This window comes from Coregonus clupeaformis, chromosome 26 (genome assembly GCF_020615455.1).
Source record: "Coregonus clupeaformis isolate EN_2021a chromosome 26, ASM2061545v1, whole genome shotgun sequence".
Classification (NCBI taxonomy): Eukaryota; Metazoa; Chordata; class Actinopteri; order Salmoniformes; family Salmonidae; genus Coregonus; species Coregonus clupeaformis.
In genome coordinates, this window is record NC_059217.1 from 4,276,593 (window position 1) to 4,337,540 (window position 60,948).

The 60,948-nt window shown below is 44.9% G+C and overlaps 1 protein-coding gene across 1 annotated transcript; it reads right to left on the reverse strand.

The window, feature by feature from the left end:
* Window positions 1–33,473: 33,473 nt before the first annotated feature.
* LOC121540522 (volume-regulated anion channel subunit LRRC8D-like) lies at window positions 33,474–55,397 on the reverse strand. The gene is made up of 2 exons (XM_041849457.1): window positions 55,194–55,397; window positions 33,474–36,146 (listed from the first exon to the last, which is right to left on the reverse strand). The coding sequence occupies exon 2, from the start codon at window positions 36,142–36,144 to the stop codon at window positions 33,604–33,606; it is 2,541 nt and encodes an 846-aa protein (XP_041705391.1). The 5' UTR covers window positions 36,145–36,146; window positions 55,194–55,397; the 3' UTR covers window positions 33,474–33,603.
* Window positions 55,398–60,948: the final 5,551 nt, after the last annotated feature.

Genomic DNA, 60,948 nt, shown 5'->3' on the forward strand with positions numbered 1-60,948 from the left:
TTAAATACATTAATGATTTCTTATTCCTAGCGGGTGGCGGTTCGTGTGCAAAGTATCTGATTACTGTGAGAGTAGTTTCCAAATGTATTAAGGTGTTGTGCCTCTGTCTCTCTCTGTCTCTCTCTCTCTCTCTCCTCTCTCTCTCCCTCTCCATGTTGTGGTGTAACAAGCCGCCTTATGTTGTGTCAGTCCACTAGGGACCTTTTCCTAATGTATTAAGTGTGTATGTTATCCTGTGTTATCATTTAGCTAGCTAGTAAATAAATAATTAAACCAATTTGAGTGGTACTGAATCATAAGTAAGGCTGGGGTTTTTGCAGATCCAAGGAGGATACGACGTTCAGAATGATGCGAGGTTATTATTAATAAGTTGGCTGTTTATCGATGTAATAGATATATACCTTCTAGAGTTTAATTTGAGAGATGGTATCTCTTTAAACAACCACTTTCGTGGTGCCCCATATCCTAATGAGTTAATTGTTACAAGATTAATTGTATCGGGTAACAATTAAACATAGTTAGTTAATTAGAGAAATAACAGTCATCAGATTGATGTTACGTCACGACAGTGTATCACAAAGCATGATCAAATTAATTAGCCAGCTACAGTCATTTTGAGAAACATTGAGAAATACTGTAGTTTGGTCGATTTTCTTGGTGAAATTGATCCGCTATTTACTTTTGATAAGCAGCTAGCTAGCTATAGCCAGCTGGTAGCTTGCTAGCCAGTAAGATTCCATGCCAATTTCAAGTCTTTCTAAACTAATATCTGACAGTTAGATAATGTGTTTTCACTTATTGCATCTGCATGCTTGTTGCGTTCTCCTTGGTGCACCCTTTCATTCGTGATGTGAGCTGGCTGCTCATTCTAAAAAGTAGAATAGAATCTGTTCAAAACAGTCGCAGCATGTGCAGCAGTGGTCATTCGTTTTTTTACATGCAAAAATGAAATATGTGTATTTATGCTGTTGTTCAAATGCACAGATCGCTTCACACATCTTCTCAAAGAAACTACTGGTAGTTCGAAGACTTGGCATCATATTTCTGTCATGCTGCTTTGTTGGCAACTCCAACCACCTCGCGCCCCAGATATTCAGCCAATCAGCGGCCGCCACTGCTACCACATATCCTGATAAAGTCCTGGACTAAATGACATGCTCAATGGAGAATTTCACTATGAATAGCTTTTTAGTCCAGGACTAATCTGTGTTTGGGAAACTGGCCCTATATTTTCTACATAAAACCGTACGTAGCATTCCTCCATCTTAAGGGTGGACAAACTGGTGTGCAAACACAGAGCCTGTCACTTCCCAATCATATCCACAGTGGGCAATCAGGGATTTCTCCATCCACACCAAGTCGTTAAAACAATAACTTTGTTTCCATGTCGGCCATGTCAACATCCATAGACCTATTACCATGCAGAGGTACAGCCTGGGCTGCCAGTAAAACTTAAAGTACCCTTTAACACTGAACCTGCTGTCCCCAGGCCACACAAGATGAGTTGAAGCCCATCTGTATGGTCAACGACCACCTCACAAATGGACAACATGGCAGGAGTCTTCAATGAGGGAAGAGTACACTGAATGTTTGTGAACAGGGACGAGGCCATTCCTATTCTTTGATTCCAAGGAAATAATGGGTTGGAATCTAGGCAGTGTGTTTCCCTAGTCAACCTGATGGGTAAGGAGTCATAAATACAATTTCTGGCCAAGTTTCAGCCTCCTGTCAGAGGCAACCAGGTTTTTGGCTAAAATGTCTTGGCACTGGGTAAAGTTCATAATGCCGTTGACATTAACAAGGGCCCAAGGACCAGTGGAAGCAAAATAGCCCCATAACATCAAATATCCACCACCATATTTTACAGTCGGTATAGGGTTATTTTCTTTCGACGCAAAACCCACCACTGGTATGCATGGCCAAAGAGCTCTATTTTCATGTAATCTGACCATAGCACCAGTTCCAATCCAAGTGACAATGCCGTTTACATTTGTTGGATGACATGAAAATAGAGCTGTGGTGGGTTTTGCATCGAAAGAAAGTTGCATATGCAGAAAGAAAAAACGTTTCCTCCTTCTCCTCCCTTACGTTGGTATCAAATGGATCCTCTCCCTGGAAATACAGCACCATATAGACCTTGAACGACTAAATGGGCCAGGGCCGGATTAATGCAGGTGCTTACCAGGGCTGAAGCCCCTGGGTCCAGGCAAAAAAAAAAAAAAAAGTACAAGTAAAATATTAGAAATAAAATATTAAGGAAATCAATACTGTATATATTATATATGGAGTATATATTTTATATTTTTTCACTGCAACCGCAAACCACAGGAATACTCAGGAGCCCGCTCTCAATAAGTGTAGACAGCCTGCTGCTGCCGCTCTGCTAATCATGAGATGGGGAGAGGAGAGGATGTAGGGGGCCCACATGGGTAACTGGGGGGCCCTTCCTTGATTGGGTAACTGATTAATAAAACAATTATAATAAACTGCATAATAAATAAATGTGACTGGTCAATTGTGTCAAGAGTTATTTTAAAATAACGTTATTTTTTAATAATTTTTTATCCAACCACAGGAGCCCACTCTCAATGTTCAAATAGTTCATAAAAATAACTGTGGATTACGTTTTATCACCAGCACATATACAGGTATCTGCCAAAATTAGGGAAACACCAACATAAAGTGTCTTACAAGGGTGTTGCGCCACCACAAGCTGCCTGAATAGCTTCAATGCACATTTGCATTGATTCTACAAGTGGACCTAAACCATGCCAGGAAAATGCACCCCCCGCCCACATCATATACTTTGTATCCCTTGTTTACTCAAGTGTTTCCTTGATTTTGGCAGTTACCGGTATGCCTACAGCATGCACGCCAAATATAGGCCATAGCTTGTTGCGTTGTGGCCATTAACATATAATCCATAGAAGGGTTTTGTATCCTCTTAACCTAGCAATTTAACTGTTAAAACGTCTTAAGGATCGTACCCCTTTTCTTCAATTTTCGCCTAAAATGACATACCAAAATCTAACTGCCTGTCGCTAAGGACCCGAAGTAAGGATATGCATATTCTTGATATAATTTGAAAGGAAACACTTTGAAGTTTGTGGAAATGTGAAATTAATGTAGGAGAATATAACACATTAGATCTGGTAAAAGATAATACAAACAAAAAAACAAACGTTTTCAATTTTTTAGTTTTTTGAATCATCTTTGAAATGCAAGAGAATGAACAGACAATGATGTAGGAATCTAGGTGTAATTTAGATGTTGTCCACAAGATGGCAGCATTGTGTGTGCAAAGTTTCAGACTGATCCAGTGAAGGATTACATCACTACACAATATTTTGAATCAAGTTTGCCAGGAGTTTTCCCAAATGTTCCGAATTGTTCAATTTATACATTTTCAAGTACATAACTATAGAGAACATACAAAAATGCTATGGTAATAACAAATGTAAGTTTACACACTCCCATGAATGTCATACATGATGGATCATTAGCTTCCCTACAGAAAATACACTAATCTTCACACGTCTAAATGGCCCCTAGTCCCGTGTCACAGGCGTCCGTCTGGAACAACATCGGTACCTGGAAATCGTGCGTTACGAGAATTGGATGGGAGCACAGCGCTTCCTTCAGGTGTCTGAACGCCGCTTCGGTCTTGCCTGTCCATTTCACTCTTTTTGGGAGGCGGGCCCTGGTTAGATCGGTAAGGGGGGAGGCTATAACTGCAAAGTTGGGGATAAACCGGCTGTAGTATCCTGCCAGTCCCAGGAAGGACTTGACCTGTGTCTTGGTGCGTGGAACAGGCCAGTCACGTACCGCGTGCCCCAGGTACTCCACCTCTTCAAACCCTAGCTTGTATTTCTTGGGGTTTGCTGTCAACCCGGCTTGCCTGAGCGTGTCCAGCACTGCCTGGAGGCGCTTCAGGTGCTCTTCCCAACCTTTGCTGTGGATGATGATATCATCCAAATAGGCCGCAGTGTACTGTTGGTGGGGTCGGAGGACTCAGTCCATCAGGCGCTGGAACGTGGGTGGGGCTCCGAGGAGACCGAATGGGAGGACCTGGTACTGATATAAGCCGTCCAGTGTCGAAAACGCCGTCTTCTCCCGGGAGGAGGCTGCCAACGGTACCTGCCAATATCCTTTGGTCAGGTCGAGGGTGCTGATGTACCGGGCCTTTCCCAATCGGTCGATGAGCTCGTCCACCCTTGGCATGGGGTAGGTGTCGAACAAGCTGATGTCATTCACACCCCGGAAGTCATTACAGAAGTGCAGGCTACCGTCCGGTTTGGGCACCAACACAATGGGGCTGCACCATGCGCTGTGGGACTCTTCAATGACCCTCATCCTCAGCATCGCTTCCAATTCCTGCTTCACAGCCTTCCTTCGGGCCTCAGGGATCCTGAATGGCCTATTTCATATCGTTTGACGGGACCCAGCTTCTCTATGACCTCGTGCGGCCCGTGCCATGTTGCCAGGAACTTACTTTCTGCCACGGGGATTAGGACCATTACCTTGTCTCCCACCTGGAATTCTCGGGGCTGGGTTCCTCGATTGTATACCTGGGCTTGGGCACGTTGGGCCTTCTCCATATGTTCCCTTAACACTGGCCATATGGCTGTCATCCGCTCCCTCATCGTCTCCACGTGTTCTACAACGCTGCGTAAGTGGGTTGGCTGGGCTTCCCACACCTTCTTGGCGAGGTCCAGTAGGCCGCGTAGCCTCCTCCCGTAGAGGAGTTCGAAAGGGGAAAACCCGGTGGATGACTGGGGTACTTCTCGGACTGAGAACATTAGGTAGAGTAGTCCTGCTCGATTACCTTCTGCAGCATTTGTTTGAGCGTTTTATTGAACCGCTCGATGAGCCCATCCGTCTGCGGGTGCAAGACGGAGGTCCGGATCTGCTTGATCTGTAGGAGAGCACACAAATCTTTCATTAGTTGGGACATGAATTCGGTACCTTGGTCAGGCAGGATCTCGTTCGGGATGCCCACACGGCTTAAGAGGTGGAACAGCTCCCGGTCGATTCCCTTGGAGACCGCCGCCCGTAAGGGAATGGCCTCGGGATACCGGTGGCATAATCGACTATTACCAGGATGTACCAGTGTCCTCATGCCATTTTTACCAGGGGTCCCACTATGTCCATGGCTATGCGTTCAAAGGGCACCCCGATGATCGGTAGGGGGACCAGCGGGTTCCGGAAGTGTGCTTTCGGGGCAGTGATTTGACACTCCGGGCAGCTGCGACAAAAGTCTTCCACGGCCCTCCTCATCCCGGGCCAGTGGAACCTGGCGGCGATCCATTCCCGGGTCTTCTCCATTCCCAGGTGCGCCCCCAACAGATGGGTGTGGGCCAGCTGAAGAACGGTTCCCACGTACCATTGGTGCAGCAACAGTACCTCTCGAAGTTCCCCTTGTTAGTGTGACACCTGATTCAAAAGGTTATTCTTGATTTGGAAATGGGGGTATTGCCAGTCACTCACCCCCGAAAATGGCCATCCACCGTTATCACTTGGGCTCCGGCAGCTTTCAAGTTTGGATCCTCCCACTGGGCAGTCCCGAACTGTCCCCTCAGTTGGCCCATGGCGGGTGTCTCGGCTGGTCCCTCGAAATCGATGAGGGGGAGGATGGGCTCCACCAGTTGTTCACCAGGGGGTTCGGGTTCCGGTGCCTCCGGACCCGTCAATATGGGTTTGTCAACCGCTTGCTTCCGGGTCACGCAGGTGACGGGTCGTCCTCGCTCTCGTCTGCCGCCGGCTCGTACCTTTTTCCTCAGCTCGCGCCTCCACAGTGCCGTGAACAGCGCACAATCTCGTCCCATGAGGAGGGGTACCGGCAACTCTGGCACGGCATCCACCATCATCTAGCAGCGATGTTGGCCTGTACGGTCGGATACCGTTTGGTGTCACCGTGGACACAGGAAACAGAATTCTCCCCACCACGTTCGGTCCCCTGGGTCAGCAGGCTTGTGGCTATGAGCGTAACCACACTCCAGCAGTCCAATAGAGCTTTGGTGTCGTGTTCGTTGACTTTCACCGGGACCATGGGTGCCGGTGGTTTGCGGAGCGCCCAACAAGAGGTGATGTAGTTCACTGCGTGGCCCACCTTGCCTCCGGGGCTTGCTGATGGCATCGACTCCTCTCGAGCCGGGTAATTCCATGCAACGTGGCCCCGGGAGCCACTCTCTAAACACTTACTTTGGTCTCCATCTACCTGGGGTCGGCGGTGGTGGGTCGGCTCTCCCCCGGCTGTCTCTCCACGGGTCTGCGGCCCTTTGGTCCCACAAACTGTAGGTTCGGGGTATACGGTGGTGGGGGTGTCCTTCTGTCCTCTCGGACGGGTCCCCGACTCGACCCGGCTCCCTTTCAGCAGGGCCTCTGTGTTCTGATGTGTCTCCACTGCTCCCAGGTCCTCCAAGGTCTGGGGCACGCGTAGACTCGCTGCCCTCTTCATGTTGTGGGGTAGCGCCTGTAATAAGTGATCCATGATCACTTTGTCTATGATGGAGAGGGTGGATACGTCCGTTAGGAGCCATGCCCTGGTGAAGCACAGTAGGTCGCTCATCTGGGCTCGGGGGGAGGCGTCGGCCACAAACCTCCAGTCGTGGACCTGTTGGGCCCGACGGGCCAGACTGTACCCGTAGCGGCTGAGTATCTCCCGTTTGAGACCGTCGAAGTTAGCCGCCTTTTAGTTGTTAAGGTCCCAATATGCTTTTTGGTCATTCCCGGACAGGAACGGGGCCAGTGGACTGGCCCACTTCGCCCTTGGCCACCCTTCCCGTAGCACTGTCCATTCAAACACACAGAGGTATGTTTCGATGTCGTCGTCCTCCGTTAGCTTAATTAAAAACTGGTTTGGATGCAATTCAGTAGGCGCTCATCCTTGTAGCTTCCTGATTTCCTCAACCAGGCGGACATTCTGTAGCCGCTGATCCTCCAGCATTCGTTCCTGAACCACCTGTTACGCTTGTTGGGTCCGGATGAACTGAGCTATCAACTCGTCCATGCTGATGCTGTGTAAACGTCAACCCTGATCTGGCCACGTTATCAGATTGCCCACATTCTCCACCACTTGTGGCAGATCAGTGGGTTTGGTCAAGACGTTTACACTGATCAGACATGGACACAAGGGTGATAGCTTGGTTTCAAGGGTGTTTATTTAAATAATAAAGAAAGAGAATGGAATAGGTCTCCTCCAGGAGACCTCCTTGGATACCGTCTTCTGGGCTCCAGGGTAACAAACCGAGCTCCCTCCGTTGTCTGGTCCTGAGCACGACCATACGGGAGTAATCTCTCTTCCCCAGGCCCAACCTCCTGTGTGCTGCCCTTCTGGCAGCTTTATGGGACACGTCCGGCTGGTGAGCAATCAGCCCCTTGATTACTCACCAACCTCAATCAACCCCAATTAGTCCTGGCCAGAGAGCCCGTCGAGACCTGGCACATCCAGCAGAGGGAGCCATCCCGGCGTGATGTAGACTCCGTCTGCCACCAGGCCTCGACGAGTCTCCCCCTGGTTGCTAACCTGCGGTACGCCACTATATATATATATATATATATATATATATATATATATATATATATATATATTTCATGATATACAGTATATTGCCTCCTAATATTGTACAATCTGTGTGTCGCTTCATTGGCCTGGGCTATTGTTTGTTTGAATTCAAGACCAGATTGATCTCAGTTTGTCAGTGTCAGAGTAGCCACTAATTTCGGTCATTTGTGTGGTATTAAAAAAGATTCAGCTATTGTCTTCTTTCATGTAAATGACGTAGGATTGCAACTAATGGGTTTTTAAATGGCTGATTTTTTTCAGACCCTGCTATTCAACGGTTATCACATTGGATTGTGGAAGCTATTATATTGGCCTATAAGAGCAAGGGGTTACAGCCTCTGGAAGGCCTGAGGGCTCACTCCACCAGAGGTATGGCTACGTCTTGGGGCTGTTTAAGGGCATCTCCTTGCTGGAGATTTGCTATGCGGCTTGTTGGGCATCCCCTCATACTTTTATGAGGTTCTACCAGCTAGACATCACTGCACAGTCTTTGGCGCATACTGTCCTCAGTGTCGGGGCCTCTGAAAGTTGATATGTTGAGACTACCTGGCTTCGGAGAACATGTGCGATACAAATAATTGATAGAGAACTTAAGGTTACTTGCATAACCCTGGTTCTCTGATATTATGAGTGAGATATCTCACCACATTCTTCTACACGCAAGAGGGCAGGCGAGTGGCTCTTTAGTATGAGGGGAGGGGCTCCTTCATTAGCCACTCGACCTGTATGTCTCCGACAGACGTGTGTGTTTGGTTATTTGAGCTACTTAAAGATTCTGTGAATCCCACAGTGAGATATCTCACTCATAATATCAGAGAACCGGCATTATGCAAGTAGCCTTAGGTTTTCCAACAGCAAGGCTCAGATGAACATGGCAGTGTCAACATAGCTGCTATCGTTTATAAAAGTTTTTCTGTATAAATGTCTAAATAAACTTTTCTATACCCCCATATCACACACTCACAAACTGAAAACATAACATGTGTACAATTAATTTGTTAGAGCGAGGTCACAAATATGTTACTAGTTTCAGGAAACTAGGCGTATGTCGCGCGTCACTACTTCACAGGAGCGCCATTTGAACGTAAAGTTTTGTGCAGAAATGCCTTCTGGAACATGTGAACTTTCATGTGCCTTAATGACAAACTTGTATGCCATCTGGATAACATAACAACAGCCTAACCAGCTCTGCTAGGGCGAGTAGAATGTTCAGAGTGAGCTGTTCTCTCATTTGTGTCTGGAAGTAGCTATCAAGCTAGCCAACGTTAGCCAGTTAGCTTGGGTGCTTGACTGTTGTTGTTAGGTCAGAACGCTCGGATCGACCCTACTTGTTGGCCAGAGTGTCCAGGGTGCGCTCCGAGAGTGAAACGCTCTGAATTACAAGTTTATCAACTTTCAAAGCAGAATTACTTTCCCATTGTTCCTCAACTGTAGTGTATCATATTCGATTTTCTAGCTCTGAGTCTCTACTTTTATCCAATGTAAAAAACACAATTTCAAATAAGACTGAATCTAGCAGGTCGGCCACATATTGCTTTCATTTGGATCTCCTGTAGCTTTAGAATCACAGCAAAGTTGGTTCCTGTTTCTTCTTCTTCTTCTCTGAGATTTTATGGCGTACCACAACTATTATTGTATTGCTGCCATCAACTGGACAGCGGTAAAAAAATAAATACGGAAAAGGGAAAAAAAACATTAATCCACACATATTACAAAAAAGAAAGTTATAAAAACATCCCACTCCTTCAGTCATTCAAAAACTCCATATCTCCCTACACAGGCCTTGGGACCTGCGAGGGTGGGATGGCACGAGACAGAACTTCATGTAGCTCCTCGGATGATAAATATTTGATTCCTATAAATAATTTAGCTGCAGAAACAATGTTGTCAATTTTCCTATACTTTTCCCCCACTTGAGCTGTGCCATTGACCACCATTGCTATAAAAGTAACAAAGTCCACCTTCTTCACATGAAGAATTTCTGGGTTCTGCTGCTGATAGGAAATCTCCGCAGGTCGTGGTGTAGGCTTAATATCCACCAGTATGGAACCTCCAGAGCTACTCGATTTGTCTACCCTTTTAACAGCCTTTGTACAGGAGACTCTCAACTCCCCTGTTTGGTACATCAAAGCACGACACATCTTATCCATCACTTCTCATGAGATCCAACACACGTTTCTTCTGATCAAAAGTCCACTTCTCTTGATTTTCACAGATTTAACTTTACCCATTGCTTTCACCACCAGTTTTGATATTTCAAACAGATCCACTAAGTTGGGCATATCCTGTTTACCCCAAAAACGCAATCCTACTAGAAGACGTATTTTCCACAACAATTGTGCTCCTTTTTCCATTCGCTTCCCTCTTTTGTCTACCGACTTGGTTCCTGTTTCACTCACATCTTTGGCCACGTTCGCGTGGGTCAAACAAAAACATCCTAATGATTGGTTGACAAATAGTGCCTCCCACAATACAGGTGATGGTATCATTTTTCTCTTCATTTGTTGTTGTTTAGTACTGTCTTTTGTTAGCTAGGGCCATCTACTTTAAATCCTGTCTGTCTTCCCAGTAGCCTACTTGAAACCACTGACTGCTCATAACTTGCAGCTGATTGTTGACATAACAACTAGGATTAAGGGGCAGAGTCGTATACTACGAAAAAAGTTAGATCCAATTTGTAAGTCACTCTGGATAAGAGCGTCTGCTAAATGACGTAAATGTAAATGCAGTGCCTTACATTTACGTGCCTTAGACCACTGCGCCAATCTCCCGAGTGGCGCAGTGGTCTAAGGCACTGCATCGCAGTGCTAGCTGTGCCACTAGAGATCCTGGTTCGAATCCAGGCTCTGTCGTAGCCGGCCGTGACCGGGAGACCCATGGGGCGGCGCACAATTGGCCTAGCGTCGTCCAGGGTAGGGGAGGGAATGGCCGGCAGGGGATGTAGCTCAGTTGGTAGAGCATGGCGTTTGCAACGCCAGGGTTGTGGGTTCGATAAAATAATGTATGCGCTAACTGTAAGTCGCTCTGGATAAGAGCGTCTGCTAAATGACTAAAATGTAAATGTAAATGTAAATGTAAATCTACTCAGGGTTTTCTAAAGCAAGCCAGCTTCAGTTAGCTTCACATCAGGCTATATTCATAATATGAAGGCATAGCCTGCTCCAATCCCCAAAGCTAATTCAACTCAGTTTTGGCCAATTAAGCTAACAGCACGTGCAAGTCCATTTATAAAAGGCAGTGCATATAGAACACTGATTTCTCGATCACAATGGAGAAATAAAATAAAAAAGTACAAAATAACACGTTTTTTTTTTTTTTTTCACTGAGGAGCAGCCGCTTATTATGAGCACTTACAATAATTATGCGCATATCGTTACAGATAAAAGTAATACATTTGCATCTCCCAAAGCCCGCGACGAGGCTTGGCAGAAAGTTGCTGATGTGTTAATGTGTAAGTTCTTCCAAAAATGTATTACTTAACACACCTTTAGGTAATCTATGTGTGTTAAGTTTTCTCAGAATGACTGTTCATCCGTAACAACTAATAACTGTGCTTGATTTTAATATGCAATTTTAATAGGCCTATACAATTGAAGCGGTTTAAATATTCTTTCATGTTACTATTACAAAAGTTCCAATTGCAAATTAATATCAAGTGCTGGACCTTCTTTCATTTTTATGTGATCTATTTTTGGTTCCAGCACCTTTTTTACTTCTTTACATAAAATGATTTCTAGTTGAGCACGTTCTCCTTTACATCAACTGTAGCCTATATATCTCTTCATGTTAAGTTGTAACCCCGGAGGTTCAAAGAGAACGTAGCACCAAATAAAAACGAAATACAAAAACATAATTCAAACTGGTAAGTAGCTTAAGCTACACATACACTGAGTGTACAATTCGTCTGGGCATGGACTCTACAAAGCGTCGAAAGCGTTCCACAGGGATGCTGGCCCATGTTGACTCCAATGCTTCCCACAGTTATATCCCAGGGACAGCTCATCAGATCTTGCTGCCCCCTGTGCCTACAACTCCTTTGTAAAAGGTTGTTTAAATCTAGTCCTTTTTTTTTATGTAGGCTACTGGATTTATTGCACTTGTTAACTATAGGCTTCTCTTTTGGTAGTTACATGGAGTACGATCAGCCTCCCTGACCCTCCCAGTGCTGGGCACATTTGGGAGGTCATCTTCCAAATAAGTGACTATGCAATATACCTTGCTTTAACTTCATTACTATTTTAACAAGCCATACTCAATAAGACAGGAACAACAGCTTCCTGATGATGAGGAGACCATCTCCATGTGTTCAGAGAGGCCTGTGGAGGTAATCACTTTCTATTTCAATGTTAGTCTTCTCACTGATGTCTTATTGTATTACTTCCACAGGACACAGACCCTCCTCATCATCAAGAGCCAGTTGCGTCCAGCTCCATGGTCTTTAGGGAGCCTTCAGAAGCCGTGGTAAGCATACACTTACATGCAATGTGCACATGCACACTTGAGACCATTTTTTAAAATCCGCTGCTATCTTTGTTTCTCAGCTAAGCGCAGACAGTGTGAGGGCGGTGTACAGGGATCCCTGGAGCTGTATATGGACCACAAAAGGCTTGACATACAACATAAAAGGCTCAAAATGGAACACACGACTCACAATGGAGAAACTAAAGCTCAAAATGGAAGTGCTCAAAGAAGTCAAAAAGGTATATTCTACTGTGTTACATTGTTTATTGATTATATAATTCATATAACAAAGATCTAAATCTAACATGTCTTTTCCCAAATGTCTTCTTTACAGAAATGCCAAAACATTTAAAATTAAAATGTGCCACAAACTGGACTGGATTTTGTCATGCATGTCTCCTTTATCACGTGAATTTAACATTCAAATACTGTATCTCTGCCATTTTAAAACAATCCACCACAGGTAGGCTATGAATGATCCTCTGTGGCTAATTCATAAATTATTTTATTTATTTATGTATAGACTGGAGCAATTATCACATTTTTAATTCCATTTTCTTTTGGGGAAGCTTTCCCTAGCCTATATGACGCGCCGCCTACTCACCTAAACTATATCAAAACGTATAACTTATATTACCTAACTTTACATATATATTTCCAAGAACAACCGTGGATCCCCATGGGCTCCACATATGAACATGAGAAAGCATGTAGCCTAGCCTAGGCTACTAAGCACAGACTAGTAACATAAACAATTTAAATATCCTATTCCGTCCTTTTGAAAAAAAATGTAGGTCCATAATATTTCTTAATACCTGCCCAATCAAAATTATAATGGATTTCCTTGTGATGGATTTAACTCTTGACTTGTGGTGGTTTTAGTATTTTTTAGTTTTTACAGTGCCTACAGTAACATCAACTAAGGAAAAGGCTAATGTGTTCTTTAAAATAATTTTGTCATGTTAACTACAACTTTTTTATTAATGAAATGATTTGAGCGCTTACTTATTTTGTTTTTCCATTAGACGAGCTGCAACCAAAAACATCTAACCTACCTTGAGCTACAGTAGCTACACAATCTTACGAAGTAATTGATTTGCTATGCTGTCTCTCACAATCCTGTCATCGCGGTGGTCCACAAGGATGAGTTCAGCAGCATCAGGAGGAGGTGGATCTGCACTAGGGGTTCTCTCTTTTCGGATGGTTGCAATGTTGTGCAGCACTACACATGTAACTGTTGTCGCACCTGAAGCCTATGGAGGAAGTTACAGCGGGACTTGAGGATGCCGAAGGTGTTTTTGACCCTAGTGAGTGTCAGGGCCACATTGAACCGGTTCTGTGGCCCAGGGTCTGGATTTGGATAGGGTGTCATGAGGTATTGCTGACATGCATAGCCTCTGTCTCCAACAAGCAGCCCATTGAACTGACCTACAGTAAAATACAGATAGTTTAGGCCCACAAAATTATACAGGTTATCAACAGTTGCTGATGACCAGCTAGAAACAATGTAACATTTAGGTAAATCTTGTCATCACCTTGCTCGAATCTTTGGGACAGAGAAGACTCTCTAAAGATGCGCGAGTCATGCACGGAGCCAGGCCACTTCGCCTCAGTGTTGGTGACAAGGCCCTGATGGTCACAGATCATCTGAAAATATCATAAGTATAAGGATGGGAAGAAACCGATGTAAATAAATTCTTGGCCTATTGCACATGAAGCCATTCCTCATGACACCATACTGGATTTGATGAGACACAATCAAATAAATAGACTACAGTTCTTGTTGTATTCCGCTGTCCTACTGGTTAACTGTATAAACTGTAATTCACTTATAAATTAAATAATTTCTGAACATCACTGGTTAATGCACGTCTATCAGTGTATGCTTGGACTTGACCTAACATCACTAGATAGAATGATCATAGATATAAGCCATATGCTTGCTTAAAATGTCTGCATCTCCAACGCTGTACAGGAATGTGCCACATGCAAACAAGCGCAAAGTGATGCACACGGTTTGCATTGTGGGCAACAAGCCACTTCTGTGAGTGGGGTTGGAGACATGTGGGTCTAACAGCCAGCATAAGTATACCCCCCTGCAGAAAAACGATAACGCTCATAAAGGGAAATATCTGAAAACAACAAGGATTATGCCTATCTCTAAAAACTCTTGCTGAGCGCAAAGTTCCTCTTTCAATCTGAGCGCCGATATCCACTGGGTTCTCGTCCAAAAAAATACATGCCATGTTTGAGAGTGCATTTGATTGGTCGGGAAGTAGAGCTTATACACGCTCACTTGAGATTCAGTAATTAGCCTGCACCGAAGCAGGTTAGTTTTAGAGGACATGTTGCCATAGAAATGTACCTGGCTAAAAGGTATGACTGATTATCCCGAGTTGAACTCAGAGTTGACCAAAGTTACCTCGTTAACTCCTCAAACCCGGTACATAGTATACCCCTCTGAGCAATTTGTGATTGTTGTTGTTTTGGTTGTCAGTGCCTGTATTGGAGGCAGAGTGGTCTCACCTGTCCAGCCAATTAGTAATTAGTGCCGGGAGGTGTGTTCTTCACCTCTGCTAGAAAATCAGCAATTAGTATTAGTACTTCAGTATCCCCTAGTTCTTCAGCAGCGGCCGCAAAGATGTTCTGCGGAGTTATTCGAGGAAGGCTTCACACCACTCGCTCATTCGCTTACCTAGTTATTTTCCGATTATCTCATTTTGCTCTTTTGTAGCTTTGGGAAGTATGTGTATGATTTCTATCCCTGTAGGTTTTACAGATGCTCCCCACCCCGTGGTTGCTACCATTCTAATCTAGTGTAACCTGCGTGCACAACTCATGTGGACTTCCTATCTCTGGCAGGCTTTGGAACTGCCAATCTGTGGTCAAGAAGGCTGAGATGAACTCAGCCTATGTTGCCTTTCAGTCCCTACACTTTTTGGACCTGACGGAGACATGGATTACCCCAGAGAACACTGTACTCCAGCTTCTCTCTCGTCATCTGACTAGTATGACTCGCTCCTGCAGGTTCATGCTCTACAACATCCATAGAGTACAACCTTTCCTCGCTTAGGAAGCGGCGTAGGCACTTGTCATATCCCATCTGGACTGGGCTCCCCGCTAGTGCCATCAAACCCCTGTAACTTATCCAGAATGCCAAAGCTCTTCTTTGTCCTGGCACCCCAATGGTGGAACCAGCGTCCCCACGATGATAAGACAGAGTCCCTGACAGTCTTCCGAAAATATCTGGAACCCTACCTCTTCAAAGAGTATCTAAAATAAGACATCTGTTTTTTGTAACTTGCACGACTTTTCCTGCTAGCACTGACTTTGCTGATACCTTCTTTATTGAGGGAAAATGTACTTACTACAACGGTGATGTGGTTGTCCCACTTCGCTATCTTAAGATGAATGCACTAAGTCGCTCTGCATCTGCTAAATGACTAAAATGTTTACAATAAAAGTTAAAATCACATTATTTCTGTAAAGTTCATTCAGTTGACATGTAGTCACAAGTCGGACAATTTTTATAACTATAATGTAACACATTGAAGTGATCTGCTCTAATGCGCCAAAGGAGTTACTTCTGCCAAAATGGTACTGCAATTGTTTGAGTTTGCTAAGGTTCTTTAGGCTTTCAGAAGTTGACCAACCGATCTAATATCAAAGACAGTGGCCATTATGTGCTATATAATTTTCATAATTTTCTGATCGACTGATGATTTGAAAAGTAGGCTGCCATTCAAATAGTCTATTTACGATGCAAACTTGCTACTTTCCTCACTTAAGCCTACCTGTCTACCTGCGTAGCCAGCAACAGAGATGCAAGCGGAAGCCAGACATCCCACTCGCTATTTATTTTCTTGTTCATATACAGTCAATGAACTAAGCAGACCAGACCCAGCTGCTAATGCATTGGTGGATGTAGCTCAGTTGATAGAGCATGGCGTTTGCAACGCCAGGGTTGTGGGTTCGATTCCCACAGGGGGTATGAAAAAAAAAGAATGTATGCACTAACTGTAAGTCGCTCTGGATAAGAGCGTCTGCTAAATGACTAAAATGTAAATGTAATGTGCCTATGGGATAGCCACCCCCTTAAGCAGACCGGAACTGACCATTATTTTTCTATGGTAAATGGCCTGAGTGGAAAATCTTCATTTATCCACCATCTTTGGCCAGCAACCGGCTGATTGACACACCTCGACACACCTCAACACCTGTGGGGGAGGGTGGGACCCCTTGGTATGTCCAGTTGTCCAATGAAAACTCAGTTTTAGAAGTTCATATTCTGTTAACTCGGTCATACCCAAATAATGTTGACTCGTTCTATATCGTATTTGTGGCCAAAGCATAAATTGGAGAAAAAACTTCCAAAACCCCATCTCAAAGTTGTATCTCAAGTAGACTTTTTATTGGGCGGATCCGATTATGCTAAGCCGTGCACCGGTCTATGGAGGGAGGAGCGCCTTTCTCAAATCGAACAGTAATCTGCGCCGCTCTGTCATTTTGCCAACAAGGCAGAATGGTATATTGTCCAGAAACATACTCTTTTCCATAAAATAGATGTTTGAATATAACTATTTTTCAATGGGAAGGCAGATAGTGTTTTTATCAAGCCCAATCCCTTTTTGCATGGGAAAACACAGAATCGTAAGTAATTACTACACATGCTTAATTATGTCACTTTTGTTTTGAGCCAATTTAGCCGTGGGCTTACACCTGAGGATGAGCAGGCCAATCAGTGGTCAACTCGCATTAATATGTTTTATGACCGGTTTACGCCCACACCATTGTTGCGGTACGCCCACACTATTCCAACCCAGAAAAGCTGCTTTTTAACATACTTAATTACCATCTTTTGGAAGGAAATCAATTTCACTCATATTGTAAGTAATTATAGGTCATATTTCATAGAAATCTGGAAACACTGGATAGTTACTTTAACGTCCCCTCCTTTGACTGCAATATTTTCTAATATATCTGGAATGTTATTTATTTTACCAGAAAGAGTATCTAAATAATGTCTCGCAGTAGTACCAGTGTGAAGTAAGATCCATTTCGTTATTAGAAAGTAAGTGGTTTTGCTATGTAAGCAGGCCTATCTATGAGGAAAAAACTATAGTAACACTATCTTCCCACACGATGGCACTCCAAGACAGTTCACCACTAGACCTACCATCTGGTCCTGAGGCTGTCAGGTGACATCACAGCCTCCAATAGGATATTCATATGTTGCATCCCCATTCCCAAGAGAAAGGAGGGGGCGCGTTCAGCAAGACACAATGTTTAGGAACATTCAGATAGAAATATGCTATGTAGAACAAACATGTATCACTGACATGTAGAATGTGGACTCCCGTTGGCTCTATTTGTGGTATTTCTATCTGCAACGTTTAAGAACGTTTTCGTACTGAACATGGCCCAGAAGAGCACATCTGAGAACCCCATTTAAACAGATTCTGAAATAATAAAACATAATATTGGTAACTGTCAAAGATAAAACAGGTCCAAAATGGATATCATTGTCTTTATTGTTAATCAAAAAATGATAACTTGCCTATAATATATGATTTGAATATTTAAATTTACAGGTAAGAGGAATTTGATCAGGAGTGGTTTGAAAGTGCTGCAGGGATCATTGTTATCAACCATCCTAATGGCATCAATCATTGTTAGGTAAACAGTGTGGTTTGTATAATAACAATATTACACAATGTACAGTTGTCAACACAAATAGGATTTGTGAATGCATAAGCTGGGATGGTCTGTTAGGAAGTACAGTGCCTCTAGAAAGTCTACACTTCCTTGAACTTTTTTTCACATTTTGTTGCGTTATTTTTTTGTCATTGATCTATACAAAAAAACTCCATAATGTCAAAGTGAAAAGAAAATTCTAATATGTTTACAAAATAATAATTTAACAACTAAAATATAGTTGTTGCAAAAGTTATATGAACTCACTTTGTGTGAAATAATAGGGGTTGACATGATTTTTGAATGATTACCCCTTCCTCTGTCTCCTATACATACAACATATGTAAGGTCCCTCAGTAAAGTATTGAATTTCAAGCACAGATTCAACTACAAAGACCAGGGAGCTTTTCTAAAGCCTCATAAAGAAGGGCAGTGATTGGTAGATGGGTAACAATAAAAATCTGACATTGAGTATATCTTTAAGCATGGTCAAGTTAACAATTATGCTGTGGATGATAAACCACCCAGACACATCAAAGATTCAGTCGTCCTTCTGAACTGAGCTGCAGGACAGGAAGGAAACTGCTTAGGGATGTCACCATGAGGCCATTGTTGATTTCAAAACAGCTACAGAGTAAAATGGCTGTGATGGGAGAACTGAGGATGGATCAACAACATTGTAGTGACTCCACAATAATGACCTAAATGACAGAGTGAAAAGAAGAATAAAAATGTACAGAATATTATTTTTTTTCCAAAACATGTATACAGTGAGGGAAAAAAGTATTTGATCCCCTGCTGATTTTGTATGTTTGCCCACTGACAAAGACATGATCAGTCTATAATTTTAATGGTAGGTTTATTTTAACAGTGAGAGACAGAATAACAACAAAAAAAATTGTCATTTTTTTTGTCATTTAGCAGACGCTCTTATCCAGAGCGACTTACTGTTAGTGAGTGCATACAAATTGATTAGCATTTTAATGAGGGAAATAAGAATTTGACCCCTCTGCAAAACATGATTTAGTACTTGGTGGCAAAACCCTTGTTGGCAATCACAGAGGTCAGACGTTTCTTGTAGTTGGCCACCAGGTTTGCACACATCTCAGGAGGGATTTTGTCCCACTCCTCTTTGCAGATCTTCTCCAAGTCCTTAAGGTTTCGAGGCTGACGTTTGGCAACTCGAACCTTCAGCTCCCTCCACAGATTTTCTATGGGATTAAGGTCTGGAGACAGGCTAGGCCACTCCATGACCTTAATGTGCTTCTTCTTGAGCCACTCCTTTGTTGCCTTGGCAGTGTGTTTTGCGTCATTGTCATGCTGGAATACCCATCCACGACCCATTTTCAATGCCCTGGCTGAGGGAAGGAGGTTCTCACCCAAGATTTGACGGTACATGGCCCCGTCCATCGTCCCTTTGATGCGGTGAAGTTGTCCTGTCCCCTTAGCAGACAAACACCCCCAAAGCATAATGTTTGACGGTGGGGATGGTGTTCTTGGGGTCATAGGCAGCATTCCTTCTCCTCCAAACACGGCGAGTTGAGTTGATGCCAAAGAGCTCGATTTTGGTCTCATCTGACCACAACACTTTCACCCAGTTCTCCTCTGAATCATTCAGATGTTCATTGGAAACTTCAGACGGGCCTGTATATGTGCTTTCTTGAGCAGGGGGACCTTGCGGGCGCTGCAGGATTTCAGTCCTTCACGGCGTAGTGTGTTACCAATTGTTTTCTTGGTGACTATGGTCCCAGCTGCCTTGAGATCATTGACAAGATCCTCCCGTGTAGTTCTGGGCTGATTCCTCGCCGTTCTCATGATCATTGCAACTCCACGAGGTGAGATCTTGCATGGAGCCCCAGGCCGAGGGAGAGTGACAGTTCTTTTGTGTTTCTTCCATTTGCGAATAATCGCACCAACTGTTGTCACCTTCTCACCAAGCTGCTTGGCGATGGTCTTGTAGCCCATTCCAGCCTTGTGTAGGTCTACAATCTTGTCCCGGACATCCTTGGAGAGCTCTTTGGTCTTGGCCATGGTGGAGAGTTTGGAATCTGATTGATTGATTTCTTCTGTGGACAGGTGTCTTTTATACAGGTAACAAACTGAGATTAGGAGCACTCCCTTTAAGAGTGTGCTCCTAATCTCAGCTCGTTACCTGTATAAAAGACACCTGGGAGCCAGAAATCTTTCTGATTGAGAGGGGTCAAATACTTATTTCCCTCATTAAAATGCAAATCAATTTATAACATTTTTGACATGCGTTTTTCCGTTTTTGTTGTTGTTATTCTGTCTCTCACTGTTCAAATAAACCTACCATTAAAATTATAGACTGATAATTTCTTTGTCAGTGGGCAAATGTACAAAATCAGCAGGGGATCAAATACTTTTTTCCCTCACTGTATGTATGCAACAAGGCACTAAAGTCATACTGCAAAAAAACACGGAAAAGGAATACACTTTTCTGCCTACATGCAAAGCCTTATGTTTGGGGCAAATCCAACACAACACATCACTGATTAACTGCCTCCTTATTTTCAAGCATGGTGGTGGCTGGATCATGGCATGGGTATTCTTGACATCGGCAAAGACTGGGGAGTTTTTCAGGACCTGCTTCAGTCTGCTTTACACCAGACACTGGGAGAGGAATTCACCTTTCAGCAGGACAATAACCTACAACACAAAGCCAGATCTACACTAGAGTTGCTTACCAAGAAGACAGTGAATGTTCCTGGGTGGCCAAGTTAACAGTATTGACTTAAATCTGCTTGAAAATCTATGGCAAGACTTGAAAATTGCTGTCTAGCCATGATCCCCAACACCTTGACAGAAATTGAATTTTGAAAAGAATAATGGGCAAATATTGCACAATCCAGGTGTGCAAAGCTCTGATGAGATTTACCCAATAAGACTCATACCTGTAATTGTGGCCAAAGGTGTTTCTAACATGTCATGATTTAACTGGATAGAACCCAAATGCAGACAAGTACACCAAGCCAGAGAAGGTTTAACAGGTTTATTTACAATGTTCAATAGTCCAGGTTTCCAATAATAGGGGAAGAGCAAGTCCAGGTTACAGGGAGGGTAACAGATCCAGGTCAGGGCAGGTGTGGTACCGTAATGTCCTAGTGTCCGTGGTGAGTCCAAAAGGGAGGTCCGGTAGTGGAGAGCAGGATGGTGGTGGCAGGAGTGAAGCGGAGGCAGGAGTCAGGTTCCAATAATCTGTGGCACAGGAGAAAAGTAAATAGAACAGGCCAAAAACACAAAGAGCGAAAACAAACAGGTTGAGTCGGCAGCGAGACTAACATGGTCGTCTTGACTATGATCTGACGATGAGTGGTAAGTTTGACCGGGTCTTAAAGGCTGAGGTGATTATGGTGAATGAGCTGCAGCTGGAACCCTGACTCCCGCACACCAGACTTCACTCCTGCAATCAAGGACAGACAGAGGGAAGGGAGAGAGCAGAGAGAGCTACCTAGCAGCAGTAGGCCTAACAGTACCCCCCCTCTACGGACGCCACCTGGCGGCCGACAGGGTTTATCGGGATGTAACCTATGAAACTCTCGGACCAGAGCAGGATCCACAATGAAGTTCCTGGGCACCCAGGAACGTTCCTCAGGACCATAACCCTCCCAATCCACCAGGTACTGGAAACCACGACCCCGGCGGCGAACATCCAGAAGTCGCCGGACAGTGTAGACCGGACCCCCACCCACGATCCTGGGCGGAGGAGGGGGACGAGAGGGCGGGCACAGAGGGCTAACCGACACAGGCTTAATCTGGGAAACATGAAAGGTGGAATGAACCCGTAGGGAGGCAGGAAGCTGTAAGCTTAACCGCGCAGGGGTTAACAATAGACAGTATCTTGAACGGTCCTATAAAACGAGGCGCCATCTTCTTAGACTCCACTTTCAATGGAAGGTCACGTGACTTAAGCCATACCTCTTGACCAGGAGAGTAACCGGGAGCCTGGGACCGGTGACGGTTGGCTTGCCTCTGCATGTACGCCGAAGCTCGGGACAGAGCTACCCTGGCCTTCCTCCAGACCTTGAAGCAGCGGCGCATGTGGGACTGCACCGAGGGTACCGCCAGTTCCCTCTCTTGAGAAGGGAACAGGGGAGGTTGATAACCCAGAGCACACAGAAAGGGAGACAAACCAGAGGAAGCGTTAGTCAAGGTGTTATGAGCATATTCCACCCAGGGGAGCATGGAGCTCCATGACCCAGGGTTAGACCCTGTGACACAGCGGAGAGCGGTCTCCATCTCCTGGTTCGCTCTCTCGGCTTGCCCGTTGGTCTGGGGGTGATATCCAGAGGACAGGCTGGATGTGATGCCCAAAGCTTTACAGAAAGCTTTCCACACCTGGGAGACAAACTGGGGACCCCTGTCAGAGACAATATCCGTGGGTGGACCATGAGAGCGGAACACATGTTCAACCAAAATATCAGCCGTCTCTCTGGCAGTGGGCAGTTTAGGTAGGGCCAAAAAATGAGCGAACTTAGAAAAACGATCAATCACAGTAAGAATGACAGTCTTTCCAGACGAGGGGGAAGTCCAGTGACAAAATCCATAGCAATGTGCGACCAGGGCCGGCTGGGTATAGGTAGAGGTCGTAGATGACCAGCGCTGGCCTGGGTGGAGTTCTTACTACGTGCACATACCGTACAAGCAGCAATGAAGGCTCGAGTGTCCGCCTCCATCGTGGGCCACCAGAACTTCCGTCGCACAAAGTCAAGGGTCCGCGAAACTCCAGGGTGACAGGTAAGGGGAGACGAGTGAGCCCACTGAAGTACCTGGGAGCGAGCAGACTCAGGGACAAACATCCGGTTAGGAGGACCCCTCCCAGGGTCAGCTTGATGATGTTGAGCCTGTCTAACAATCCCTTCGATGTCACACGTGATGGCCGCAATACTGCAGGTAGGAGGCAAGATGGGTTCAGGGTTACTACCAGTATCAACAGCCGAATGAACACGAGACAGGGCGTCAGGCTTGACGTTGCGTGACCCAGGACGGTAAGACAGAGAAAAATTGAATCTCCCAAAAAATAGTGCCCACCTGGCTTGACGGGGGTTGAGCTGCTTCGCTGACTGGAGGTAAGCCAGATTCTTATGATCCGTCCAAACGATGAAGGGTTGTTCCGCCCCCTCCAACCAATGTCGCCACTCCTCGAGAGCCAGCTTAACGGTGAGCAGTTCACGATTGCCAACATCATAATTCCTCTCTGCCTGAGAAAGTTTCCTTGAGAGAAAAGCACAGGGATGCAGTTTGTTATCTTCAGGAGAACGTTGTGACAACACCGCACCTACCCCAGTGTCGGATGCATCCACCTCCACGACAAACTGGCGGTCGGGGTCCGGCTGCATCAAAATGGGAGCCGAGGCGAAGCAATGTTTCAGTTCTTCGAACGCTGATCCGGCCCCTTCATTCCAAGCGAACGGTCGTGAGATGGAGGTGAGAGCGGTGAGTGGCGCCGCAATGCGGCTGTAGTCCTTGATGAACCTCCTATAGAAGTTCGCAAACCCCAGGAATCGTTGAAGTTGTTTGCGGGTGGAGGGGGCTGGCCAGTCCGTGACAGCAGAGATCTTAGCTGGGTCCATCCGCAACTCCCCCTGAGCTATGATGTAACCCAAAAAAGAGGTCTCAGACACATGAAATTCACATTTCTCCATCTTCACAAACAGTTTGTTCTCCAACAACCTTTGCAACACCTGGCGCACATGCAGTTCATGTTCCTGGGAGGACTCTGAGAAAATCAAGATATCATCCAGATAGACAAAAACAAACCGATTCAACATGTCCCGAAGGACATCATTGACTAGTGCCTGAAAAACAGCAGGGGCATTGGACAACCCAAAAGGCATAACAAGATACTCAAAATGTCCCAAGGGTGTGTTGAAGGCAGTCTTCCATTCATCACCTTTACGAATGCGCACCAGGTGATACGCATTTCGTAGATCCAGTTTGGTAAAGATAGTTGCACCATGAAGGAGGGGAAAAGCAGAATTAATTAATGGCAGAGAATATTTGTTCTTAATGGTGATGTTGTTAAGTCCACGGAAATCAATACAGGGTCTGAGGGTCTTATCCTTCTTAGCAACAAAAAAGAATCCCGCTCCTACAGGTGACGAGGAAGGACGAATAATACCTGCCGCCAAGGAGTCCCGAAAGTAGTTCTCCATAGCCTCCGTCTCCGGGCGGGAGAGATTGTACAGGCGACTGCTGGGGAGCGGGGCTCCTGGCTGGAGGTCAATGGCGCAGTCGTAAGGCCGGTGAAGAGGAAGAGAAGTAGCTCTGTGTTTGCAGAAAACGGATGCCAGGTCATGATACACGTCAGGAACAGCAGAAAGATCCATGGACTCCAGTGGAGGTTGAGGCACAGTGCTGGCAGGGGTCTGAGCAGAACACAAACAATTCACATGACAAAATGTGCTCCATGAAACAATTCTACCTGTCACCCAATTAATGTGTGGATTGTGTCTTATGAGCCAGGGGATACCAAGGACCAGGGGGGTCTGTGGGTAGTCGATTATATGGAATTGAATGTTCTCCTGATGATTTCCCGACACTCTGAGACAAATAGGAACAGTCTGATGGGTAATACGGGTCAACAATTGTCCATTTAGACCCTTAGCCTGCAGCGGACAGTCCATAGGAACAGTCTCCAAATCCATTTGTTGAGCCCACTCTCTATCCAAAAAGCTTTCGTCGGCACCAGAGTCAACCAGCGCACTAACAGAGAAATGCTGGGACTGCCACTGGAGGGATGCCTGGAGCAGAATGCGGGGAGAAGAGGAAGAATCCGCTGCTCGGCTCACCAAAACTTCTCCCAATAATGATGAGCCGGCCCTTTTCCCGGACGAACTGGGCAGGAAGGCACGAAATGACCAGCTTCTCCACAATACAGGCAGACCCGAGCCTGAATACGACGTGCACGCTCCTCTGAGGACAACCGTGCACGACCCACCTCCATGGCTTCAGTGCTCCTCGTATCAACTCGGGAAGACACGGCTTTCTCCGTAGGGAAGATGCAGGGAGGAGTTTGTTGACGACAGACAGGTTGCTTGGAACTAACACTCCTCTCCCGGCGGCGCTCCCGAATCCGATTATCCACCCTGATGGTGAGTGAAATAAGATTATGCAGCGTAGGCGATTCATCATATGACACCAATTCATCTTTTAAAGTCTCAGACAAAGCATTGATGAACACTCCTTGTAATGCCTCGTCATTCCAACCACTCACTGCCGCTAAAGTCCGAAACTCCACTGCCATCTCCGCCACACTGCGAGCCCCCTGCCGAAGAGAAAACAACCGTTTCGCAGCCTCCTTGCCCGTGCACGGGGTGGTCAAAAACCTTCCTCATCTCAGTGGTGAAGGCAACGTAAGCGTTGCAAATGTCCGACTGACTCTCCCAGACCGCGGATCCCCAGGCACGAGCGGAACCGCTAGTAGAGTTGATAAGGTAGGCAATACGGGCTTTTTCTGAGGCGTAGGTGAGGGGCTGTTGTTCAAACACTAACGAGCATTGAGTCAAAAAATCGCCACAGGTTCCCATGTTCCCGTCATAGCGCTCTGGAGCAGGAACAAAAGGCTCTCTGATCTGGGCTGAAGGGGTAGGAAAAACAGGTGGAGCAGGAGAAGGAGCAGTTTGTATGCCATGCCCGAGGGGTGCATTATTAACTTGGGTAGTAAGGGCAGACACTTGATTGGTGAGTAATTGAACCTGATTAAGCAGCACCTGACTGTTCTCAGCAATAGTCTTAAACAGGGTATCATGTTGGCCAAGTAAAATGCCCTGATTGGCTATGGCAGTCCAAATTTGAGTGCACTCTGGGGTGGTATCCGAGCTACTGTCTGCTGGGTTCATGTTGGTCAGATCATACTGTCATGATTTAACTGGATAGAACCCAAATGCAGACAAGTACACCAAGCCAGAGAAGGTTTAACAGGTTTATTTACAATGTTCAATAGTCCAGGTTTCCAATAATAGGGGAAGAGCAAGTCCAGGTTACAGGGAGGGTAACAGATCCAGGTCAGGGCAGGTGTGGTACCGTAATGTCCTAGTGTCCGTGGTGAGTCCAAAAGGGAGGTCCGGTAGTGGAGAGCAGGATGGTGGTGGCAGGAGTGAAGCGGAGGCAGGAGTCAGGTTCCAATAATCTGTGGCACAGGAGAAAAGTAAATAGAACAGGCCAAAAACACAAAGCGCGAAAACAAACAGGTTGAGTCGGCAGCGAGACTAACATGGTCGTCTTGACTATGATCTGACGATGAGTGGTAAGTTTGACCGGGTCTTAAAGGCTGAGGTGATTATGGTGAATGAGCTGCAGCTGGAACCCTGACTCCCGCACACCAGACTTCACTCCTGCAATCAAGGACAGACAGAGGGAAGGGAGAGAGCAGAGAGAGCTACCTAGCAGCAGTAGGCCTAACATAACATCTATTGACTCATTAGTGTTTTATTTTTCATTAATCTTTAAACAATGTTAGAATTTTTCTTCCACTTTGACATTACAGAGTATTTTGTGTAGATCGTTGACAAAAAATGACAATTAAATCAATTTTAATCCCACTTTGTAACAAAAAATGTGAAGAAATCCAAGGGGAGTGTAGACTTTTTATTGCCACTTAATGTAGTGAACCTACATTTATTTTTGGTGGTAGTGTAAGTCGACTCAAATGTATCTTGTGTTAGTTTAGTAGATATAGAAGAGAAACACTAGAATATCAGATGGTTAAAAGATAAAAATATTATATTCAAATGTTAAAAATAATAATTTAAAAAACGAAAATCAGGTTGTTCTTGTTATTTAGAAACTGTGGAAATACTCTTTTTTTAAAAACACTTTATACCGTACTAAACAAAAACAAAAGGACAATGGCTTCATATGAGACCCTACTTATTATTAAGTAGTAATTCCCTGCCACACACGCACACAATTTATGGCTTGTCAAGCATTATCAGTCAGAAATCATGCTTTGACTAGAAATGGTGGTGAGGGCGCATTACAACATGTATCCCTCATAGTAATATTTTGGTTAGACAGTCTCTCTACACATTATTCTCATTACTTTAAATATCAATACATTGGTAAAAACAGGTTCTACAAAATTATATACAAATGAATATAAAATAAGAAACATACATTTCTCTCAAATAATTTTCTAAACACAATCATGGTGAGAAAATAGTCATCATTTGGAAATGGTAATAATGTCAGAAGTTTATGTGATATATTAACACTCTTAAAATGTATTGCATTCTATCAATAATGCATCAAATATTTGCATGCTTTTATTTTATCATTCTAATCTTTGATGGTCCACATTGTGATAGTTTCTGAGACCAAAGTGTTACACTTTGATTTTGGGGTTCAAAGAATGAAAATCTATACCTTGCAAGTGCAATCTACTACTGATGACCCCAATGACCTTGTCATCAAATCCATGCAAGACATGACACAACTGGTTTACTGTGCAAGTCAACACAACTCCTTTATTGAGTTACAATTGTCATACTTTAACATTCATAATATTTTAACTATTCGAGACTGAACACTGTAGCATTTCAGATGTTAGCATTTTTCATTGGTTGAACAAAAATTCAAATTAAAGAGAAAGTTTACCCAACAATCTAAGTTTGTCAGATGATTCCATGCAACAAAAACGTGGTCTCAGGTTGAGGTGAATCCATATTCAACAGCATCTGTTGTGCAGATCAGCCTATATGAATTAGGAGATATCTGCTGGTCTGAATCCCAAATGAATGGAAAACATAGCCACTATATAACTAACATAATTAGATGTGTGCCACCAATGGAAGGCAGGAATAAGATACTTCTAACTGATTGAAAGGTGCAAAACAATTCAAACTGACCTGGCATGGCCTGCATCACGTGCTCTGGTAGCCTACAACCATACCAGTGAAGTTGAAAATGCTTCAAACATATTGTGAAATTGCTAGACATAGGGGAAATCCAATAACAGAGGAACCTCTGGTATATTTCATTCTGAATGCATCATAGGGAAACGGACATGTTGAAAATGTCTGTTGAAAGAGTTAAATACTTTACTGACACATTTATAGTTGAAGTCGGAAGTTTACATACACCTTAGCCAAACACATTTAAACTCAGTTTTTCACAATTCCTGACATTTAATCCTTGTAAAAATTCCCTGTCTTAGGTAAGTTAGGATCACCACTTTATTTTAAGAATGTGAAATATCAGAATAATAGTAGAGAGAATGATTTATTTTAGCTTTTATTTCTTTCATCACATTCCCAGTGGGTCAGAAGTTTACATACACTCAATTAGTGTTCGCACACACTTTTTCAGTTCTGCCCACAAATGTTCTATAGAATTGAGGTCAGGGCTTTGTGATGGCCACTCCAATACCTTGACTTTGTTGTCCTTAAGCCATTTTGCCACAACTTTGGAAGTATGCTTGGGGTCATTGCCCATTTGGAAGACCCATTTGCGACCAAGCTTAACTTCCTGACTGATCTCTTGAGATGTTGCTTCAATATATCCACATAATTTTCCTTCCTCATGATTCCATCTATTTTGTGAAGTGCACCAGTCCCTCCTGCAGCAAAGCACCCCCACAGCATGATGCTGCCACCCCCGTGCTTCACGGTTGGGATGGTGTTCTTCGGCTTGCAAGCAACACCCTTTTTCCTCCAAATATAACAATGGTCATTATGGCCAAATAGTTATATTTTTGGTTCATCAGACCAGAGGATATTTCTCCAAAAAGTACGATCTTTGTCCCCATGTGCAGTTGCAAACCGTAGTCTGGCTTTTTTATGGCGGTTTTGGAGCAGTGGCTTCTTCCTTGCTGAGCGGCCTTTCAGGTTATGTCGATATAGGACTCATTTGACTGTGGATATAGATACTTTTGTACCTGTTTCCAGCATCTTCACAATGTCCTTTGCTGTTGTTCTGGGATTGATTTGCACTTTTCGCACCAAAGTACGTTCATCTCTAGGAGACAGAACGCGTCTCCTTCCTGAGCGGTATGACGGCTGCGTGGTCCCATGGTGTTTATACTTGCGTACTATTGTTTGTACAGATGAACGTGGTACCTTCAGGCGTTTGGAAATTGCTCCCAAGGATGAACCCAAGTTGTGGAGGTCTACCATTTTTTTCTGAGGTCTTGGCTGATTACTTTTGATTTTTCCATGATGTCAAGCAAAGAGGCGCTGAGTTTGAAGGTAGGCCTTGAAATACATCCACAGGTACACCTCCAATTGACTCAAAGTATGTCAATTAGCCTATCAGAAGCTTCTAAAGCCATGACATCATTTTCTGGAATGTTCCAAGCTGTTTAAAGGCACAGTCAACTTAGTGTATGTAAACTTCTGACCCACTGGAATTTTGATACAGTGAATTATAAGTTAAATAATCTGTCTGTAAACAATTGTTGGAAAAATGACTTGTGTCATGCACAAAGTAGATGTCCTAACCGACTTGCCAAAACTATAGTTTGTTAACAAGAAATGTGTGGAGTTGTTGAAAAACGAGTTTTAATGACTCCAACCTAAGTGTATGTAAACTTCAGACTTCAACTGTATGAGTAAAACAATAGGGTAGTAAACACAGACATGCACAATGTCATTAAGTGAGCAGTCAAGACCATATTGTAGATGCACATCAATGATGCAGAGCGGTTGCCACATACAATAGTGTTTTATAATTATCCTTATTGATAGAGTCTTCCTTGCTTTAGTCTGATTATAACATGTGGTTCTGACAACAGTATAGTATTACCACAACAGATACAGTACGGGCAGAGGCATGCTTGTTGACTGGGTTGTCACTTGTCGGTAAGTTTGGAGGTTCCTTTCACACAACTACAGGTAATATACTCTGAAAAATGACATAACAAAATATTGAAGTAAAAATATTTAGAGGAATCCCTAAGCTGCTACATCCTGAATTCAGGTAAAAAGTAGAGAAATGTTGCTATAAAACATACAGTAAATAAAACAAAATAACAAAAGATAAAAGCTCATCAAGCTCATAGACATTCCAGGGTTGGGCTCAATTCAGAATTTTGGAATTGACTCCCATTCAACTCGTGAGTTGAAATTCTAATTGAATTTAGCCACACCCCACAGGATGTAGAATTCGTGTTTGAGTGGCAGGAAGTATAATTAAATTCAGTGCAATTCAAATAAATTCCACTCAGTCATAGAACATGAGTTTCATTGAATCTGACAGGTCACACTTCCAGATACCAAATAATATATACTGTAACTTTTCCCAGGAAATGTATTTCATATACTGTTTTAACCTTAGTGCTTAGAATAGCCAATTATATTTCCACCAGCTATTTCATTTGTTTGGCTTCTTTTTGAAGGCCTCATGTTAAACTTGGTTAAACTAATGCATTCTGGGAAATGAGGTATTTTCCCCATATTGAACAAAATGTAAGCGATTAATGAAATGTAATAACTTAGAATATTCACATACAGGTTTTGTTTTCCTTGATCATTCATTTTAAGAGTTTGTCCTTAAAATCTATTGTTTCAGCAATATTTTATATGCATGTATATAATTACATGTTTGATGTTTTATGTATTAGTGGCGCAGTGGTCTAAGTGGCGCAGTGGTCTAAGGCACTGCATCGCAGTGCTAACTGTGCCACTAGAGATCCTGGTTCGAATCCAGGCTCTGTCGCAGCCGGCCACTCCTGAGTGGCGCAGTGGTCTAAGGCACTGCATCGCAGTGCTAACTGTGCCACTAGAGATCCTGGTTCGAATCCAGGCTCTGTCGCAGCCGGCCGCGACCGGGAGACTCATGGGCGGCGCACAATTGGCCCAGCGTCGTCCAGGGTAGGGGAGGGAATGGCCGGCAGGGATGTAGCTCAGTTGATAGAGCATGGCGTTTGCAACGCCAGGGTTGTGGGTTCGATTCCTCTAACTGTAAGTCGCTCTGGATAAGAGCGTCTGCTAAATGACTAAAATGTAAATGTATGTATAAACCAAACCTAATATATAATGAACAAAAATATAAACGCAACATGTAAAGTGTTGGTCCCATATTTCATGAGCTGAAACAAAAGATCCCATACATTTTCCATATGCACAAAAAGCTTATTTCTCTCATATTTTGTGCACACATTTGTTTACATCCCTGTTAGTGAGCATTTCTCCTTTGCCAAGATAATCCATCTACCTGACAGGTGTGGCATATCAAAAAGCTGATTAAACAGCATGATCATTACACAGGTGCATCTTGTGCTGGGGACAATAAAAGGCCACTCTAAAATGTGCAGTTTTGTCGCACAACACAATGCCACAGATGTCTCAAGTTTTGAGGGAGCGTGCAATTGACATGCTGACTTCAGGAATGTCCACCAGAGCTGTTGCCAGAAAATGTAATGTTAATTTATAAGCCTCCTCCAATGTCGTTTTAGAGAATTTGGCAGTACGTCCAACCGGCCTCACAACCGCAGACCACGTGTAACCACGCTAGCCCAGGACCTCCACATCCGGCTTCTTCACCTGCGGGATCATCTGAGACCAGCCACCCGGACAGCTGATGAAACTGAGTAGTATTTATGTCTGTAATAAAGCCCTTTTGTGGGGAAAAACTCATTCTGATTGGCTGGGCCTGGCTCCCCAGTGGGTGGGCGTATGGGTGCACCCCTGCCCAGTCATGTAAAATCCATAGATTAGGGCCTAATTAATTTATTTCAATTGACTGATTTCCTTATATGAAATGAAACTCAGTAAAATCATTGACATTGTTGCATGTTGCGTTTATATTTTTGTTCAGCATAGAATAGAAGAGGCATTTGAATTTCATTGAATTTCACTTAATTCAATTATATTTCCTTTCATTCAAATTCGAATTTCAATTCTTATCCTGTTTGCTACTTCAATTAAAATTCAATTGGAATTTATGAGGCATTCTCAATTCAATTCTGAAATGAGCCCAACCCTGATACAGTCACCTCCAAAATTGTTGGCACCCTTAATAAAGATGAGCAAAAAATACAGTATAAAGTAAGTAATACAAATACTGAGCAATATTGTATAGCCTATTCAAAACAATTGGAAAATTATATTATTTTATAATAATACAATTGCTCAGAGAAAAATATTTTGTTGAACAAGTAATAAAAACAATCCCCAAAAAGATACGTACAAATTATTGGCACCCGTTTTCAATACTTTGTGCACCCTCCCCTTGCAAGGATAAGGGCACTTATCCTTTTTCTATAATGTTTTATGAGACTGGAGAACACATTGGGAGGGATCCTAGACCATTCCTCCACACAGAACCTTTCCAGATCCTTGATATCCTTCGGTCTGTGCTGGGGTTCAAGTCCAGGGACTGAGATGGCCATTACAAAATGTTGATTTTGTTGTCAATTAACTAGTTCTTTGTGGATTTTGATGCATGCTTTGGGTCATTGTTTTGCTGGAAGATCCACTTGCAGCCAAGTTTCAGCCTGTTGGCAGAGGCAACCAGGTTTTTGGCTAAATGTCCTAGTACTTGGTAGAGTTCATGATGCCGTTGACCTTAACACAGCCCCATATCATCAAAGATCCACCACCATATTTTACAGTAGGTATTAGGTTATTTCCTGCATATGCATCTTTCTTCCGAGGCCAAACCCACCACTGGTGTGCGTGGCAAAAGAGCTCTATTTTAGTCTCATCTGACCAGTGCCAATGGCGTTTAGCAAACTCCAGGTGGTTACATTTGTTGGTTGCTCTCAATAAAGGCTTTTTTATGGCAACCCTTACAAATAGCCTATTGGCATGGAGGTGGCGTCTAATTGTAGATTTGGAGACTTGGTGAACCTGTAGTTCTCCAACTGTTGCCCTTGGACTTTTCTTTGCCTCTCGAACCATCTTCCTCACTGTGCGTGGGGACAACAAGATACACTTGTATCCTCTACCAGGCAAGTTTACTACTATTCCAGTGGTTTTAAACGTTTTAATTCTTGCCCTAATATCGGTAAGTGGCATATTTGGTTTTTCTGTTGTTTTTTGTACCCATTGCCTAATCTATAAAAGTCAACAACCATTTGTCTCTTTTCATTTGTGAGTTCTTTGCCTTTCCCCATGGTGAAGGATGACAAAGGGATTTCGCATGTATGTTACCTCATTTTTATACCCCAGTGAAACAGGAAGGCATGGAAGGCCACAATACAGTTCCTTAAACTAAGATTAATTAAAAAAAGTAAAATAAGAATCTTTGGGTAAAATAATAATTTTGACACCTATATTTTTTTAGATTTGTTTTGTTTTACTTGTTAAACCAAATCTACTTCTCTGAGCAATTGTATTAGTATCAAATCATCTAATTTTCTATATATTTTTTTTTTTGCATACAATATAGCTCAATATTTGTATTCTTTATTTTATACATTCTTTTTTGCTCATCTTTATCAAGGGTGCCAATGATTTTGGAGGCATCTATGAATTCAACACCACCATTCTCTGTTCCGTTAAGAGGAGCATCCCTTTTCCTCAGAACGTTGACTAATCATTTAGTGGTCTAACACGAACATTGCTGTCATTCTACAACTAACTCACTCTGGAACCAGTCCCTCATTCTGGAACCAGCCCATCATTCTGTTATTCTGGAATTAGCCCATCACTATGGAACTAACCTATCATTCTGGAACTAGACCATCATTCTGGCATTTTCCACAGTACCTGGAATCAACTCTCCTAACTAGTTAGCAAAGTGCCATTTTCTATAAGTTTAAAACATCCTCTGTTCTTTCAAGACGAGTCAGCCCTGAGCAAAAACCTTTATTCCAGTTCACATGCTGTAATTAAAAAGGTTGACTAGCTGGCTGTGTATGGACAGTTATTGCCGCATTTTTGTAATATCATTCCTGTAAGGGTAAAGTGACTGTCCTCCCACACTCACAACCCATTAGCAAAGGGAATGTTGGCTTCCTGATTGATACTCTCCTTGACGTCTAGCGGGAGTGAGTCAAAGAGGTGGTCCTCCACTACCAGGCAGTTCCTGCGGAGGAGACGACACTGGCCTAGCTGGGCTGGCAGGCGGTCCAGACAGTTTCCCTTAAGCTCCAGGTTTGTTAGCTGCACCAGATTGCTAATCTTCTCTGGAAGGACAGAGATGCAGTTCTGTCCCAGACATAGTGTCTTCAGTTTGGTGCACTTGAACAGCTGCTTGGGTAACACCTCCACCTTGTTTCCTGTAATGGCAAAGTGCTGGAGGTTCTGCATGAAGCCGATCTCCAGCGGGATCACCACTATGGAGTTGTGGCTAACGTCAAGATACCTCAGCTTGAGCAGGTTAAACAAAGGTACGGGCAGAGATTCAAGTTTATTGTGCGAAAGGTAGAGGGACTCAAGGTTTTTGACATGGCTTATGGATAATGGAATGGTGATGATTTTATTGTGCCACAGTTTGAGGCAGATCAGCCTATTGAGGTGCTGGAAGCTGATGACCTCCTCAATGGTGCGAATATTGTTGGATTTCAGGTCTAGCTCCTGCAGGTTGGTCAAACTGAAAATAGCATGGGGTATCCTCTCCAGTTCACAGTTGTGAAGCTCCAGTTCAGCTAGGTTCATCATTTTTTTCAAACTGTTCAGTACCAGGAGTTTAGTACCGTCATTATGTACCACCAACTTAATCAAGTGTGGAGAGAGATCTGTTATGTTGGTCGGGACCTTCGTCAAGTTGCTTTTTAGATGCAGAATCTTCAGATGCCTCAGGTCTCTGAGAGATTCTAAGCCGATCATCTTGTTGTTTTCAGAATTGAGATTCCCAACCAAATACAGCTCCCTCAGACTTTTCAACAGGTACACCCAGGTGGGGATCTCCGCTACGTCTGTAAACTTGACATGAAGGCACCGGAGGTGGTCGCGAAGGAAACTGAACGCGGTCTGCTCGACTTTGGCAGGACAGTGATAGAAGTGAAGTTCCTGAAGGTTGATCATCTGGGAGATCTTGGCTGTTATCCTGGCCTCTGGGATCAGCTCCAGCTTTAGGATCTCCAGATCAGTCAGATCAAAGACAGCATCTGGCAGACCTGACAGCATGAAGAGATGGAGCTCCAGTTTGTCCTGAGTGTTGCGGGTTACGTGCTGTCTCAGTTTCTCAAAGGTCCACTCGTGATTCAAGCTGATCTCCCGCAGTTTATTCTCGCTGACTTCAGAGAGGAAGACGCCGAAACGCTTGGAGTACAGCTGGTCGTACTGATCGACCATGTGCAAGAGAAACGCAAAGTCGTTCTTCACGTCAGGAATATCACTGAAGCTACTCTCCTCTCTGACTTTCTCGAAAGAGTACTCCTTGAGAGGTCGTCGAAACAGCCAGAAGAGAGTGTATATACAGATGAGGCCATATATACAGACGAGGGAAATATAGCTGACAAGCAGCTTCCTTAACATGAATGCCATGTTATGTGTGCATTGGAATTTAGAGTATCCAGTTAAATGTTTTATGTCAGGCTCACACACATGGTCAAAGTCAATTGAAGCAACAAACGTCATTGTGTAACACAAGATCAAAATGAACTTCACGGTTTTGATCACAGTTTGAGCAACGTAGAGCTTGTAGATCAAATCACTGTCTTCCACGTGGGCACGGAACTTCCTAACCTTTTCAAACAAGGCCTTAGCCTGCTCTCCATCTTTCTTGTCTAGTATGGTCATGCACGGGACTTCAATAACAGGCTTATCAGCAGTAAACTTGACCCCAGATTTAGCCAGCATTGGGGTGGACTGGTTAGGACTTCCCTCTTCACTGCTGGTTGAGAAATGTTTTGGTAGGGAATGGGCACCAGTGAGCCTTTGCTTATTCTCCTCTGAGTCCTCACATGCAGTCTCGGACAACGCCTTGGTCGTCCAAGGAGACTCAAAACACTTCCCCAGAATCCCCACAAAATGCTCTATTTTCGAACTAGTCTTTGGATATTTGAACCAAAAGTTACTGCTGACCATGAGGACAATGGTGTGTATGAGAGCAAGGTATGGGAAGTATTTTGAGTACCACGGCAGGGCGACGTGGTAGCACATCTGATTGACAAAAACATACTGCTGAAAGTCCAGGTTAGTCCTGATGCCTGTTGGCGGAGGCTGCTGTCCAACATCACCAAACTGTGTGAAGTGGATCTCATGAACGACACTATCCGGTAGATCCTTAATCATTAGGGGCGCAGCAGCTAGCGTCACCCTGCTTCCTCCGTTCCCTGACCCAGAACCAGACCCCTCCGCTGGCTGCGGTGTCGTGAAGCCGCTGGGGTCCTCTGGAGCTGGTTCCAGGACGGGAAGGCAAACCACCTGGTCTTTGGTTAACTGCATGGTTCCAGAAAATATGGCCAGCATCAGCATGACGACGCCCAGGTAGTCCATAAAGACGTCCCACCATGGTTTCAGGATCCGATAGGTCGGCTGGATGTCATTCAGGGCGGCTACCTCTGTGAGAGTAAACATCACTGCAACGGAAACAGAAACATGCATATTAATTAAACAGTGAATTAAAGATGGAATCTGCATTAGGGGGCCCATATGTGAACTGATTGCCCCCCATCTATCCTCAGAGTTCGTACTGCTTGGTGACCTAAACTGGGATATGCTTAACACCCCGGCCAACCTACAATCTAAACTAGATGCCCTCAATCTCACACAAATTATCAACGAACCAACCAGGTACAACCCAAAATCTGTAAACATGGGCACCCTCATAGATATCATCCTGACAAATTTACCCTCTAAAATACACCTCCGCTGTCTTCAACCAGGATCTCAGCGATCACTGCCTTATTGCCTGCATCCGTAATGGGTCCGTGGTCAAACGACCACCCATAATCACTGTCAAACGCTCCCTAAAACACTTTAGCGAGCAGGCCTTTCTAATTGACCTGGCCCGGGTATCCTGGATGGATATTGACCTCATTCTGTCAGCAGAGGATGCCTGGTTGTTCTTTAAAAGTGCTTTCCTCTCAATCTTAAAAAAGCATGCCCCATTCAAAAAAGTCAGAACTAAGAACAGCTATAGCCCCTGGTTCTCCTCAGACTTGACTGCCCTTGACCAGCACAAAAACATCCAGTGGCGTACTGCATTAGCATCGAACAGCACCCGCGATATGCAACTTTTCAGGGAAGTCAGGAACCAATATACACAATCATTTTCATCCTGTGGCACTAACTCCAAAAAGTTTTGGGACACTGTAAAGTCCATGGAGAACAAGAGCACCTCATCCCAACTGCCCACTGCACTGAGGCTAGGAAACACTGTCACCATTGATAAATTTACAATAATTGAGAATTTCAACAAGCATTTTGCTACGGCTGGCCATGCTTTCCACCTGGCTACCACTACCCCGGCCACCAGCTCTGCACCCTCCGCTGCAACTTGCCCATGCCCCCCCGCTTCTCCTTTACACAAATTCAGACAGCTGATGTTCTGAAAGAGCTGAAAAATCTGGACCCCTACAAATCAGCTGGGCTATACAATCTGGACCCTTTCTTTCTAAAATTAGCCGCCGAAATTGTCGCAACCCCTATTACTAGCCTGTTCAACCTCTCTTTCGTAACGTCTGAGATCTCCAGAGATTGGAAAGCTGCCGCGGTCATCCCCCTCTTCAAAGGGGGTGACACTCTAGATCCAAACTGTTACAGACCTATATCCATCCTGCCCTGCCTTTCGAAAGTTTTTGAAAGCCAAGTTAACAAACAGATCACCGACCATTTCGAATCCCACCGTACCTTCTCCGCTATGCAATCCGGTTTCCGAGTTGGTCATGGGTGCACCTCAGCCACGCTCAAGGTCCTAAACGATATTATAACTACGATCGATAAAATACAGTACTGCACAGCCGTCTTCATCGACCTGGCCAAGGCTTTCGACTCTGTCAACCACTGCATTCTTATTGGCAGACTAAATAGCCTTGGTTTCTCAAATGACTGCCTCTCCTGGTTCACCAACTACTTCTCAGATAGAGTTCAATGTGTCAAATCGGAGGGCCTGTTGTCTGGACCTCTGGCAGTCTCTATGGGGGTGCCACAGGGTTCAATTCTCGGGCCGACTCTATTCTCTGTGTATCTCAATGATGTTGCTCTTCTGCTGGTGACGCTCGGATCCACCTCTATGCGGACGACACCATTTTGTATACATCTGGCCCTTCATTGGACACTGTGTTAACAAACCTCCAAACGAGCTTCAACGCCAGACAACACTCCTTCCGTAGCCTCCAACTGCTCTTAAACACTAGTAAAACTAAATGCATGCTCTTCAACCGAACGCTGCTTGCACCCGCCCACCCGACTAGAATCACTACTCTCGGCGGGTCTGACCTAGAGTATGTGGACAACTACAAATACCTAGGTGTCTGGTTAGACTGTAAACTCTCCTTCCAGACTCACATTAAGCATCTCCAATCAAAAGTTAGATCTAGAATCAGCTTCCTATTTCGCAACAAAGCCTCCTTCACTCATGCTGCCAAACATGCGCTCATAAAACTGACTATCCTACCGATCCTTGACTTCGGCGATGTCATTTACAAAATAGCCTCCAACACTCTACTCAGCAAATTGGATGTAGTCTATCACAGTGCCATCCGTTTTGTCACCAAAGCCCCATATACTACCCACCATTGTGACCTGTACGCTCTTGTTGGCGGGCCCTCACTACATATTCGTCGCCAAACCCACTGGCTCCAGGTCATCTATAAAATCACTGCTAGGCAAATTCCTGTCTTATCTTAGCTCACTGGTCACCATAGCAACACCCACCCGTAGTCTGCGCTCCAGCAAGTATATCTCACTGGTCATCCCCAAAGCAAACACCTCCTTTGGCCACCATTCCTTCCAGTTATCTGCTGCCAATGACTGGAACGAACTGCAAAAATCTCTGAAGCTGGAGACTCTTATCTCCCTCACTAACTTTAGGCGTCTGTTGTCAGAGCAGCTTACCGATCACTGCACCTGTACACAGCCCATCTGAAATTAGCCCACCCAACTACCTCATCCCCATATTATTTATTTTGCTCATTTGCACCCCAGTATCTCTATTTGCACATCATCTCTTGCACATCTATCATTCCAATGTTAATACTAATTGTAATTATTTTGCACTATAGCCTATTTATTGCCTTACCTCCATAACTTGCTACATTTGCACACACTGTATATATATATTTTCTGTTGTATTTTTGACTTTATGTTTTGTTTTACCCCATATGTAACTCTGTGTTGTTGTTTTTATCGCACTGCTTTGCTTTATCTTGGCCAGGTCGCAGTTGTAAATGAGAACTTGTTCTCAACTGGCTTACCTGGTTAAATAAAGGTGAAATAAAATAAAAAATAAAAAAATGTACCTTTTGTTGAAGGGCGAAACAACGCCAGTGTCCGCCCCAGTACCTTTGTTATTGTTTTTGCTTTGTGGACGAAACGGAGGTGAGGTGCGTCAAGCAGCGTGGTAAAAAAAAAAAGCAATACATATTCTGCTGTTCTATCGCGCAAGCAATGATGTCAGAGGCAAAAAAACAGTGTTTGTTGTTTGCAGTAACTTCCTTATTGTTGTAATATCCCAAACGGACGTGGCAGTTTTACCATTAAGGATTCCAGCTTTAAAGAGTAACTTTCATGAAAAACGTGTTTTTTTTTCATCGAAAACTAGATGTTTTAGTCCTATAATAGTGAAACATATCAATTCTGGTCTTCATTTTGAGAGTTCGTTGCAAAAGTGATATATTTTGGTATTTTATTAGTAAATCTAGCTTTTTGCCCCTAGCGGTTCAACTCTAGCATTGAAATCGTACGTCATCTCAAAGGAGGGGTTCGGTATGAAATACACTCCCTTCTAGATATGCTGGGTGGTACCACCTCAAGGCTTACTATAAAAGCACACCTTATTTGGCAATGATCTTGGTAAGTGGAGTGTACCAATATACACTGCTCAAAAAAATTAAGGGAACACTACAATAACACATCCTAGATCTGAATGAATGAAATAATCTTATTAAATACTTTTTTCTTTACATAGTTGAATGTGCTGACAACAAAATCACACAAAAATTATCAATGGAAATCAAATGTATCAACCCATGGAGGTCTGGATTTGGAGTCACCCTCAAAATTAAAGTGGAAAACCACACTACAGGCTGATCCAACTTTGATGTAATGTCCTTAAAACAAGTCAAAATGAGGCTCAGTAGTGTGTGTGGCCTCCACATGCCTGTATGACCTCCCTACAACACCTGGGCATGCTCCTGATGAGGTGGCGGATGGTCTCCTGAGGGATCTCCTCCCAGACCTGGACTAAAGCATCCGCCAACTCCTGGACAGTCTGTGGTGCAACGTGGCATTGGTGGATGGAGCGAGACATGATGTCCCAGATGTGCTCAATTGGATTCAGGTCTGGGGAACGGGTGGGCCAGTCCATAGCATCAATGCCTTCCTCTTGCAGGAACTGCTGACACACTCCAGCCACATGAGGTCTAGCATTGTCTTGCATTAGGAGGAACCCAGGGCCAACCGCACCAGCATATGGTCTCACAAGGGGTCTGACGATCTCATCTCGGTACCTAATGGCAGTCAGGCTACCTCTGGCGAGCACATGGAGGGCTGTGCGGCCCCCCAAAGAAATGCCACCCCACACCATGACTGACCCACCGCCAAACCGGTCATGCTGGAGGATGTTGCAGGCAGCAGAACGTTCTCCACGGCGTCTCCAGACTCTGTCACGTCTGTCACGTGCTCAGTGTGAACCTGCTTTCATCTTTGAAGAGCACAGGGCGCCAGTGGCGAATTTGCCAATCTTGGTGTTCTCTGGCAAATGCCAAACGTCCTGCACGGTGTTGGGCTGTAAGCACAACCCCAACCTGTGGACGTTGGGCCCTCATACCACCCTCATGGAGTCTGTTTCTGACCGTTTGAGCAGACACATGCACATTTGTGGCCTGCTGGAGGTCATTTTGCAGGGCTCTGGCAGTGCTCCTCCTGCTCCTCCTTGCACAAAGGCGGAGGTAGCAGTCCTGCTGCTGGGTTGTTGCCCTCCTACGGCCTCCTCCACGTCTCCTGATGTACTGGCCTGTCTCCTGGTAGCGCCTCCATGCTCTGGACACTACGCTGACAGACACAGCAAACCTTCTTGCCACAGCTCGCATTGATGTGCCATCCTGGATGAGCTGCACTACCTGAGCCACTTGTGTGGGTTGTAGACTCCGTCTCATGCTACCACTAGAGTGAAAGCACCGCCAGCATTCAAAAGTGACCAAAACATCAGCCAGGAAGCATAGGAACTGAGAAGTGGTCTGTGGTCACCACCTGCAAAACCAGTCCTTTATTGGGGGTGTCTTGCTAATCGCCTATAATTTCCACCTGTTGTCTATTCCATTTGCACAACAGCATGTGAAATGTATTGTCAATCAGTGTTGCTTCCTAAGTGGACAGTTTGATTTCACAGAAGTGTGATTGACTTGGAGTTACATTGTGTTGTTTAAGTGTTCTATTTATTTTTTTGAGCAGTGTATATATAATTGGGTTGGTTAGTAAACATTGATCAACTGAATTCAGTTTTAATCCAAAAACAGACCATACCAATATTTTTGACAAAATTTGAAATTGTTTATGCTAATTAGCTAGCGTGACATGCAACTGATTTTGATAGGGCACGTCACAAATATAAACATGAATATTGAAAATATCCCATTTTTGATTTGGAAATGTTTCTATATATTGTTGAACATAATATACTATAGTATGGGAATATCAAAGTTCAAGAGTGGGATCTCTGCTAGTTTTAAAGGTAATTCTCAATCCCAATTTCCGCCTTCGCCCAACCCCTTAGAACAAAAAAAAAGATATTCAGGTGAGAAGTTGTGGATGGTGGAAATTGCTCATAAATATTCATTTTGGGGGTGGGTAAGCAGTTGTACCTGATCCCAACCCTTATTGACTAAACCATACTTACCAGAAGTCCACTGGCATGGGCTGATAATACAATTATGTGCATCACGAGAAAATACGGCTCTGGACAGTTAGCTCACAGTGATAAGGAGCCGAGGTCCTGACATCTACTGCCACTTGCGGCGTAAATTAGAATCACACATTTTTGGGGTTGAAATGTGGACTCAAACTGAACAATCGAGGGAGAAGAGCCTTGGTCAGGGAGGTGACCAAGAACCCGATGGTCACTGACAGAGCTCCAGAGTTCCTCTGTGGAGATGGAAGAACCTTCCAGAAGGACAACCATCTCTGCAGCACTCCACCAATCAGGCCTTTATGGTAGAGTGGCCAGACGGAAGCCGCTCCTCAGTAAAAGGCACATGACAGCCCATTTGGAGTTTGCCAAAAGGCACCTAAAGGACTCTCAGACCATGAGAAACAAGATTCTCTGGTCTGATGAAACCAAGATTGAACTCTTTGGCCTGAATGCCAAGCGTCACGCCTGGAGGAAACCTGGCACCCTCCCTACGGTGAAGCATGGTGGTGGCAGCATCATGCTGTGGGGATGTTTATCAGCGGCAGGGGCTGGGAGACTAGTCAGGATTGAGGGAAAGATGAACGGAGCAAAGTACAGAGAGATCCTTGATGAAAACCTGCTCCAGAGCCCTCAGACCGGGGCGAAGGTTATCCTTCCAAAAGGACAACATCCCTAAGCACACAACCAAGACAACGCAGGAGTGGATTCAGGACTGAATGTCCTTGAGTGGCCCAGCCAGAGCCCGGACTTGAACCCAATCTAACATCTCTGGACAGACCTGAAAATAGCTGTGCAGTGACGCTCCCCATCCAACCTGACAGAGCTTGAGAGGATCTGCAGAGTAAAATGGGAGAAACTCCCCATATACAGGTCTGCAAAGCTTGTAGCATCATACCCAAGAAGACTCGAGGCTGTAATCGCTCCCAAAGGTGCTTCAACAAAGTACTGATTAAAGAAAGGGTCTTAATACTTATGTGAATGTGATATTGTTAATACATTTTCCCCCTCAAAAAATATACTGATTTTGCTTTGTCATTATGGGGTATTGTGTGTAGATTGCTGATGGAAAAAAACAATTTAATCAATTTTAGAATAAGGCTGTAATGTAACAAAATGGGGAAAAAGTCAAGGGCTCTGAATACTTTCCGAAGCACTACACTTACCAAGACCATTGCCAAATAAAGCGCACTGCCACATGCTTTAATAGTAAGCCTTGAGGTGGTACCACCCAGCTCATCAAGAAGAGAGTGTATTTCATACTGAACCCCTCCCTTGAGATGACTACATCACGATTTTAATGGTAGAGTTGAACCGCTAGGGGCAAAAAGAGCTAGATTTACTACAAAAATACCAGAATATATAACTTTTGCAACGAACGAAATGAAGACCAGAATTTACGTGTTTCACTATAACTAAGCCTAAAACATTTTTTTTTTCATTAAAGGTACTCTTTAAAGTTATGGCCCATGTTATACAGAGAAATTGGCATAGTAGGCAATGTAACCAATCACAGCCCTCCTTTCAGTTGTATCATTGCACATCCCGCAAATCACCAGCACTTTAATATGCCATAGAGTATATTATGTTCAACAATGGTTACCAAAATAATGATTTACATATTTTCAATAAAAACATTATTTTGACGAATTTATTCATGCTATTTCATCCATTCCACAATATATAGTCCCAACACAAATCTAGGGTTGCTACCCAAGCCTGCTGGTCATTCGGTCTATCGGTACGGTTGCCAGAGACGCGACCCAGTTGTTAAGTCTTTTTGTTCTGTATCTATGGATGCGACTCAGTCGCTCATTCTAAATGTTCCATTGCCATACTGGCTGGCAACGTTATTATCCCTTGCTTGCTAGCTAGCCAGCTACGGCTAACTTAGTCACATCAAATAGTGCAGCAGGAATAACAACAAAGTAGTTGCATTTGCATTTGTTTCAGCTATTTTCTAGTGACATTTATTTGGATACATACATAACAATGAGCTAATGATGCACGATTTCATCTGGCATAGAGAATGTGCTCTCTCGTCAGGACACCGTTGTTCAGAGGAGTTAGCTAACACAATCACTTCAAACTGAAGCTGGAAAGAGTGCAAACTAGCTGCACTTAGTTTTTTGTTTTACCTATTTTCTATTGATATTTCTTTGTATATATTCATCAAAATTATGCTGATTCATGATTTCGACTGGCTGAGAAACGCTGCCTGCCTGTCTCGTCCCGACACGTTCATTACTATGGGACACCTGGAGATGGAATTTGAATATTGAAACAATGTTGCAAATGTCGGAGAGACAGACGGCAAGGTTTATACAAATCTCTGCTGTTGAAAACTAAATGTTAGTCTAAAAGAAATGTGAGATAATGTATAGATGCTTTTTAGAGTGGAGATCAAGTTTATAAATTGCCTTGCTGGGCTGATGAGACAGTAGATTGCACAGTCAGATGGAACAGAGTATATAAGCATTTTAACGTCATACATTTAACCGGTGGTAACTTGTGGAATAGACACCGGCTGGAATGCAGTTTTAACCAACCAGCATTCAGGATTAGACCCACCGGTTGTATAACAGGCAAATATTGCACAATCCAGGTGTGCAAAGTTCTTAGAGACTTACCCAAGAAGACTCACAGCTGTAATTGTTGCCAAAGGTGTTTCTAATATGTATGGACTCAAGGAGCTGAATACTTATGCAATTATATTTATTTCATTTTGATTTATCTTTAGAAAATGTTAGAATTTTTCTTCCACTTTGACATTAGGGTATTTTGTGTAGATTGTTGACAAAATATGACAACTAAATCCATTTTAATCCCACTTTGTAACAATAAAATGTAAAGAAATCCAAGGGGGGTACTGTCACGACTTCCGCCGAGGCTGCCCCCCCTCCTGGTTCAGGCAGGCTTCGGCGTACTAGCTACTGCCGATCCCATTCTCATCACTCCACTTGTCATGTCTTGTCAATCACACAGACCTGGTGCTCATTCCCCTAATCAGTATGTGTATAAGTGTTCCCTCTGTTCCCCTTGTCTTTGTGAGTGATTGTTTGTTGTGAGAGTGTGTAGCTCGGTTGAGCTACATTTCACTGTGTTATTGCCAAGGTGGATGTTTTCCCTTGTATGGGCTAGGCCCGTGTAGCTCAGTCGGTAGAGCATGGCGTTTGCAACGCCAGGGTTGTGGGTTCGATTCCCACGGGGGCCAGTATGAAAATGTATGCACTCACTAACTGTAAGTCGCTCTGGGTAAGAGCGTCTGCTAAATGACTAAAATGTATAGTTTCGCTTGGGGCGTTTGATTTATGTAAACTCTGGACTTCGGTGTTTTACCTCCTGCGCCTGACTCCTTCATTCACACCTCAACACAGAATCACTCACACCCTGATTACAGTATTAACCCCTCGTTTCATGTGTCTCTCCTCAGGCCGGTGGTAGCTGGTCCGCTCCAAGAGTCTGAGGTACGGGAGGTTCCTCCACCTCCTCTGGACATTGAGGGGGCCCCAGCGTACTCGGTCCGTTCCATCCCTGATTCGAGGCGTCGGGTGGGGGGCCTTCAGTATCTTGTGGAGTGGGAGGGGTACGGTCCGGAGGAATGGTGCTGGGTCCCAAGGCGGGACATCCTCAATCCCTCCCTGTTGAGGGATTTCCACCGTCGCCATCTGACTCGCCCTGCTCCGCGTCCTCCTGGCCGTCCCCGAGGCAGGGGTCGACGCACTGCTGGAGCCGCGGTCGGGCGGATACTGTCACGACTTCCACCGAGGCTGCCCCCCCCTCCTGGTTCGGCCAGGCTTCGGCGTTCGTCGTCACCGGAGTACTAGCTACTGCCGATCCCATTCTCATCACTCCACTTGTCATGTCTTGTCAATCACACAGACCTGGTGCTCATTCCCCTAATTAGTATGTGTATAAGTGTTCCCTCTGTTCCCCTTGTCTTTGTGAGTGATTGTTTGTTGTGAGAGCGTGTAGCTCGGTTGACTTCGGTATTTTACTTCCAGTGCCTGACTCCTTCATTCACACCTCGTCACAGGGGGTGTAGACTTTCTATAGGCACTGTATGTAGCGTACCTGAATACTTTTGTGAGGCACTGAAAATCTTGACATGCTCCACCTAAAACTCCATTGAATTCTTCCCTTTCACTCATTCGTCTCATAATCAAAAACGGTTTAAGTCATTGCCGTCTTTGTTCTTTGTCTTGGTGGTCTTCCTTTTTAGCTTTCTATCCTTCATCTAAATGTATTTGGCTTTGATGTGACTAAACCAAAGCTTTACTAAAACCTCACAGCCAGACAGAAAAGATGGCAGGAGAGTTCAAGGAAAATACCACCTTTTGGTATTTGTTTCATTAGTCCACTGTTGATGCAGTCCCAAAATGTTTTGCATGTCAGCAATCAAGTTTTCAAGATATAGAACTTAAAAAATACAGTGTCACAGTATGATGCATTTTGATTGCTGACATGCTAAACATTTTGGGACTGTATCAACAGTGGACTAATGAAACAAACAAAAAAGATAGATGAATGGTATTTTCCTTTAAAAATGTCTGCCTCTACAAAGAGAAATAAAAAAAAAAGGTTGTCACTAATTTTGTCCTTTGAATAGAGACTTGGAAAGTCAAGTGGACAGCCAGACAATCAGTCACATGTTTGCTACAGACATAACGATTAGTTACCGGAGTGTAACTCCAGTTCTATGAGTGGAGCGGAGCCCCATAGGGGAGCTCTGCTCCTAGTGGTTTACCCTATGCCCTAAGGCAGCAACAGCCTGAGACAAAATTATGCACACACCTGCAGCCAATAGGAGCACAGGTGTCCCTATAAGAGGGGATGCCTCCCCTCAATCAGCCTCCCGAGATATTTATCTTCAGCGAGACTAGAGAGGGTCGGCAGGGCCTTAAGTCCTATGGGGCTCCGCTCCACTCATAGAACTGGAGTTACACTCCGGTAACTAATCGTTCTATATCGTGGAGCTCCGCTCCTAGTGGTTTAAGGCGGAGCGTAGCGCTCCAAAATGTACTCCCTGCCGAGCCTAACACTTCCCATCGAAACGAAAAGGTCAGGCCTAGCAATGGCTGCAACCAAGTCCCGCAGTACTGCAACTAAAAACCCCTACGGGCGTCACAATATACCGCGTCATCGGTTAAAGACCCGCCCCACCTAGTCCAATGGCAATGCCAATGACTAGTGGGCAGATCACCAGAATAGAAGCCATACTAATCTGTACTAGCAGATAGATGTGCCTCAATATCCTGTGAAAACACTACCGACCACTAATGGAATGACACCAAGTGTCACTCTACATTGTGAACGCGGTGAGACCGCCTCACTCACTCAATGGAATCCCAGAGATTAGTGGGCAGGAACAAAACATGGGTCATACTAAACTGAACAAGCAGATAGATGACCTCACATTCTGTCAATCAACACATGCCTCTACTGTACTGAACCTGTCAGTCAGGAGTCATGCCACAAAATATGTTTTCTTATCCAAAGCGGACCTGATGGAAACCTTGTCCATAGTCCTGCTTTTTCCTCTCTTCCTAGCTCAAGATCTCCCTTCAGCTATGCTGAGTACAGACCGAGCCAAAGAGTTAGAAAACACATCTGTCAAAAACACGTCTTCCTAACCAAAGCGGACCTGATGGAAACCTGTGTCCACAGTCCTGCTTCTCCTCTCTTTCTTGCTCAAGATCTCCCTTCAGCCACGCTGAGTACAGATCGAGCCAGAGAGTTAGAAGACATATCTAAGAGATAGAAACTGATAAATGGAGACGGCGTCGACCAGGATGCTGCTCTACAGATATCCTCTACCCCTGTTCCTCTGAAAAGGGCAGTAGAAGCCGCTACTCCACGAGTGGAATGAGCTCTGATACCCTGAGGCAATTGCCGCCCCGCTGCCTCATAAGCTGTCTCAATGCCTTCACAAAGCCAGTGAGACAACCGCTGTTTTGAAAGTGGTCTACCTAATGCAGCCGCACCGTGACACACAAACAACTGAGGCGATGACCTAATCGCTGCTGTGCGCTCGACGTAACACGCCAAAGCGCGTACCGGGCACAAGCGATGGAGCTTTTCCTCACTCCTCTCTCTATGAGGAGGAGGAGAAAAAGCCCACAGCTCCACGGTCTGTGACCTATATGAACTCTTAATAACCTTCGGCAAAAATGCCGGGTTAGGACGTAACACTGCTCTGCTCAGGTCACCATTGATGGCCAGGCAGTCAGGTCTCGTCGAAAGAGCACACAAATCACTGACCCGCTTAGCTGTAGTCAAAGCGAGCAACAGTGCTGTCTTCATAGACAGCATCTTGAGGGGTATTTGATTCAATGGCTCGAACGGCGACTTACATAGCGCTTCGAGTACCAAAGCCAAATCCCACTGAGGAAGCGTGACTCTAGGTGTTGGCCTAAGTCGCCGCGTTCCTAATAGGAAGCGTTTCACTAGAGGGTGGCTAAAGACATTGTCTCTGCCAAACCCCTCATGACAAGCTGAAATCGCTGCTGCAAACACCCTAATAGTGGCCGGCGATTTTTGCTTATCAAACATGAGCTGTAGAAAAGAGAGAATACTCTCCACCTGACAGCTCATGGGGTCTACACCTTGTGTGACACACCATCGTGAAAACACGTTCCATCTACTGGTATACATCTTAGAAGTGGAACTGGCACGTGAACCCTGTATGGTCCTGATCACCGCATCAGATAACCCACAGCGCTCTAGCCTGTCCCTCTCAGCAGCCAGGCCTTCAGTGGTTGGCCGATTATGGGCAATTTCCCTATCGTGCCTCCCGCCTGAGACAACGCGTCCCGTCGATGTGGAATTGGCCAAGGTGGCGCAATCAACATCTGACTCATCTCCGCAAACCAAGGAGCCCCCGGGCGATCGGGCGCTATCAGTATCACTGACCTCACTGATCACCCTGGCTAGCAGTGGGAGAATGCAGGACAGCGGAGGGAATGCATACTGGAGAACTTTCGGCCACGGTTGGTGCGCAAAGGCGTCCCTTCCCAGTGGCGGTTCGTCCTGTTCCCTCAGAGAGAACCACAGAGGACATTGCGCGTTCACGCGTGAAGCGAATAGGTCCACCTCGGCTCTCCCGAATTGTTCCCAAATCTGAAGAACAATGTCCGGATGCAGACACCACTCGTCGTCTCGAGGACCCCCTCTTGACATGAGGTCTGCTCCTACGTTCAAGTAGCCCGGAATGTGTGCTGCTCTCAATGAGCGAAGGTGCTTGTGAGCCCACAGCCACAATTCCTCTGCCGCCCGATGGAGAGCAGGAGACCTGACTCCTCCCTGGCGATTTATGTGAGCTACTGTGGTCCGGTTGTCTGACCAGACCAGCACATCGCGACCCCGAAGGGTAGACGCGAAGTGGGTCAGAACCAGTCGAACCGCTTTCCAACTCCAAGAGGTTGATATGACGACCTGATTGAGGCCACACACCTCCTATCGCTTGGGTCTGACATGTCCCTCCCCATCCCGTCAGGGACGCATCCGTGAATACTGGGATGTGAGAGGACACCTTTCCCTATCGGGACTCCGTGCGTGAGAACGCGCGGGTTTCTCCAATAGTTCAGATCTGCACTGAGCGAGAGGGGGGAACCACCACCCACCGATGACGTTGACGCAATGGGTCTAGTCTTAGTTGGGCGAACCATCGCTGCATCCTGCGCATATGCAGGAGTCCCAGCGGAACCACAGAGTGGGCTGACGACATGAGACCCAAAAGTGACATGATCGACAGCGCCGTCACCGCGTGATTCGGACGACACTTCCTCAGGGCTAGCAACAAGGCTACCCTTCGGGGGTCCGAAATTCGAGCCCTCATCCTCACAGTGTCTAGCTGTATCCCCAGGTAGACAATCTGATGAGTGGGCCAGGGCGCGCTCTTTTTCCAATTCACAGCAAACCCCAGACTTGTGAGATGCATCACTGTCTGTGTTGTGTGAGTGATCGCCAGCTCTGCTGACGGGGCGAGAACCAGTAGGTCGTCCAGGTAGGCTAGTAGCCGTATTCCCTGACGACGCAACGGTTCCAATGCCGCCTCCACACACTTGGAAAATGTGCGAGGTGCCAGGGCATACCCAAATGGCATCCTCGTGTATTCGTACGCCACCCCTTGAAAGGCGAACCGCAGAAACTTCCTGTGACGCGGCTGAACAGGCACATGAAAGTACGCGTCCTTTAGGTCTATGCTCGTACAAAAGTCCCCTCTCTGGACACATTCCAGCAGACGTTTTGTCGTTAGCATTCGGAAGGGCCGTTTGGTTATGCTCTCGTTGAGAATGCGTAAGTCCAAAATCGGCCTCACTCCCCCCGTCTTTTTGGGTACTAGGAAATAAGGCGAATATAGCCCTTTGTTCCTTTGCTCCCGGGGAACTACTGTCACCGCCTCCTTCGCCAAAAGTTCCGTAATCTCTGTCATCAGAGCGGCCACTTTGTCTGCCGTTTTCATCACCGTCTCCACCACTCCCCTGAACGGGGGTGGGGTCCGGTGGAATTGGAGAGCATAACCCTTCTGCAACGTCTTTTCTAGCCGGCGTGAGAGGGTGCAGCTTCTTCGCCACTGCCAGCAATGCAGAGAAAGCGGCTGAGCACGAAGCTGTGGTGCATCCAGTAGGAAGGACCTGTATTCCTCTATGGCCCTTACCGCCACTGTTCCCCAACATTGAAGTGGTGGAACAGCCCAAGGTGGGCCTCCCGTGAAAGGGAGAGGAACCATCAATGCGTTCTGAGAGAGAAAGAGGAGCAGGGATGTCGGTTAAACTCGTAACCGTCGTATTCCTGCCCTCCTTGAACGCATCGCGGGTCTGAATTGCGCTGACCGAGGTCACAGCCTGCGGCAGGGCACCATCCCCAGCAAGCGATTGCGTCATCTTAGGTGACTGCAATTCGCTATCAGAGCCCTTCACTACAGTACTCCTAGAAGTCTGTAGTATGAGGTCTCTATGAGGTAAAACAAGGCGGCGCCTTGATACCTTCTTAACTTTCACCTTCTGTGTGTGTTCAACTCTGCACCCCTGGTGGGTTGATTCACACTCAGTGTGGTGAGTACTAGCTCGTTCTGTCAGGGGAGCCGATACGTTGGTTATACCCATAACCCTAGTAATCCGGCCCTCCGTGAACGTAGCATGGGTCTGAATCGCATTAACCGAGACCTTGGTCTGCGATAATGCGCCGTCCCCCAGATAGCTGCTGTGTTACAATGCCTGGGGGCGCCGATACTCTGGACACCTTCGTGACCGCGGTAATCGGGCCCTCCGTGAACGCAGCATGGGTCTGGCTCGTACTAGCAGAGACCTTAGTCTGTGCTAGTGCGCCATCCCCAAATAGCGGCTGCGTCCTCATGTCAGAATCTGACAGAGACTGCTGCCTGCTATGTAAAGCACTTCTTATACGTGAAGTGTGATGTGACGACCTGATTGAGGTCTTATGGATACCTACTCTAAGTGCCTGCTCAGCAACGCACCCTCGGTGGGCTGAACGGCTCTTAGAGTGGTAAGGAAGAGAGGGTGAGATTTGAACGCTCTCGGACGTATTATGGAAAAGAGGCTCTTTTTTGACAAAGTCAGGTGGAGCCAACTCTTTATTAAACACATCAACAAAGGCATTTACATCAACACCCATCCCTTCAACCGAAGGGTGGGGGGGAACAGTGGGCACGTTCGACACCATCGACGCGTCCTCCATCCACTCCCCCGCATCCCGTCACGTACGCCTCCTTTTGCCTCCCTTGGAGGGCCAGGTCGGCGTCCTCGTCACCTCCCTCGCCGGCTGAAGTGGGGCTACTGTAGCTGCTGGAAGGGCGGGGCCCGTTCCCTTGCTGCTCGCTGCCGCCGGATGACGCCGATTACGCCGCCTCGCTGTAGACCCAGGTCTACTTAGAGGGGCGGAGGTAGATGGCCTCTGGGACGGAGCGGGGCCGAGTCGTCCTGCCAACGGCAGGTGCTTGGCCAGCTGTTTCTTCTCTTCCTCCAGTTTAGAAAAACGCTCCGTCGCCTCCTTGACTGCGACCCCAAAGAGGCCGTCGTCAGAGAGGGGGGCGTTCAAGAGAGACGTCCTGTCTGCCTCTTTCATGGAAGTCAATGACAACCAGAGGTGTCGCTCCCCGACCACCGAAGTGGCCATGGACCTCCCCGCGCAGACTGCGGACGCCTGTGTTAGGTGGAGTATGGCGCCAGAAATTCTGGACGCCTCCTCCACCTCCTCCGGTGCCAGCTCTGTCTTGCCCGTGGTTAAACGGGACAGAGCGGCCGCCAAGAGGGCAATGTTATTAGCTGCTGCTACAGCTTGGGCTCCCAGCCCAAAGGACTTCTCTAACAGCGACGCTGTGAGTCGGTCCTTCTGGGATGGCAATGTGGCCTTCTTGGAAGAGGGCCAAGGGCTCCAACCCGGTACAAGATACGCCGCCATGGCGCTCTCTAACCTGGGAATTCCCTTGCCCTGGAACCTTCCTTCCACTCTCGTGAATGGGAGGTACGCTTTTACTGGCGAACGCGCCGCTAAAGGTGCCTCCCACGAGCCCTCAACGTACCTGGCCAAAGAAGGCATGGCAGGAGCCACTGGCTCTGCCGCCTTCCTCGGCCTGGAATAAGGACCACCCTCCATCATATCAACCTCCGGTGCGGAGGGAAGAGGGGGCAGCCTTATCTCCAGACGTTGCGCAGCTCTCTCAATAAGACCCGGAAAATCCGCTCTCAGAGAGGCTGCAGCGAAGGACAGGGCTTCTGATCTCTCAGAGCTCGTGTCCCCTTCGCTATAGGGACTACAAGCCCTCTCGCTTTCCAAGGGAAAGGGGGGCTTGAAAATATGAGGGATGGGGTCTGACTGTTCCATCGGAACGCCGGACTCCTCCTCAAAATCCCTATCCTCCCCCGAGTCTGCGCCATTGGACGACGCCTCTGAAGCAGAGGCTAGTATCGACAGCACGTCCTCAAGGGGGATGTCCTCCCTAAAAAACGCTCAACGCTGCTTCCTCTCCTTTAAAGAAAGGAGGGCGCAGGAGGCGCAATTCGGGGGACTGCAGACGCCTTCTTTGGCATGCTGGGATCCCAAACACACGAAACACAGGTCGTGGTGGTCACCGGCCGCCATAGAAGTGCATCTGCACTGAGCTCTGAAAAGAGCTTTTGGGGGTGGGAAATCTCCCGGTGTGCTCATTTAGACGACGTTGATGACTGGAATATCAACGGCGTTTTCGTCCTGAGTCTTTGTGCTTCGTCTCTTCTTGGCTCTTCAGTCTAGTCATCCAGTCGCTGAAGATAAAGGGAGGCTGATTGAGGGGAGGCATCCCCTCTTATAGGGACACCTGTGCTCCTATTGGCTGCAGGTGTGTGCATAATTTTGTCTCAGGCTGTTGCTGCCTTAGGGCAGAGGGTAAACCACTAGGAGCAGAGCTCCCCTATGGGGCGGAGCTCCACGATATAGAATTCTGTAGCTCATTTGTAATGATGTGCAATTAAGTTAATTGCAGTCTCAAACATCTTGTCTAATTCAAAATTATATGCATTAGGGTACATTGTCTTCAAACAAATAAATACTTCAATAATTTGGCTATATCATCTAAGATCCTTAAATTATGATACCCTATATGATAATTCAACATTCATTCTCAAATGTCATTTATTGGGTACCATCATATTTTAACCTTTATAAGGTCCCATGGAGATACAATCTATTTTGTAAGAGAAACCTGTACAAGATGGCAGTAGTCTTGAAAGTGAACTGAATATACTCTCATTCATATTACATTCCTCTGAGACCTGCTGTCCAGAGTGATGCACTCTGGGCCCATGTTATCACCTTCAGTGGTTCATCATTCATTCGTCCAGAGGGTCGGCTAACCTATCGACACAGCCTACAGAAATACCATGTCACATATTCCCTAGTGACTTCATCCTACCAACAGATGACCCATGCCCTATATGTCCTTCTGTTTACCACAAGAGATGGGATGTGTATCAAATGGCACCATATTCCCTATACAAGTGCACTACTTTTGACCAGAGCCCTTTGGGCCCATCTGTGTCTATTTGCTCTAGCTAGCCTTTCTCCCACTGCATTTAAATGTTTAAAATACAAAAGCAGAGCCCACTGCCACCATGCCAGAGACCACTAGTGACTAGCACAATGTCAGTGTGTTTTTATGAATGTTGCATTTGCAAGCAGACTAGACTGTGGTACAGTTTCAATCAAATGTGTTTAAGGGTGTTGGTGTAAAATTCATGTGGATACAAACGTCAGTATTCTCCAGACAAATCTGCTCAGACAAAATATTGAATACAATGGAAATCAACTGGTACACGTTTCTGTATTTCAGAGGAAGTGCAAGTTGGGGATCTAGTGTGCATTCAAAATGTCACCCTATTCTCTACACACTACATAAGATATAAGGGGCTATTTGGGATGCACATAGGATATAAGGGGCTATTTGGGACGCGGACCTAGCCTTGCTTTTAGATGGAACTGAACTCCTGAGCGAGCAGAAACTTAGACTTAATTCGATAGATAATGTTATGGAAAAAGGGTTTAATGGATAAACGTGGCAACTCCTCTCTTGCTGCGAAACACTTTTTTGGACTAGTTTTCAGGCCTTGTGGGCAGATTTTCTGAGGTCATTGGGCTAGAAATTTTAGCTGGACCTGGCAACACTGCACACAATCAAAAGTGACCATGTTTTTGGTAGGTAGATACCCTAGTAGGCTACTGTATTACCAAACTGATGAACCACATGCAAATGCAGTAGGCTAGTCAGAGATAAAAAAAACATATATATGCCTGGTTTACATTGCCATATCACAGAAAAGGCTAAAAACTGAGATATCTACACATCAGCTACGCTATAGCTCATTTGGACCTTATATTATGAACAGTTTCAACTATTACTGTGTTCCAAAAATGATTAAGTAGCCTACACTTCATCTGAAATTTCATAGGCTACCCACCACCTCCTAGGTTGAACATAAGCTTGTGTCGCATTAAAAAGATGTGAACACAGCGCGATAAAGAAATCGCCGTTTTATATAGTAGGCCAAACTGCTATCCCACAACATTACCGACTGCGCGATGGCACAGGACGCGCGTGAATGGGCTCTAAATGTGACACAGCATTTCTGCTCGGGAAAGTCTCAACTGGATCCTTGATATGTCCAACTCTGACGTCACCCCATTGAAGTTGCAATTTAACACGGTTAGGGTTAGGTAAGGGTTATGGATAGGATAAGGGTATGAGTTAAGGCCTGGATTTAGTAGGCTATACAAAACCAAAACATTTATAGGCTACAGTAGGCCTAGCCTACTCTTGATTTCTGGACACCATGTTACATATTGAAATAGCAGCTTCGGTTTCAGCGAATGTAGCCTGGCCTAGGCTACTCTATAGCAGACTTATTGTAGCCTCTTACAGTACGACTTTTCTTAATGTACATCTCCTTTTGTGACAACATTATATATATATATATATACATATGGTGCCGCTATTTATATATAAAGGCATTGCATAACGTTCTTGGTGCCGGTTTCTGAGAGGAGATGGGCTACGCATACGCACCTTCAATTAATTTATGGGTCCCGCTGCCTCGATACTTCAGCCGAAAAATGATAAGTCTTGGTACGTCCCATGATTCGATCAGGTAAACAAAGACGAAATCCTTAACATCTAGTCAACCGTATTGCTGGACCAACACTAAGCTGATTAGAAGATTGCTTTGGTTCTGCTTCCTCCATAGCGACATGCTGCGGCCATTAAAGTCGATTGCAGCATGGGACACGGAGTGCACAGGAAATAAATATTAAATGTATCCTAGGCTAGTCCAATAGCTTTACCGAACCATCTTTGGCATCACTGTATCAACCAATCATGTCTCAAAAACAAGACAAGTCTCAACTCTGCTGCCAGTCAGGCAAAGGTGTGAAGTGTGAACTGAAGCCTGTAGGGCGGACGCATACACACAGGCTCTCTCACTCACACGTTCGCACGCGCACACACACGCTCACTCTCACACACAATCTATAAAATATCCTTCTGCAAATCCACCCATTGATTGTAAACGACTTATAAAAGCTTGGTTGTATTACATTGTCATAACATTTTTTAAATGTTATTTTTACAGAAAAGCTATTCCAAATCAAATCAAATGTTATTTGTCACATGCGCCGAATACAACAGGTGTAGACCTTACAGTGAAATGCTTGCTTACAAGGCCTTAACCAACAATGCAGTTTTAAGAAAGAACACAAAAAAATACAATATAAAATAATATGAAATAAAAGTAACATAATTAAAGAGCAGCAGTAAAAATAACAATAGCGAGGCTATATACAAGGGGTACCGGTACTGAGTCAATGTGCAGGGGCACCGGTTAGTCGAGGTAATTGAGGTAATATGTACATGTAGGTAGAGTTATTAAAGTGACTATGCATACATAATAAACAGAGAGTAGCAGCAGCGTAAAAGAGGTGGAGGGGGTGGGGGGGGGGGTTGGGCAATGCAAATAGTCTGGGTAGCCATTTGATTACATGTTCAGGAGTTTTATGGCTTGGAGGTAGAAGCTGTTTAGAAGCCTCTTTGACCTAGACTTGGCGCTCCGGTACCGCTTGCCGTGTGGTAGCAGAGAGAACAGTCTATGACTAGGGTGGCTGGAGTCTTTGACAATTTTTAGGGCCTTCCTCTGACACCGCCTGGTGTAGAGGTCCTGGATGGCAGGAAGCTTGGCCCCAGTGATGTACTGGGCCGTACGCACTACCCTCTGTAGTGCCTTGCGGTCAGATGCCAAGCAGTTGCCATACCAGGCAGTGATGCAACCAGTCAGGATGCTCTCGATGGTGCAGCTGTAGAATCTTTTGAGGATCTGAGGACCCATGCCAAATCTCCTTAGGGGGAATAGGTTTTGTCGTGCCCTCTTCACGACTGTCTTGGTGTGCTTGGACCATGTTAGTTTGTTGGTGATGTGGATACCAAGGAACTTGAAGCTCTCAACCTGCTCCACTACAGCCCCGTCGATGAGAATGGGGGCGTGCTCGGTCCTCTTCTTGCTGCATTTTTTATGATTTGGTCTTCATAGGAGACTTTGTTAATTTATTTTAGTCCTATACAGGTAAAGTAGCTTACTCCACTGGATTATTTTGGTACCCCACTCAAAATAAAAAGTGCACTTCAGGCAGATCTTATACACACACAGACGCTCCCCTGTGCTGCAGAGTAGGTTAATTCCTCAAGATCAAATGCACTGTCCCTAGGAGCCATGGCATCTGCCTTTTACCCTATCTACAGAGGACCTGGTTCACTGCTGCCATGTTTACCAAGCCGTTAAACACATGAAATAATGCACAGACCCCAACCACTCCACAGTAGAGTCTCAGAAAAGTTACAGGGAAATATAGAGCTATTCTTAAAACACCTGCAGCAGGTAGTGTTATGGTTAGTACATGTTTTGACATGGAAAGAGGAATTTCGAGATTGTAGGCTACTAGAGAATATCGTACTAAAACATAGGCAGCTGTATGCTTTCACAAGTTTAGCCTTGAAAATGAGTGGCCTGTACAGATCCAGTAGCCTAATTAGCTACGATCAGTCCATGACAAGCCATGACATTTCAAGGCATTCTTCTCTTACATCAGTCTCATGTTACAATGAATGACTGTGACCTCTACTGAAACAGCTCTCTAAATGTGCTTTGAAATTATTTAAATATATGTTAGGAGATTGGAATTTGGTGACTCTCAAAATGTGGGAGGGGTGGTGTTAAGAAGACATTTCTATTTCTCATCAAATGGATAATAAAGTACATTAGCTATCTATTCTGTGGATGATGATCCTCAATATTGTACCTATGTGCTATTCAGAATGCCATTATGTTCTCTGTAAATTGCCCTTCATAGAACAAGCCCTGTGTTTGTGAGCCAAACAAATGCTACATAACACAAATATAGCCATTGTCTTGGACTGGGCAGCTTGCCAGGAACATGGAACAGAGAGATGTTGGAGCACTTCTGTTGAATAAACAAAGGCCAAAGTTATGAATTATTATTTTATGTTGGATGATCATTAAAAGTATTCAGTATAATGACGGTTCTATTTATTTATGTTAGGTGCAGTAGCCATGTAGCCACTGCACCGATCAGTTCTTTGTCTCCTCCATCATGCCCCTCTGACTTAAAATAGTCTGTCTTGTCAAGGATATATGTCTATGGTCTTGTCAGATGAGGCTGATCAAATAGCCCTAGACGGGGACTATACAGTAACACAGCCGTAGAAATAGAATCTTGTAATTCTATACCTATGACCACATCTCCTCCTGAGAATAACAGCCACATCTTTCACCTGCCCTAACTAACCAAATAAACTTGCCTTCTCCCCCATCTATTTTCCCCTCTCTCTCCTCCTCTCAATAGGTCACCTTGACTTATCTCCAGTATCAGGCACAAGGGCACACCAACATGCTTATCACCCCGGAGAGGAGGCATGAGAGATTGGGAAGATCTCAATTGCATACTCCCCATGTCCTCACTCTTCTCAAAGTCATTGGAGGAGAAGGACAGAGGAGCAGGATCTCTGGCTTTCTCATCCAATGGGTTTTGAGAAGGAGGCGAGGAGAGAGGACGTGTGGAGTACGCAATTGAGATCTTCCCATGGTGTGTGGGTGATATACAGGTAACTGCCAAAATAATGGAAACACTTGATTAAATGAGGGATACAAAGTATATTGAAAGCAGGTTTAACCTCACAGCAAAGCCTGGGCATCCAAGGCTAGTAAAGTATAGACCAAAGTCTGCTCCATTGATCTAAACAAGTAGGATGGGGTGACTATAGAGAGTTTCCCTCAGACACTTGAACATGGCTGTATTCAAAGCACACCACTGCCACCTAGGGTGCAACTTTGATTCCACACACAACACTTGGTTTACTTTCTCTGAGGGAAACAGAACTGCAGCTGTATATGAAATGGGATGCAACATGCTATACAGGGATGGGATAACACAGACTACAAAATGTTTATGCCACAAACAGTACGTCTCATTTAAAGCAGCTGGTTGTTTTTATTCATCATCATCATCATCAATAACCAAACACAGCAAATATGATCTGTTAAAAAGCATGTACAAAATGTATACACTACCAGTCAAAAGTTTTAGAACACCTACTCATTCAAGGGTTTTTATTTATTTTTACTATTTTCTACATTGTAGAATAATAGTGAAGACCTCAAAACTATGAAATATGACATATGGTAGTAACCGAAAAAGTGTTACACAAATGAAAATATATTTTATATTTGAGATTCTTCAAATAGCCACCCTTTGCCTTGATGACAGCTTTGAACACTCTTGGCATTCTCTCAACCAGCTTCACCTGGAATGCTTTCCACTAAGCCCAAACCAGATGGGATGGCGTATCGCTGCAGAATGCTGTGGTAGCCATGCTGGTTAAGTGTGCCTTGAATTCTAAATAAATCACAGACAGTGTCACCAGCAAAGCACCCCCACACCATAACACCTCCTCCACCATGCTTTACGGTGTGAAATAAACATGCAGAGATCATCCGTTCACTCACACCGCGTCTAACAAAGACACGGCGATTGGAAGCAAAAACCTCCAATTTGGACTACAGACCAAAATACACATTTCCACCGGTCTAATGTCCATTGCTCGTGTTTCTTGGCCCAAGCAAGTCTCTTCTTATTATTGGTGTCCTTTAGTAGTGGTTTATTTGCAGCAATTCGACCATGAAGGCCTGATTCACACAGTCTCCTCTGAACAGTTGATGTTGAGATGTGTCTGTTACTTGAACACTGTGAAGCTTTTATTTGGGCTGCAATTTCTTAGACTGGTAACTCTAATGAACTTATCCTCTGCAGCAGAGATAACTCTGGGTCTTCCATTCCTTTGGCGGTCCTCATGAGAGCCAGTTTCATCATAGAGCTTGATGGTTTTTGCGACTGCACTTGAAGAAACTTTAAAAGTTATTGAAATATTCCATAGTGACTGATCTTAATGTCTTAAAGTAATGATGGACTGTCGTTTCTCTTTGCTTATTTGAGCTGTTCCCCCCCCAGAACACCTACTTTGAATGAGTAGGTGTTCTAAAACTTTTGACCGGTAGTAGGGGTGTAACGATCCATCTACTACATCGATGTATCGATTTATATTCCTATGATCCAACTACATCGATCTGTGCTCGGCGAGTTGGCCTTTTGGACAACATATCGATCTAACATCGTTTTAAAATGTAATAAATCGATTGTATCGATACTAGGAAATAACCCATTGGATTTAAGCACGTCAGACTTTATATGGATGTTTTTTCTTAGCACTTTTAATGATAAAGGCTTTAAACATTACTCGATTCAGTCTGCCTATCCGTGACGTCATCGCGGCAGCAGCAGCGCAAAGGCGCCAAGACAACAAAACATAGCATGGCGGACGACAGAGGAGAAGCCGACGAGCGAGAAATTATCAAGCCACCATTGCAGTCCTTACAAGAAACAGGAATCTAGGAAACTTCACCTGCACTGTCCAGTATCCAGGTATTTATTTCAGTCACACTGGTTGAATTTTTGGCTAAAAGGTTTCTGAATCGATTTCAAGTCACTGAATCGTTTCGGATCGTATCGTTCTAAATGAACCAATATCGTCCTTGAATCGTATCGACAACCACGAATCGTGATACAAATCGAATCGTTGTTAAAACGAATCGTTACACCCCTAACCGGTAGTTTACTTTTTTATTATCTTTCATCACCATCTATAGTAATTTGGGGGGAATATTTAGCATTAGACTATAAACCCGTAAATACTGTAGATACGGTACTGTTTTTATACTTTAAGATATTAGCTGACCATGGCACCTTTGCAGTGATCTGCAGCTCTGATGATACACTGTAATGTCTAAGGCATGGACTTTATTTACCTCTCTGAGGACCAAAAAGTATAAATCTGTCTATAAAGGCATGTGCAAGGTGTTTTGTGGATTGTAATAAAGATATGTTCCTTACTCTTTTTTAGCTTGTGTAAACTGTTGCTTAACTGAAATAAACTAGCCCTCCTTATAAATATAGTATTGCCACAGGCTACTGACGAACAGCTACAGCTGAGTGAGTCCACATTTCACTTGTAGCCGATTACACCGTTCTATAAATATTCAATATAATATAGAGACTACCTGAGTAGAGAAGTAACAGTGGTTCAGATTCAATATTTCCCTTTTTAGTGTTTCTATAATCTCAAAAAGTAACAGCCATGGGTTGAAATGATCAAGCATGTGGTTATTGACCTGATCAAATAATGTTGTTTAAGCTTTGAGCTT

What these genes read in the sequence shown, in the direction of transcription:
- LOC121540522 (XM_041849457.1), bottom strand. Translation starts at nt 36,144, where the DNA reads ATGTTTACTCTCACAGAGGTAGCCGCCCTGAATGACATCCAGCCGACC.